Source organism: Amblyomma mixtum, chromosome 2 (assembly GCF_055824585.1).
Source record: "Amblyomma mixtum isolate Tamu chromosome 2, ASM5582458v1, whole genome shotgun sequence".
Classification (NCBI taxonomy): Eukaryota; Metazoa; Arthropoda; class Arachnida; order Ixodida; family Ixodidae; genus Amblyomma; species Amblyomma mixtum.
The window spans coordinates 100,519,442-100,591,530 of NC_143013.1; the positions used below are offsets into that span (position 1 = coordinate 100,519,442).

The 72,089-nt window shown below is 46.1% G+C and overlaps 1 protein-coding gene across 6 annotated transcripts; it reads left to right on the forward strand.

Annotated features, from left to right (window-relative positions):
* The first annotated feature begins 4,578 nt into the window (after positions 1-4,578).
* LOC149360298 (uncharacterized) lies at positions 4,579-44,371 on the forward strand. Of its 6 annotated transcripts, XM_089572263.1 has the most exons (11): positions 10,673-10,778; positions 10,856-10,968; positions 15,122-15,395; positions 21,995-22,196; positions 23,116-23,219; positions 24,492-24,694; positions 29,521-29,689; positions 34,480-34,755; positions 38,805-38,949; positions 40,815-41,087; positions 44,188-44,371. In XM_089572263.1, the coding sequence occupies exons 3-11, from the start codon at positions 15,273-15,275 to the stop codon at positions 44,313-44,315; spliced, it is 1,623 nt and encodes a 540-aa protein (XP_089428389.1). In that variant the 5' UTR covers positions 10,673-10,778; positions 10,856-10,968; positions 15,122-15,272; the 3' UTR covers positions 44,316-44,371. The 6 variants fall into 6 exon arrangements, with proteins under 6 accessions (XP_089428391.1, XP_089428392.1, XP_089428388.1 ...); XM_089572262.1 differs by lacking the exon at positions 10,856-10,968 and having other exon boundaries at positions 10,642-10,778; XM_089572264.1 differs by lacking the exon at positions 10,856-10,968 and having other exon boundaries at positions 10,648-10,778; positions 15,144-15,395.
* The last annotated feature ends 27,718 nt before the right edge of the window (positions 44,372-72,089 follow it).

Below are 72,089 nucleotides of genomic sequence, written 5' to 3' on the forward strand. Positions count from 1 at the left end.
TAATGGTTGCTGACCCGTACCTTGCTATGAATTCTGAGAAAGGTATTCCTTTTCTTAGTGCGCATTACATGTACTAGGCGCAGCTTTTTGCTGATATTCAATATTGATGCCCAATATACTGATATCAATACTGATGTTCAAAACCAAGCACACACAACGTAGAAGTACATATCAAACCGCAGCACTCAATAAGACGGTTTAGAAGAACGTCAATCTGGACTAGATGGTGCGTTATTTGAGACAGAAATGGTAATAGCGCTACAGCAAGACGTACAGCCTTTGTCAAAAGTTTGGTGCCCAGGAGGTTTGCTTCTGAGCCTCACTGTGTGGTTCGTAATGTATCTCCAGCGCTCCAAATTTGCTGAAGGTAAGGAGATTTCTGGTCCTGCTTCCTCCAATGGGTAGGACTGCCACGAATGCTACAGGAGTCCCACTGCGAGGCTTAGAAGCAAACCCCCTGGGCTCTAAACTTTTCACAAAGACTGTACATAACAAAGACCGACACAGGACATGCGCTAACTTCATTTGTCTCTTTTTTTTAACTTTATCTGAGTTTATTTACTGCAAAGCCAGCAAATATAGAGAGAATTTAAGGCAAGCGCAAAGAACCGGTACAACAAGGCATCCACAAAACCGTTCAAGATATGATATATCAGTCTTGAAAAGGCGGACCGAAGTATCACTTACGCAATCTAATCCCTTCTTTCTAATGTGGAATGTTTTTTGATCTGGAGACCAACGCATTAGAAATTTTGCAAAACCGCGCAGTCAGATTTATTCATTCTTCATATCATTACAGCACGAGTGTTACATATCTGAAATCGCTTTCAGGCATACAGCCACTCGAGCTGCGCCGCCGCGCAGCCAGTCTTTTATTATTTCACAAGTTCTTTTACAGCCATCTACGAACTGCACCCTACATGGTCCCTCCGGCACGCATATCTCATCGCACTCTCCATCAACTCCAGATCAGCCGTCCACGTGCACGCACAGTCACCTTCGCAGCTTCATTTTTTTCACGCACCGCCGCGGACTGGAATGGCCTTCCCGCTGACATTGCAACAATAACCTGTCCCGCGAACTTCGCACGCAGAGCTAACACCTTTTTGTCATCATCATAACGCATGATTACTTTGTCGCACCAAACGTTGTACCCACCCCTTATGTAGTGCCCCTGAAAAGGGGTCTTTACCCGCGTTTTCCGGGTCAGCAGCCGAACGCCATAACCACTTAGCCACCGCGGCGGTGGCGGATAAATTATGTGTCTTTCATTGAAGCGCTTCACTTTATTTCTCACATGGACGGTGCGTCGTTGAGTACAGCGGCAGCATCCTCACGCTTCGATATGAAAAAGCTTGACGTATGGCTGCTTCTTGTACATAAGAAAAAAGTTGACTAGCATATTGCATGCAGAACAAAAAGAAGATGCTAAAACTGGAGCACGTCTTATGAAACAACGGAATCTGCTGCCGAAGAAGTGCTCTGACAAATACAGCAATCATCGTTCATACAACTTCAAAAGATTACTAGAAGCCGCACAGATACATTTTGAGTTCGTACCATGATAAACAACGCGCTGCTTTCCACCAACGAGATGCGTTTCGTTCCAAATTATTAGTGTTGTTCATGTGCTTAGAAATAACAGTTTCTTTGTTAATAGACTGTAAGTAAATTAAAAAAAAAACATTCGCAACAATTGGAAAAATGCTGTTTATTTATTGGGCGGAGTTTAAGCAAACAGAAATGCCATAGCTGAATTCTCAGAGCCGCGTTAACACGACGAATCTGAACATCCATGCTGTGTCGAAGAGAAAAAGCATACTTTTACAGATACCTATTTTGTTTACTGATTATAAGTAACATTCCCAGGTATTTCTAAAGACATACTCGTCAGATTCATGGGTTTAGAGCTGCATGTTTTTTTTTTATCCTCTCTCACAGGTATGAGACTGACACACGCTTTGGGACTGACATCTTTTTTCCCGAAGCCAACGTTTCAAAACTTAGGTAGTAGCTCTTAATGAATCAACATACTTTCCATACTGAAAAAACTACTGCACAATATGCCATGCTACCACCACAGCAAAGATTTGGTTTCTGTCATCTAGGACTTTCTGTCTTTCTTAAAATCTCGGTTTTATATAGCTGCAGTTATATATAGTACCTGCAGTGCCAAGTACGGCTTGAAACCCAAACGGTTCTGCTTTAGAGCAAGATAATGTTCTCTGTTTAGGAGTAATAATGTTTCGCTTCAATGATAAAATGGTTGCGCACTGGTGGAAAAGGGCGATCTACAAAACATACAAATAGTGAATGATGTGTCATCGTCTAACTATACACTGCAGGAGACAGTTTCAGACGGCTGGGAGTTTACTTTGACGTTAGCTCCTAAGAACGCAGTTTAGGACGCCACCATTGCGCACGTTGCAGTCCGTACTGCTTGTTTTAAGCACCGGCGGAAATATCTGACAATCTGCTATGTCACTGTCCAGCCACGATTTTGTTCGATAACCAAAGGTGCATTTGAAAAGCAATTTGAAGCTTTGCTTGCTGTCTTACGAAGATTGTTTGAAACCTGACTAAAGAGCCCTCCTCTTTGCGCCCAGTGGTGGCGTACGCGCAACACTCGATCATAGGAAAAACATTTTTTTTTTTGCAATTTCGCTTTATTCTATCAAGCTACGGACTTAAGCCGGAATGTCGGAACGCAATTTATGACAGAATTGTGGACGCATAGAGGCGAACGCGAAAAGTCAGGATAATGAAAGGTAAAAATGCACCCCTGCCTTATAAGAATTCTCTTAACGTTTTCATAATTTCGGTTAACGAATTTCCACAATGTGCACGGGTACCTCAACGAGCTCCTCACCTTGCTATTCTTGTGCTTTAAGAGTACGGGCTGTCTTGACGGTATAGGTGGTCCAAGACGATTCTCTCGTAGCTCCTACGCGATAATGGCGGTGGAACACGACGTATATCCGGCCAATTCTTTAGCTGGTTCGCGCGTCGGCCGTGTTTTCCGTGCTCCTGTAGCTTGTGAAGGAGCAAACTTGAGAAAATATCAAAGCTAAGCGCAGGCTCACTAAGCCCGTGCGTAATACTAAGCTTTCCACAAATTAGCTTCGTAGAAAAGCACATGAGCGCAGAAAGAGCGGCCGTGAAGCACGCCAGTTAAAAATTTAGCCTGGTGTACCACATCCACTGCCATGACCGGATGCGACGTTGGTGAACACCCTCAAGGTTAGGCTACATGTAATACAAATACTTTCGGAGCCAGGAGGGGACACAGCCGGCGCTGTAGCTGCTTGTGCACTCTGAATATAAAGTACTAAAAAAGAAGCAAGCTGTCCTCTACAGTACTCCCTCTTATAACAAAGAGTGCGCTACAAGACCGCTTTCTTGCTTTTTCTCACGATTTAGGCGTATTCTTGTCTTCTTTGAAATCAGTTCTTTGTAAAACATTAATACGTCGAAAGCTAGAATACTCAACTGCAGCATAGGATCTTAGCGCCATGGCTACATAATTAATTCACTTGAACGTGTTCAAAATAACTTTACTCGTTTCATTCTTTCTAACTGCCGCTGAGCAGCAGGTGTAACGGAAATGAAAGCTAATCTGAGACTTCAGACATTGGCTTCGCGACGCGAAGTTTTTGGGCTAACCCTATCTCACAAGTTATGTTAGCATTACAGCCTACACAATAATTTCTTTCATGCACCGCATTACATGTCGCGTCGCATTGATCACCCCCCCCCCCCCCCCCCCCCCAAAGTTGTTATCCCGTTGTGCAAAACAGTTTGTTTCTTACGCTCATTTCTTCCCCGTACTTTTAAAAAATGAACCGATCTTTCAAACGAAATTTTATCTATAATTTACATAAACACCTTTCGCAAAGCTTTGGCTACCATTGTATAAACTCTGACAGTTTTGTTCTGCAATAATGTATTTATTGTTGCATATACAGGATTTATCTGTTAAGTAGCCGTTTTTTTTTTTCTCTAACATCCTTTGCTATAATTTTCTCTGCGCACTTTCCTCTGCAATACCCTCTGCACAGCCTTCAGGGTAAAAATAAATAAATGAAGTGTACAGCACTACTGGCACCAAGGTGTGCTTTAAGTGGTCTAGCATCGGGAAGTAAATGGGCGATTTATTTCTCCATTTTTCTCCTTTCGAAACGAGGGTGCCGCTGCCTGGATTTGCTGCCACGACCCTGTGCTCAGTTTGGCGGATAGCTATGGATAGTGGAAACGGTCATCTATATTCGCGGTTACTCTTTGGTGACTTTGCGGCTTTTTTTGCCATTCACACCTGCAACTTGGCTCGTCTACGCTGCCTCTTCACAAGTGCATGCGCTGGTATATTTTAACAGTGTCTGGTGAAGTTTGACACCTTTTAGCCTTATTATTACGCATACGCATGATCATGCTTAAATCAACATGTGGTACCCAATTACGTTTTTATACAGCAATGCTGTAACATCGTTCATTGGTACGTTCAAAAAGGGAAGGCATGACTCGGTTGTCTGCGCTAAAATTTGTTTTCGTAACTTGCAAGCATACCCTATGTTTCTCGCATTAACTCGCCGTTTCTGATAGAAAACCAAGCATAGAATCGCAGATCACGGAAGGAAAATTGGCAGCACGTATACCCTCTTCAGTTGAAATGAAGGCCAAGATCGAAGACCGTGTCGTCTACTCACCGTTTCCCACGAACAAGATACCTTGCTGCTCGTTCTACCACGCGGCCAAGGAGGCGCTCCTCAAGGATCCCGAGAAGCCGGCACTGGTGGGTGCTTGTTTTGAAGCCCTTTAATATAAGAAAACTTTAACACACTAACAATAAACGGACACTGAGAGAAAAGCGATGTTTCACTCGATCCATAGAAAAACGCTCTATATGCCAAATCTGATGCTTTCTTTGACAACGGAGCTTTTATGACCCAGAAAAGCTCGAGAAATAAATGCAAACATCGCCTTCGCTGAACTTTTTTCCAACAGAACCGCGATTATGTCCGCATCAATTTTCCATCGCGGATATCTGAGTCTAGGCTATGACGCTTTTCAATTTGCAGCTGTAATCATGGACTATTTTGTGGTTATGCCGTCTTGAGTTAAAAAAAAAAGCCCGTAAAATTATTTATCTTTAAATCTCCTTTTGTAAGCGATAAATACGTAAACAGCTCGAAATGATACAAGTCAGCGCAAAAAAAAACCCGCGTTTTCCGGGTCAGCAGCCGAACGCCATAACCACTTAGCCACCGCGGCGGTGGCGGATAAATTATGTGTCTTTCATTGAAGCGCTTCACTTTATTTCTCACATGGACGGTGCGTCATTGAGTACAGCGGCAGCATCCTCACGCTTCGATATGAAAAAGCTTGACGTATGGCTGCTTCTTGTACATAAGAAAAAAGTTGACTAGCATATTGCATGCAGAACAAAAAGAAGATGCTAAAACTGGAGCACGTCTTATGAAACAACGGAATCTGCTGCCGAAGAAGTGCTCTGACAAATACAGCAATCATCGTTCATACAACTTCAAAAGATTACTAGAAGCCGCACAGATACATTTTGAGTTCGTACCATGATAAACAACGCGCTGCTTTCCACCAACGAGATGCGTTTCGTTCCAAATTATTAGTGTTGTTCATGTGCTTAGAAATAACAGTTTCTTTGTTAATAGACTGTAAGTAAATTAAAAAAAAAACATTCGCAACAATTGGAAAAATGCTGTTTATTTATTGGGCGGAGTTTAAGCAAACAGAAATGCCATAGCTGAATTCTCAGAGCCGCGTTAACACGACGAATCTGAACATCCATGCTGTGTCGAAGAGAAAAAGCATACTTTTACAGATGCCTATTTTGTTTACTGATTATAAGTAACATTCCCAGGTATTTCTAAAGACATACTCGTCAGATTCATGGGTTTAGAGCTGCATGTTTTTTTTTTTATCCTCTCTCACAGGTATGAGACTGACACACGCTTTGGGACTGACATCTTTTTTCCCGAAGCCAACGTTTCAAAACTTAGGTAGTAGCTCTTAATGAATCAACATACTTTCCATACTGAAAAAAATACTGCACAATATGCCATGCTACCACCACAGCAAAGATTTGGTTTCTGTCATCTAGGACTTTCTGTCTTTCTTAAAATCTCGGTTATATATAGCTGCAGTTATATATAGTACCTGCAGTGCCAAGTACGGCTTGAAACCCAAACGGTTCTGCTTTAGAGCAAGATAATGTTCTCTGTTTAGGAGTAATAATGTTTCGCTTCAATGATAAAATGGTTGCGCACTGGTGGAAAAGGGCGATCTACAAAACCTACAAATAGTGAATGATGTGTCATCGTCTAACTATACACTGCAGGAGACAGTTTCAGACGGCTGGGAGTTTACTTTGACGTTAGCTCCTAAGAACGCAGTTTAGGACGCCACCATTGCGCACGTTGCAGTCCGTACTGCTTGTTTTAAGCACCGGCGGAAATATCTCACAATCTGCTATGTCACTGTCCAGCCACGATTTTGTTCGATAACCAAAGGTGCATTCGTCCTCCGCATACGTGAAAGATACTAGTTAGGTTTGATCATTGGGCTGCTATGACCTCTCCCTTGCTTGTACGAAACTGCAAAGCATCTCCTGTGTGCTTCACAATGATAGGTACTACATGCCGCTTTCAATACAAAAATTTATTATAAACACCCTTCGTTATAATGAACCACCAACTGTTGTAACTGTTTATGGCCACTGTGCAGTTCGCTCGATGCATAGGGTTTACTCTATGTTAAGTTTTCTATGTAAAAAATATTCGCTATTATTAGAGCCTTCCTTCCATTTTTTTATTTTAATATTTTTTCCGCCTGGTTTTTATCGTAACTTGATAGAAAATGTTGTCTTGAATCATTTTAGGCTAAGTAACCTAAGATCCCGCATGTTCCCACATGGTCTCATCGACTAAAGTACCCAATTCTATACCTCGAGGTCCTTAAGATATGACAAGCGAGTAAGAATTTATTACGTACCCCGTTTTATTTTAACAGGATAGCTTCTAGCTTTTGTACAGCCAGTACTAAATATAAGCTAAAAAACTGCATAGCTACACAGGTAACTAATGAGTTCATGACTTTGTAAACATACAGGTTCATCGCCTGTCCCGTAAAATCTTGCGATTTGAGTATTGTTTTAGAGGTTTTTCCTTTCTACAGAATTCAACAAAAAATACCGATTTACACCGAGATCGTAATAGTAGTCTCTTATTTGAACGCATGTTTCGAAAGCAATTTTTTGTATTTTCAAGTGCATTAATAATACGTGTTGCCATGTCACATTCTGCCGCGCGACCTTCCAGATTCAGTGTTGTGCATGTTTCGCTATGTATAAGCAGTGATTTGTTTTGGTCACCAAACCATTTTGATGCTTTGTCATGCTTAATATATCGTAACATACCTTGTGTATATGCTCAAAGCCCTATGAGGCTCTGGCAGGCCGCACATTTTCGCATTACTATATATTTGCACAATAAATTATTCATGTTATCATTTTTAAAAGGATGACAGTGCAAAAAAGTTCACTCTAAAATTTTTTTTGTAAATTTTTCGGGAGGTCTTAGTAATGCCTATTGGTCTATGGAAATAATGCCGTCTGTTTTATTAGTGCACCAAAAACTTTTATTACTCAGTTCCTGCTTCCTATACCACAAGTCAACATTCCCTCTATGGTTCCCTGGACGATGAATGAGGTTTTACTTTCTTAAAGAAATTTATTCAAATAGTGCTCAATTTAAATAAAAACTCAGGCACTTTCTTTTACTTTTTGCGAGATTTTAATGGTAACGGGGCTTATGTTTAAAAGAAAAGAATCAGAATCAGAATCAGAATTTTTTATTAGTCAATCATTTCAGCAGTTTACAATGATATGCAGAAGGAGGTCCCATAGTCGAGTGACTGAAAGGGGACGTCCTGTTCATAAAACATTGAGTTGAGTAAATTAAGCGCAGCATTTTAAGAACGAAAGATGGTACCAAATTAAGACACAATACAAACATTTGTAGACTAAGAACGCAAACTAAGGACACAGACTACAAAGAAAAAGAAAAAAGGAAGATAAAAAAAGAAAGAAACAAAGAGACTAATGGTCAACTGTCTGCTATCAAGGATTGTTTTAAGGTCTGTTTAAAATTAAATACCGAACGCGACTTTTTAACATTCCAAGGTAAGGTGTTCCATAGGGAAATCGATGAGTACTGAATAGTCTGCTTGCCATAGTTAGTACGAACTTTTGGTAGGAGGAAATTATTGTTAGAAGCAAACCGGGTAGTGTTGGAATTCGTGAGTGTGGAAGATAAAAACTCGACTGTTGGTAATTGGTTGTTGATGATTCTGAAGAACAATATAGCTCAATGAAATTTTATGAGCTCTGAAACAGTTAGGATATTGTTCATATGGAGTAAATATCTCGCGTTAGTAACGAGCTGGATGTAATAATTCTTATAGCTTTGTTCTGGATTACCTGAGTTGATGCAAGGTGAGAGCTGTAAGTATTACCCCAGCATGTTAAGTCATAAGTGATGTGACTATGTATAAATGAGTGATATAATGCGATCAATGTGTTAAAGCTAAAGTAGGGTCGTGCTTGACAAGAATTCGTATCCCAGGTGCCATTTTTTTATTAACATAAGTAATATGGTCATGATACTTCAGATGGTTATAGAGGTGGACACCAAGGAACGTAGCAGTGTTAGAGGGAAATATAGTTTGGTTAGCGATATTAATAGACGGAATAGAGGCTAACTTTCTTTGATGGCAGCTGAATAGCATGAATTTTGTTTTAGAGGTATTAATACGAAGCATATTTCGTTACACCACTGAATAATATTTTGTAAGTCATTGTTTAGTTTAGAAATGAGACGAGCGAAGTCGTTATCGGAGGTAAATATAGTAGTATCGTCTGCATATAAAATGCATTTTGAGGATGACAGATAATTAGGCAAGTCATTAATATATATAAGAAACAAAAGTGGACCTAGAATGGATCCTTCAGGTACACCTATATTAGTAATTTGAGGCTTTGAAAAAATGCTCGAGATGCAAACTCTTTGACTTCTATCTCGTAAGTAGCTTTTTAGCAGGATAAGCGGTGGTCCACATATACCTATTGATTCAAGTTTAGCAAAGAGAATGTTGTGGATTATTGTGTCAAAAGCTTTTGTTAAATCAATAAAAACTGATGCAGCGCGAAGCCCTTCATCTATTGCATTCTTTAGTTGGTCAGTAAGTGTAATGAGGGCAAGATCTGTCGAAAAACCTTCTCGGAATCCGTACTGATGAGGGGAGAGGATGTTAAACTTATTGAGGTAGTTAGTTAAACGTTTCTCAATTAATTTTTCTATAATTTTGCTGAAAAAGGTAGTACGCATATGGGTCGGTAGTTGGATGGTAGTAAGCGGTCACCCTTTTTATAGACGAGAATTATTTTGCCTTTCTTCAGTTCGTCTAGAAAAATGCCCGTCTTGAAAATTAGATTAACAAGAAAAGAAAATACATCTGAGATTAGAGGTGCGACCATTTTGGTGTGGTTGGGGTGAATATTGTCAGTACCAGGACTTCTTGTTTTCTGATTATTTATGGCAGTTAAAATTTCGTCGGGTGACGTTGGAGACAGGAAAAATGAGCATGAAATGCGGCTAGCCGTTCTGATATGGTGACGTGACGGTGGAGGCTCGTTAGCGAAGAAGAAATTGCTAAAGACTTCAGCTATTTCAAGTGGTTGGTCATAGTCGACGCCGTTGTGTGAAATCCTGGATACTTGGCGATTTCGTACATTTCTACTCAGAAACGCGTTAACTACTTCCCAAAGAATTCTGTCATGAAAAGTCCCACCTTGCGTACCGTGTAAAGCCATAGTACGCGTGCTTTTTCAAAAGCTGTGGCGCCGAAGAGCAACACATATATTCTCAACCCAAAAAAAGTTACGTTAGCTCTAAACTGTTCCCGTGATTCATTTTCTGTCTGAGACATCGTAAAAGTTCAAAATTGTTAATTTTCATTCTCGAACCCATCGTGAGATGCCTGTTGTTAAGCGCCCATGGAAGCAAGTTTTTGTGAACTCAACAGCCCCGTATATCATCGTTTAAAGGGAGTACAGAAGAAACTTTATCATAGAGCTTGATGTATAAGCAACTTTTATAGTTATCTTTATGCGCCTCTTATTCGCTCAACTGGAACGAAGTTCATCCACTATCTAAGGCTTAGGGTTCAAAAAACTTAGTTTTGAGCGTTTGTTCACTTCTTTCTTTTATTCGTGGGGAATTAACAGGAAGCCATCACAAATCCAGTGCAAGCTGAGTGAAACTGTACACGTGGTACCGAACAGCTGCTTTTCCTCATACGGGCAGAGGGCTCTGTGTTTCGCTCTCTATCCTGAGCAGGAAGAAAGAATTTCCAGAAAAAAAAAGCACTAAAGTACATTCTGGACAGGTCATACTTACGTCATCCGGGTTGCTTAAAAGCATTTCAAGTGAAATATGCAATCAGGTTTCGTGTCAAAAACATCGTGTGAGCGCAAAACGGCTATGACGGCGCCAGATACAGGTGCGGCTTGCTGAAGCAGCTGCAGGTGTACATCGCTCACGTGCAGAGAAGCGAGACGTCGCCTCCAAAAGCAAAGAACGCAGGACAGACTTCATGCGTAGAGTCGACATCGCCGAGGAGCCGCATCGCTTGCATTACAGTAACATCGAATTCAGCCATTTCCTGCAGCGCACGAGGAGGAACGATACGTAAGCGCCCAGCAGCTATGTGACTGCTAGATCAATTTCATGCAATTATTTGTTTTCATGATATTTTGCTTGTGCAGAAACAAGGCACCGTACTGGGTCTAATTCGTGGTTGAAAAAGAGCGTGAACACACAAACGGACAAAGGACAGCTGGGGTTATTCTGTCTCTTGGGGCTTCCTCCCTTGGGCACAGTAACTGGAATGTGCTCTCCGCAATTCAAAACTTCCTTACCGACACTAAACGGCTGCCGTCTTAAGCTCTGCTCTTTCTAATGATACATATTTGTCTGCAACGAAAGCTTTCCGAAGCATGGAATATTTAGCCCCGTTCTCTATTTCAGTCACCGATCTCACAGTATTTGCTAAGCTTATTTCAATTACACATCTGAATTTCTTTAAGTTATTTCCTAATTATTATTATTATCATTATTACTTTATTTATTTTCCCTCATCATTTATTTACTTCTTTAACATTATGAGTACCAATCAGTTGCCGCCTCTGTCTTGGCCAATCCCCCGTAGTGGGTACGCACCATTATTTAGATAACAACAACAACAACACAAACAACATGAGACGCTTGTCTTAGGGCGTCTTCTTTGTTCGTTTATCTATTTGAGCGCTTTTCTATCTATGCATTATAATCATCTTGCCCAACTTTCTGCGCTTCTAAGTTGTTTGTCCATTACGGAGCATATTTTAGGACAATATAATTTGATAATTTGAAGGACAGGGTTAATTGGAGAGACATGGGAGAGGCCTTTGCCCTGCAGTGAATGTAGTCAGGCTGATGGTGATGATTAATTTTACGCTACTGTTAACTAAAATACGTAGTTCCGCATTCGGCATATTAACATCAAATAAGGCCGCTATGTTCCATATGCCTGTAATAATAGCGGAGATGCTTGCTCTTAGTTCTATATGGACAGAGGATACACTGTTTCCTCTTTGCCAGCAGCCGTGGTCACTTTTGAGTGCCATCAGATCGCGTCGTTCGACACTTAGTGTACTCGGAAAAAGCAATTTGAAACATTGCTCGCTGTCTTACGAAGATTGTTTGAAACCTAACTAAAGAGCCCTCCTGCTTGCGCCCAGTGGTGGCGTACGCGGAACACTCGATCATATGAAAAACATTTTTTTTTCAAGTTCGCTTTATTCTATCAAGCTACGGACTGAAGCCGGAATGTCGGAACGCAATTTATGACAGAATTGTGGACGCATAGAGGCGAACGCGAAAAGACAGGATAATGAAAGGTAAAAATGCACACCTGCCTTATAAGAATAATCTTAACGTTTTCATAATTTCGGTTAACGAATTTCCACAATGTGCACGGGTACCTCAACGAGCTCCTCACCTTGCTATTATTATTTATTTTTTTATTATTTACACAATACTGCAGGCTGTTAAGGCCCAAGCAGGAGTGGGATAAGCATACAGAGAACTCCGACGACCAGCAGAAGACGACGCCAACAGCAGAATGCAGTAGAAGCGATACGGAGCATGAAAATAAAACAAGTCGCAACAACCAACAAACAATAGTTAACGGTCAAGTACTTGTTCAATGGCGGAAAGCACATTTTCGGGTACAAACACATGAGGGGGTAGGTTGTTCCATTCTGCTATAGTTCGAGGAAAGAAAGAATATTTAAAGTTATTGGTGCGGGCAAACAAAGGAGATAATTTATGCGGATGGCAATGCCTTGTTACTCTAGTTGTTGAAGGTTTCACATACAATGAAGGGTCAAGACGGAACTGAGAATGGTAGAGTTTGAAGAGGAATTTAATTCTTGCTAGCTTTCTCCAGTACTCTAAGGGTTTGATCTTGTTGATTCTCATTAATTCAGATGGGGAGTCATGTCGTCGGTACCGGTTATATATGAAGCGAACTGCTGATCTTTGAATCCGTTCAAGTTTGCTAATGTCTTTTTTAGGGAAAGGGTCCCAAACCTCGCATGCGTACTGCAATCTAGATTTGATCAGTGTGTTGTAGGCCAGAAGCTTTACATGGGAGGGGCTATATTTGAGTCTGTGTCTTAACTGGCCGAGTTTGCGGCGCGCCGAGGAGCAGATATTGTCAATATGAGCGGACCAGCTTAAATGTTCTGTAATCGTTACACCCAAATATTTAAAAGAGTCAGTTTGAGTTATGGGAATCTGCTTGATAGTGTACTGGTGAGCAAGAGGAGACTTTTTGTTTGTGATACGCATGAAAACAGTTTTATCAGGATTCAGTTTCATATTCCAGCGATCACACCAACTGGAAACAGCATTAAGACTTTCATTAAGCACAGCCTGATCATTGATATTTTTAACAGCCTTGAAGAGCAAGCAGTCATCCGCAAATAATCTAATACTGACGCTTTCATGTATGACGGAGGTTAAGTCGTTTACATAAATTAAGAAAAGAAGAGGGCCTAGGACGCTGCCCTGCGGGACACCAGAATTGACAGAGAGGACGTCGGAATGGTGCCCTTCGAAATCAACAAATTGCTGGCGCTTATCAAGATATGACGATACCCAGTCAACTACAGTTCGTGGCAAACCCAGCTCGTCAAGTTTGAATAACAGACCGGAATGAGTAACCTTATCGAATGCCTCGCTGAAGTCCAGGAATATAACGGAATATTCTTGTGCTTTAAGAGTACGGGCTGTCTTGACGGCATAGGTGGTCCAAGACGGTTCTCTCTTAGCTCCTACGCGATAATGGCGGTGGAACACGACGTACATCCGGCCACTTCTTTAGCTGGCGCGCGCGTCGGCCGTGTTTTCCGTGCTCCTGTAGCTTGTGAAGGAGCAAACTTGAGAAAATATCAAAGCTAAGAGCAGGCTCACTAAGCCCGTGCGTAATACTAAGCTTTCCACAAATTAGCTTCGTAGAAAAGCACATGAGCGCAGAAAGAGCGGCCGTGAAGCACGCCAGTTAAAAATTTAGCCTGGTGTACCACATCCACTGCCATGACCGGATGCGACGTTGGTGAACACCCTCAAGGTTAGGCTACATGTAATACAAATACTTTCGGAGCCAGGAGGGGACACAGCCGGCGCTGTAGCTGCTTGTGCACTCTGAATATAAAGTACTAAAAAAGAAGCAAGCTGTCCTCTACAGTACTCCCTCTTATAACAGAGAGTGCGCTACAAGACAGCTTTCTTGCTTTTTTCACGATTTAGGCGTATTCTTGTCTTCTTTGAAATCAGTTCTTTGTAAAACATTAATACGTCGAAAGCTAGAATACTCAACTGCAGCATAGGATCTTAGCGCCATGGCTACATAATTAATTCACTTGAACGTGTTCAAAATAACTCCACTCGTTTCATTCTTTCTAACTGCCACTGAGCAGCAGGTGTAACGGAAATGAAAGCTAATCTGAGACTTCAGACATTGGCTTCGCGACGCGAAGTTTTTGGGCTAACCCTATCTCACAAGTTATGTTAGCATTACAGCCTACACAATAATTTCTTTCATGCACCGCATTACATGTCGCGTCGCATTGGTCACCCCCCCCCCCCCCCCCCCCCCCCAAAGTTGCTATCCCGTTGTGCAAAACAGTTTGTTTCTTACGCTCATTTCTTCCCCGTACTTTTATAAAATGAACCGATCTTTCAAACGAAATTTTATCTATAATTTACATAAACACCTTTCGCAAAGCTTTGGCTACCATTGTATAAACTCTGACAGTTTTGTTCTGCAATAATGTATTTATTGTTGCATATACAGGATTTATCTGTTAAGTAGCCGTTTTTTTTTCTCTAACATCCTTTGCTATAATTTTCTCTGCGCACTTTCCTCTGCAATACCCTCTGCACGGCCTTCAGGGTAAAAATAAATAAATGAAGTGTACAGCACTAATGGCACCAAGGTGTGCTTTAAGTGGTCTAGCATCGGGAAGTAAATGGGCGATTTATTTCTCCATTTTTCTCCTTTCGAAACGAGGGTGCCGCTGCCTGGATTTGCTGCCACGACCCTGTGCTCAGTTTGGCGGATAGCTATGGATAGTGGAAACGGTCATCTATATTCGCGGTTACTCTTTGGTGACTTTGCGGCTTTTTTGCCATTCACACCTGCAACTTGGCTCGTCTACGCTGCCTCTTCACTAGTGCATGCGCTGGTATATTTTAACAGTGTCTGGTGAAGTTTGACACCTTTTAGCCTTATTATTACGCATACGCATGATCATGCTTAAATCAACATGTGGTACCCAATTACGTTTTTATACAGCAATGCTGTAACATCGTTCATTGGTACGTTCAAATAGGGTAGGCATGACTCGATCGTCTGCGCTAAAATTTGTTTTTGTAACTTGCAAGCGTACCCTATATTTCTCGCATTAACTCGCCGTTTCTGATAGAAAACCAAGCATACAATCGCAGATCACGGAAGGAAAATTGGCAGCACGTATACCCTCTTCAGTTGAAATGAAGGCCAAGATCGAAGACCGTGTCGTCTAATCGCAGATCACGGAAGGAAAATTGGCAGCACGTATACCCTCTTCAGTTGAAATGAAGGCCAAGATCGAAGACCGTGTCGTCTACTCACCGTTTCCCACGAACAAGATACCTTGCTGCTCGTTCTACTACGCGGCCAAGGAGGCGCTCCTCAAGGATCCCGAGAAGCCGGCACTGGTGGGTGCTTGTTTTGAAGCCCTTTAATATAAGAAAACTTTAACACACTAACAATAAACGGACACTGAGAGAAAAGGGATGTTTCACTCGATCCATAGAAAAAGGCGTCTATATGCCAAATCTGATGCTTTTTTTTTGATAACGGAGCTTTTATGACCCAGAAAAACTCGAGAAATGAATGCAAACATCGCCTTCGCTGAACTTTTTTCCAACAGAACCGCGATTATGTCCGCATCAATTTTCCATCGCGGATATCTGAGTCTAGGCTATGACGCTTTTCAATTTGCAGCTGTAATCATGGACTATTTTGTGGTTATGCCGTCTTGAGTTTAAAAAAAAGCCCGTAAAAATTATTTATCTTTAAATCTCCTTTTGTAAGCGATAAATACGTAAACAGCTCGAAATAATACAAGTCAGCGCAAAAAAAAAACAGTCTGCGTCGTTGACTACGTGCTTTACAGAAGACATCAATGGTGCGCAAAACCCATAAATGCTTCACGCAATGTGTGTTTTGATCTTCTGGCATCAGGTGTGCCTGAGCTAAATCAAAACAGGTTCTTAAAAAGACTAAGTTGCTTAAGCGACGCAAACCAACTTAATGCTGTTGAGAATGATGTGGCATAGTTTGCAGTGTTTCTCTCGTTCTGAAAAATTAGTTAATTATTTAAGACTGACTGGCTGAGTTTTAAGTATTTGCTTACGGAAAAAGGTAACATAAAAGTTTGAAGATCACGATGAAAAACAGCCAGCTGAAATTCTCACAACAGTGTGCCACTTACATGCGTTTTTTTTGCGCCGTAAAAGAGCCACTCAAATATCAGTGTACCACTTGGCAGCGTTGCTCTTGAGCGTACCAAACGCACAATATATCCGCTTATCTCACATCTTGTGTTCAGTGCTCTGTGGCCGAGTAAAGACACAAAGCCCTGTCAGGGACAGCGTTCCTGAGATAAGCACTTTTTTTTTTCTCTTTGATAGCGCATGTAGGCTGCTCAAATACCACCACTGTCAAACGTGAGAATTATAATTTCCCGTGCTTTTTTGTAGAGCAGGTAAAAACCTACGTAATTTTTCCTTGTTGCAAACATTTCAGCCAGCTGTTTTCCAAGGTGACATATAGCTATCAATATGACACTGGATCGAAAACGATACTGCTGATTAGGTCCCGCGTCTCCAAGAGTACTGAGTTCGTTTCAGTTGCGAAGAAACCTCCGGCATTTAGAAATCTCGGTTGCATTTAGCTGGGACATGTGGTATAGTCACAGGTGTTTTCTTGCGTTGTTTTTAAAACATCATGTTTCATTTTTCGCAGCCAGCACAAGGCTATGCCCCCCGCCCCCCCTCGTCCTCACCTCGTAAACGCGTTATTTCTCATTTGAAACTTAGACGACCACGTATTGTTCGCTAAGTACGGGGATGACGCGTAGGGAATTCAGTGCCATTAAACACATTTCGTAACGACTCCGTCATTGTGCACAATGGCCACAGCCGTGCCTAAAGATAGCATAGACAACCTACTGGTCCAGTGTATTCTCGGCGACAGCTCAGTGTAACTGTGACTGTCATTGGCGCCGAGTTAATGTTGTTTAATATGCGAGATAGGACTGAAGGGCCAACTCGGACATTCGTCAGTGCATTCACCTCTAGCGTATACCTCTAGCGACTATGTGGCGTAACACGGTCAACGTTTGTCGTGCTCTGTCCTGCCACTTCCCACTCCACAGTAGCGCTCCTCTGTGTACGGGTTTCTTTTTTCAACACTCTCCTCTCACTGATAACTAAGCCATCGCCGCACCTGCCAATAGAACTATGAAGTATAATTCATGCATAGTAAGCGGTTCAACGTAGTCGCAGTTTAATGAAAGGCACTGATAGAGCGCACAACCCTGGTCGGTTTCATTCCCTTTAGGCGGATGTGTTCTACTGTAGCCGCTGTAAAGAATATCATAATGGCAATGGGCTTCAACGTGCGAAAGCGACTAATGATATGTGGGACGGCGTAGTGGAGCGCTCCCGATAATATGTGGCTCTTAAATCTAACGTGTTGGCCATATCGCAAGTTGCACAGACTACGAGTAGTGCAAGTCACTTTACTGGCAACTGCGCCGCTGTCAGGTCTCCTCGATTCGGTTGTTCGAGGAGAACGCCCGAGCATTTGTCTTCGGGTAGAGCAAGGATTCAGTGGAGTTCGTATGAAGCGTCACCGTTACGAATTCCTGGACTGATCACTACGAATTCGTTCCACCGTAGTGGGTCAGTTGTTATAGTGCTCTTTTGCTTTTCGGAAGTGCGCGGGTTCGATCCCAGCCGCGACGAAATATTGAGGTTGAGGCTATATGCTAGAGACACGTGTAATGTGGATGTCAGTACAAGTGAAAGAACTCCAGCTGGACGAATTTATCCGTAGCGCGCCACTACGCAGCCCCACATATCCTGAGTCTCTTCGGGACGTTGAAGTCTATACACCACCCAAAATTTCGTTTGCTTTGTTATCTTTACAGTGGCTACAGTAGAACACGTCCGCATAAAGGGAATGGAACCAGCAAAGGTTTTTGAAGCGAAAAGCTTCACTAGGCCAGTCAACAGCGGGTCTGGCCTGCGCCGTGATCAATTTTAGCCACAGCTGCGCATGCGCGAGTTCGCCGCGTGACGTCACTGGAGAGGCGCAGGTGGTCGGCGGAGCCGCCGCCGAGCGCGGCTCCGCCGCTCGACCTTCGCCGTCGTTCGCGTGCTCTGCGCGTGTTTACCGAGTGTGCACCGGCGTGCGCTCGGCTTCCTCGTATGACGCTACTTGCAGCCGCGTGTTTACCACAGTTACTACGCATGCGGAAGGAGGGCTATATAACGCGCTTGCCTACACCGTTATCGTGGTGCTCCCAGTGCATTGTGCGCGAACTGCGACAGCCATGACGTCAAACAAAGCATAACTGCACATTTTCGCTTGTACATCCAGGCTTAACCAGAGATAAGCCACTGCCAATTTTTTCGAATCTCGCTGCTTCGCGGCAAGCAGGTGTTCTACTTCATAATCTGTGTTTATTTCGCTTTTGAATGCTATGTGCTTCTAACATTTTGGTTATTTTGTGCATAGCTCTGTCTTGATGCAATAATGCTGCACTGGCAAGCTGCGCTCACATGCATTACTCTTTAAGCGGGCTGGCTTGGATCACGCATTCTTACCTGTAAATAAGCACGTATTATTGTTATTGCTATTATTATTGCCAGCGAGGGCCGGTAAGCCATTTACGGATGATGTCTAGTGTGTAAGCAGCATCGGCGATGATTTTATTAATGAAAATCTGCTCATGCCGAGTTAGATCAGCTGAGGTAGCAAGGTAACCCGGTGGTGTAACGGCCGTAAGTCGTGCACGGCACGCTCTAATCTGCACGTTAGGACATTCAAGTTGTTGGACAAGCAGCAGGGTCGTTGCTAACCGCAGGGTATTCCAGCGGAAGAAGGAACGAGATACTCTCCCGAGCCGCGTTGTGAGCGGAGGACTGGTTCCCGTCGTCGCTGGCATCAAGGGGACAATGTAGACATCATGAAGTGCTCCGTAATGTGGCTGTATGTGTCGTGCTGACCTGCACTACCAATTTTAGCATTGTTCAGAGTTCCGCAAAAGACGCGAAGACCTCGTCGTCGCCATGCATGGTTTTCCCACCGATGGCGAGGAATTTCATCCATTGACCAGAGCCGGAACGAACGGAATCTGGGAAGATATTGGAAAATATGCTAAATTCGGTGGCCTCTACAAATCAGGGTAAAGAGTGGCTAGACGACCTATGCCTTCCCTTCATGTATCAATAGACCCCTACTTTTCTCTTCCTTAAGAATCCAATTCCCCAACAAACGGCCTTCAACCTTCCTTTCTAAATAAACAACTCATTCATTTATTCATTATTATTATTATTATTTTTATGCTTGTTCCTTTCACGCATGAAATACCTTCTCCTAATGTGGGCCACAACAATTTTGTAAAGTAATAGAGAGCTTGAAGGTATATAAAACAAGAAACTCGCCTGTCTGAAGTTTGTACGTTCGAAGAAAAGAATGGGTTGACAGTTATAAATATTTTCTGAACTGCTCTTTTCTTCTCTCTGCCGGGACAAGTGTCCACCGGTACCCCGTTAAGGATGGATGGAAAGAATTATTTCAAACACTTCACGCCATGCTGGAGCATGCTGCGCCGTTTTCCCTTTAAAGAAAATTAGTTTATCTTAAGGACGCTCCATAGCTCACTGGTTATGGCGCTCACCTGCTGACCCGAAGGACGCGGGCTCCGCCCGAGCCGCGGCGGTCGCATTTCGATGGAGGCGAAATGCTTGAGGCCCTTGTACTCTACCATGTGAGTGCACGTTAAACAACACCAGGTGGTCGAAATTTCCAGAGCCCTTCGATACCGCCTCCCTCATAGCCTGAGTCTCTTTGGGACATTAAAACCCATAAAGCAAACCAAAGCAAATATTTAATTTGGCTTTCTTCGGTTCTGAGAACCTCAGAGTGTACAAGTTTTAAATGGTTGCCTCCGCCAGCGTGGCACGCAATGTGAACTCTGCAGATCTCCCGAATCAGCAACGTCAGCAGATGATTTTGCCTACGCTTTATGTAGCAGTTGCTCGGGGGATGCTGCCTCATAGTCCCAATTTATTTCTCAAGGCGGAGAAGATTTGGGAAACCAGCTTACTACAGCGGTGGCAGCGCCTCTGTTAGTTTCTTATTCAGGCCCGCTTTGCTCGACTCAGAGGACGTTTTCAGATGATTATTAACGTTACCGACGTTAGTTGTTTCATTTGTAAGGTTTCCGCATCATTTCAACAGTGTTTGACGCCCCCTGCAGCTCGATGGGTTGGCACGAGTCTTTCACCCAATGGCGTGCCCAAATTTAGGGTCTAAAGTTATTGTTTTCTACCGAAAGATATTTTGAGCTTGGACGTTAATTTTTTTTAGAAGTATGTTGTAGTGGATATGAAGGTTTTTAAAGATTATTTTCTTTTTGCATAAAAACCTATGTCAGCAATTTCTTCTTTCAAACCTTTTTTCAAAAACCTTCATTTCGCGAAAGTTTGGTCATGAGACAAAAACATTTAACGAAGCTAAGGACAATAAAAGATATGTGGGAATGGCTTTGTTTTGATGCATTGCAGCAAATTTTAAACCTCCTAAATGTTCCATCAAATGGGCGCTGTTGTGTCCTCTAGGAGCACAGGTGTCGTCATAGAAATACGCAGTTTTACATGCGTACACTCTATAGACGAAATGTTGCTTCGGGAAGCTGTGAGTTTGCGTGATGCCTGAATCTAACAAGGTTCAGCACAAGGCACTAAGTTTTGCGTCAAATATCGTCAAAAGCTCTTTGAAGCTGCCGCAATTTTTTTTCAAACGTTGTCATTTCACCCGGCATGTATATCTATGAACTTCATAACTTGGTCAAAAGCACGAAGAATTTCTGCTTCCAAAAGAAAGATCACTGGTTTTTTTAGGAGCAGTTTTCTGCAGCTACTGCGGAACGGTTTTCTACCAGGAAAGAGTGTATATATCTCCTGATGCTCCTTTTTACACACATTTGACTTCGCCATAGCTTTAAATGAAGCAGAAAGCTGTACTTCTAGTTATAATGTTACGTGGCGGCCAGCCGAAGAATGAGGCGTGGTGAACCATGAACGAGAGATGATTTAATGGCCGTTGGCCTAGCGCGAGCGCTCCGTCCCGCGCCACTCCCAGCTTCGTCTTCGTCACAATATTATGGAATATACAGTTTAACTTCTATACATGATAGGTTCCTATTAGTGCATTATGAAGCCGCCAAGCACACGATGGAATAGACAGATTCTGTGTGAGCGTGCTAAAAAATTGTGTATCTTCCTCAGTTCTGCTGTCCATTGCATCTGCACCCGTTACGAGTATGCCGAAGCTTGCCTCCACTTCCACATCTACTCTTTCTCGCATCTACTGCAGAGACAGCTGATAATATTTTGATTCAGCATGTTTTTACAGTTTTTCTTGATACATTCTTAGGTTTCATCATCACGCGCCTTACGGTCTACGGCGCGTCAGGGCCGATCATGTGCAGTCTCGACATCAGAAACTACTTCTTCACCCACTTACCTCCACTAGCGAACGTCGCGTAACTCAGTTGGGATACTTTTAACATACGATTTGATAAACACTACATAATTCGATAACATTATGCGGGAACATAATGATTATCATGGCCGACGCTTTCTGATCGCTGCCGAATCTAACCCATAAAATTCTCCCTGCGCGCACACTGACCGGTTCCGACACCCTCACAAAATCAATGTTATGAACCAAACACTAGAAATTCCAGCCGTGATCTTTATTTTTCAGCGCCACGAGGCGCAGGTGGCCGCCGTGCAACTTAAAAAGGCTTTGTCGAGATTTCAAGAGCTTGAGATTGTGAGTGATGCGTGTATCTGCTTTTGCATCCAAGGCAATGATGAAGCGAGAGAAAATTTACTAAAGAATCAATGCGAAAGAGAATCTTCATAAACTGCGTCATATTGTTGGATCCCCTTTTTCGTTGCTCGCTACACCCAGAAATATTATCTTCAATACAAGCAGGACCAATCGAATGCAGGCTGATGGCGCCGTCCTGGTAACGCGCAGAGAGCTCCTCGTGCGCATGCGGCGCTACGCAGCGGGATTCCAGATGCACGGCCTCGGACCACGTCACAGAGTCTGCGTCCACTTAGAAAACGGTGTCGAGAACTTTGCTGCCATGTGGGGCTGCGTCTTCGCAGGGGCAAGCGTCGTCCTGGCGAGAGCATCGCTCACTGAACGTAAGTTGGGAGCGTGAACAATATTGCACTAGTAATCATGCTGTGAATGTTCTTCAATTGTTCAATTGTTCAGGGCAATTGTTCAATTGTTCAGGGCAATTGTTCTTCAAAAAAAAAAACTAGCCAAAATCGCTGCATTCTTTTCGCGATTTTTGTCGAAAAGTACTGTTCTCAGGCTTAAAAGCACGGTTAAAAGTGTAAACTATATTTCGTGAACAATTACCGCCCTCTAGGATTGACAACTGCAATCAACGTAATTGACGACGGTAGCTTGTCTATGCCACAGGGAGCAACGCAACATCGCGATAGACGAGTGTCACTCTTCATTAGCGGTATTGGTACAAGATTCCCATGACGAGGAATTCTCGGGGTTGGTGGTTGAGGAGTAAAGGACGAATCATTTCTAGGCTGCTTCCAGACTTAACCTTGCAACCTCGTGTAATGAGCTCGTTGTAAACACATGCCGACTTAGCCACATTGAGCGTAACAAGTCACTTTGGGACAACACTCTCAAGACTTTCAAGTGTAATACATTGCCAATAGAAATCGTATGGCCATTGTAGCCGACAACAGTCCGCGCCTCCCCGCCGACCGATTGGGGTTTCCCGATAAAAAGACTGAACGGTCGGGAGAATACCTCCAATGCAAACTGTAGTGAATATTTATAGCTTGCATTCGACTTAATTGCCATCCGTTGGCGCTAATCGTGCAGGGGCAACCTCCTGTTAACGTCAAGAGGCGGAGATGTGTATAATTGACAAAATTCCTCAAGTTTAAAACCTGGAAGAACTCCGCCAGGTAACTTGAAGGCCAGTTGTACTCTTAAGCTGGCGTCGTCGAAAGCGTTTTATGCAGTGCATGAATACGAGCAAAAATCTAGCGATTAATTCTCTGTCTTTTTTTGTCTATGCGTGTCAAGGCGAATTGTGCTACCAGCTACGCGACAGCGAGAGCACTCACATTCTGACAGAACCTGCTTTAGTAGAGAAGACTGCTCAGGCCGCGGCGTCCCTGAAAATTCAGGTGAGATACCGCTTTTACTTCACATTCGCATGTTCCATTGGATACTGTTTCTTTTTAATCAGTAAATATTCCGGCCTAAAATTAACTTGTGTATTATGCTAAAGAAGGTCTTTACAACAGTCGTGCAAAAACAGCACACGCGTCTGAGAATTTGAGCTTTTTTCTTACTAGTGGCGTGTACAGAAGTGCCGAGATTTCATCAAGGACGGTAATCCCATAATTACCCTGAGCGGTGAAAGGCTGTGCAACAACCATAAATTTTTGGCAATCATGTGCTTGAAGTCTGAGAGAACTATTCTTTCCCTCCTTCTTATGTACGTACCTAAAAGTTCCTCCCATATTTTTCCAACTCCGTCGCCAATGTTCTGTCGACAGCGAAGGGACCGACACAAGTTTATTTAGACACCATTGGCTGCTGCACGTATCTTAAATTGCCGTCTGAGTGCAGAGAACACCGGCGCATGAGCCCACACTTTTCTATCGTCGCCACGTGCCAAGGATGTGACCTGGCGAGATATGACAGGCTTTCCATTAATGCTTCAGTGTCACCCGTCCATCCAAGGCAGTGCTTCAACACAGACATCGTAGACGCGGCCAGCAATTACTCCAGCCTTGGCAAGTTTGACGTAGGGGACAGCACGTAGCAGATTTCTCCCTCTCTAACAGGGAACATCTTTAGAGCGGCATATTCAAGATATTCTGGGAACGACTATTAAAGGGTTTACTCATTGCTCATTCTAAAATTCAGGTTTATATGCCCTTCCTGCGCTAGAATATGACGCGCTACTTCATCGACAACAAGACAGTTATCTTTCTGTAAAGAACCACATGTTTGAAAGACGTTCCGTTGCTGCCGCGCTACGAATGTTCTCTTATTGATGCTGTAGAAAGCATGTGATCGTGCGGCACTGTAGAAACTTGAATCAGTGTGGTGTGCTGCCGGGCTGAGGGCAAACTTACAGGTTGCTTCAAATGGCTGTTACATTTCTCGTTTCTTGGGACACTGAATATCCTTTCAAACTCCTTTGAAAGCCAGTAAAATAAATTCATGAGACTAAAAAACTTGCGTTATTTTGCATATCAGTATTCAACCATAGCCCGCAATTCACAAGACCAAAACAAGGCCAAGTGTTCTAAACGAGTTATATCCTGTTTTTTTTTTCTGGTCGTAACTTTGAGGATATCAAAGGAGATCCACAGCTGCAGTGCGCATTGGAACGAAATAATTTTCGCTTTCTTAGAGCAGCCAAGTTAATTTGATTCCATGTGCAGAGGTTCTTCTCCATGGGTCCAGCGGAAGGCTTCGTCTCGACGGCTGAGTTCAGGGACCTGGACGAAGCTTCCTTCAGAGAGGTTCCCATCCAAAACCCCAGAGAGAGCGTGCTCGCTATATGCTACACATCGGGCACCACGGGCCTTCCCAAGGGTGCCGTCACTACACACTACGGCTTCTTGGCAAACATGGCCACTGCGGGGTGAGCGTATGAAACCTTTCAGTATTATGAGCTGAAGAATAATGCCTACCACAGCAAACTCCGTGGCTGTAGAAGCCACGAGAAAAAAAGTTACAGAATGAGAAAATTGGTTTACATGCAGATTGGTGTAATTCACTTTCCTACATTAAAACGTCTCGAGAAAGAAAACAAACTACTGAATAATTACATGGTACAAAAGGCAGCAGTTGCAAAGATCCAAATTTAAGGAATGCATTATTATATTTACGTGCATGTAATAGATAGCTGAGCACAAAGAAAGAAAGCACAGTGATTATTTTCACTCTTTCTCTTATCCACAGTTGCAAAATAAATATGGCGTCTTTCAGACTAACATGAGGAAGTAAGCTCCACTCGCCGGCAGAACGCTCACACACGCGTGAAGTTGCGGATAATCCGCCCAACTTCACTCGGGTCAGAGCACTGAGGATGACGAGGGCTTGGTCACCTTTAAAGTGGTATTGTTATTCACCAGTGTTCCACTGCCCCTGGCAGTGTTTATTGGTAGCAGTGCACAGGAGAACGATCCAGCCCTGAACGAGCGAACATCACTGAGCATCGGCGATATATGGCCATTCTGTGGCTTATGTGTCCGCAGTACCTCTTCCACTTTTCAATGAGGGTTCTTAAGTACACAGCATAAACTTGTATGGGAGAGTGGATGTCAGCCACAGTGGCTAACTTAACTATTCAGGACATCGAGAGACTGGCGCTTTAATCCTTCATTCTCTAAGAAGTGAATGAAGGTTACGGATGTTCCGGAGACGACTGCTTCGGCATGAAAAAAATTCCTCAGTTGGAAAACCTTCAGTTCGATCTATTTTTCACTGGCGCATACATACCGTGTACCGTTGAACATGAACAGCAGAGCAGCCTTCCTTTCCTATTGTGGTTCACAGTTTTCTCTTGCCACAAACAGAACAACTTCTACACAGCTTGGCCGGGTCACAGCGTTTTTCGAAGTTGGGTCTCGCCTAGGCTTACCATCAAGTACTGTCAGCCCTGAGGGTTGGGCATTGACAACACTCATTACCCATGATGGCCTCTTCCGCTTCAAGCGAGTTTGTTTCGGCCTTGCTTCGGCGCCGTCGGCTTTCCAGAAGATGATACACTTAATTCTAAAAGGGTGCAAGGGTGTCCTCTTCTACATCAACGACATCATAATCCATGGCACCACCCGACAGGAGCACCTGACCAATCTGCATGCTCTTCAGGAGCGCGTGTCCCAAGCCGGGCTCCAGCTCAACCACAAACGTATCTCCGATGTTCCGAAGCTCACTTTCTTGGGGCACGTTGTCAGCAGTGAAGGACAGTTTCCACTTTCTTCTTTCATCGAGGCGATTACGAAGGCTCCGGCTCCATCTAACGTCGGTGAGCTTCTCTCCCTCCTTGAACTTGCGGGTTTCTATTAGAAGTTTATACCGCATTACTCCGACGTTGTTGAGGCTATGCGCGCCCTACTTCGTGGAAGCGACTCAACCTTCGTTTGGTCCGCTACTGCGGATTAAAGCTTCAAACTACTGAAGTCCATGCTGACGTCATGCGATGTGTTGCACTTTTCTGACCCTGCCCTTCCCGTGGTCGTAACGACTGACGCTTCCGGATATGGCCTTGGGGCAGTGTTTCAGCAAGACAACGGCCATTCCCTGCAAACTGTTGCGTTTGCCTCCCGTACCTTGACACCCCAAGAAAGAAACTACTCTGTGGGCGAACGTGAGGTCCTAGCTTGCGTTTGGGTGTGCGAACGCTGGCACGTGTACCGTGGGCCGGCCTTTTGTTCTACGCGCCGACCACGTGCACTTGTCGCTTTGTTGTCGACGAAAGGAACGGGACATCGGCAATTGCGAATTTCGCGTTGGTCGACTCACCTGTTGTGCTACAACTATACTGGAGAGTATCGTAAAGACAATGACAGCTCTGTTGCGGATGCTCTGTCTCGCCTTCCCTTACCGACCACATCATGCAGTGAGCCAAGTGAGTTCGACGCAAGTGGCGACGATTTCGTCTGCCTGCTATCCCCAGCTGGGACTTTACAAGAGGCAACCATCAAGGACGCGGTAGTTTCTCAAGCACTTCACTTTACATTTGCGACATGGCCGGACAAGAAATCCCTCCCGGACAAACTCAGGCAATACTAACTCCTCCGCTTGTAGTTGTCCTTCGTGCAGGGCGTCTTCTACCGAGGTGACAGACTCGACGTTCCCGAAAGTTTGCGACGAAACCTCATAGACATCGCGCACGAGTCACACCCCGGAATCAGCCGCACGAATAGTCGGCTGCGAGAGCTCTACTGGTGGCCGCGAATGGATGAGGTCGTCGAAGAATTGGTACGGACATGCGTCGTGTGCCAGTCCTGTGACAAGTCGGCTCGTCCGGTAGCAGCAGCTCCTCTGCTACCTGTCGCCTTTCCAGAGAAACCTTGGGATAAGGTTGGCATTGATATCGTGGTGCCTTTCAACCAAGCTCCCCGCGGCTGCCGCTTCGCGATAACTTTCATAGATTATTATAGTAAGTGGCCAGAGCTTTTCTTCGCTGATACCATAACAACGGAAACAGCTCAACACTTTCTGCTAGGCCTTTTTGCTCGTGAAGGTTACCCTCACGATACTGTGTCCGATCGCGAACCACAGTTCTCATCGGTGGTCACGCAAATTTTCCTCCACGAACGGGGGATATGCCATTGCTACTCGTCGATGTATCACCCCCAAGCCAATGGACTTGTTCAATGATTCGATCAAGTGCTCAAGTCTTATATTCAGCTGGCTCTGTGACTTACGCGACCTATACGTACAGCTGTTGTGGACTACCTCGGTGTCTACCGCTGTACGCCGCATGCCACGGCAGGCATTTCACCACCCGTCCTGCTTCATGGCCGGTTGCCCAGCGCAAGACTCAGCGTCATAGGCCTGCCGGATCAGTGCTTCCCAGTGGATCCGACAAAAGCGCTTAAGCTTTTCCGGCAGAGGTATGAGGAGAAACAAGAGCAGTACAAGCTTTATGCGGACCAGCGGTGTAGCGCCAAGCGTCGTGACTTCCCGATCGACCAGTAGGAGCGTGTTCGCAAGCCCGCTGTACGAAGCAAACTGTCAGCTCGGTTTTCGGAGCCTCGAAAGGTTGTGGAGCAACGTGGACTTGCATCATATCTGCTGGATGATGGGCGAGTGTGGCACTTGTCCAAGTTTTCTGCGGTTCGTCAAGAAGTGGCTCAGAATCCACTGCCCTTCTCAGCACCAGCGTCCCTTTTCGATGACATTTGGCCGCTTATCGACTGCACCAGAGTGATTCCGACGAGTGTAAATTCCGGAACCGTGGTCCAGGGTTCATCTTGGGACGTGCCTTCAACCCAGCTGATGTCAGCCGCTGATGTTAGCCCGGACCCTTCCTCGCACCTGGCTTCGCCCGCTCCAGAACCGGCGGCCACTCCTCAACTCTAGTGTACATCAACAGTGGCAACTGCGGCTTCATTTCCTGCGCTGCCTCGCAGAAGTACACGCCAAAAGAAGCGGCCAAGGAGGTTTGAAGACTTTGTTCTATATTAGGCTACTGATTAGTACATGCACTAGTGCGACGGAAATGAGATGAAGACGAAATGTGGCATTTGCGCGGCCTGCTCTGGCGCTCACGACAGAAGAGGAAGAAGTAGAGAGAAAACGGATCGGTTCGACCGTATGCTGTGTGTACTGCTTCTTAATTTCTAATTAACCTTTCTTACGATACAACGCGATCCTTGTCCGCATGTTAATTTGCTGCGTTTGACCTGCCGAGCGCATTCATTGCTTTCGTGGTGTTGGTACGCCGTTTTGGCGTGACTGTGGCTCTACTGAAAGCTTGGAGCACCTTCTCTGCAGCTGCCGAGTATTGGATATTCAAGACGCACGATGCACGAGTGCTATACGAAACTTGACTTCTCTTCTGCTAGCAGCGATGACCTGCTCTTCCCCCGCGGCCCGAGCGGCAAACCACGCCGCGCCTTTCAACTTCATTTCATCGAGGAGGCACACCTTCGTGCGCGTCTATAGCTACTTCCCTAACGTTGTCTCTCCGCTTCACGGCCCTCCTCTCAACCTCCTCAACAACCCCCTCCCATCGCGGCGCAGCAACCTTATCCTCGCAGAGGGATAAATGCAAGCGCCGTTTCCCGTTTTCATCCTTACTTTCAAACAAGATCTCGTTTTCAGACGCCAGACTTCAATGCGGAACACATTTCTCGCTAGTAGGGATTCTAATTCTAAAGCATTAAAAATAAAATACTAACCATGCTTCATTTTCGGATTTACATCAACTACTTCTAAGGCAGGACACTCAAACTTCTGTGCTACGAAGCGTACATTTTGAAAAGTCCAATTGTTTCGACGCAAGGAACGCTCGAACCCGGCTTGATTGCATCGTTGGTATGGTGGTGTTATGCTTGGCTTATGTTAGTACACTGAGTACCGGTCATCCAAATCTGGCCCTCAAAGGCTTGTGGGCGTTGGCCCTATGCCCCCCACGGTTAGAGTGGAAGCTTGGCGTCGCATTTAATAAATTATTGATCATAGAAGCCCTAATTCAGTTACAAACATACAGAAAGAAAGCAAAATCGAACGCATTATTTTGCGCAGTAGGAATTAGCGCCGCAGACAGCAAGCAACCATATGATGATTGCCCTGATTTCTCAATACTTAGCGACCTTATTTCAAGACTTATTTCCTTACTTCCGCACATGTACTGTGCCGCAGTATGGTCAGCCAGCGCTCGCTTTTCGCACAGGTTCTACGTTTCTCCCGCACATCTGCACTCTTCGCTGACTCCTTCCTTTGTTTTCGCAGGCATTGCTTTACGTGGGACGAGAATGACGTCGTGCTGTTCGCGACTCCCGTCATGCACGGTTCGGGCTTCGTCTGCGTCACTATTAGCGTTCTTCTGGGGGCTACTGTTGTGATGGCGTCACTCGGCGCCAGGTTAGATCTAGTGAGCGACCTCATCACAAAGCACAAGGTACTGTGGTAATTTGAGGTATATTTGCACTATATTACAGTAATGAATTCTCCTTGTGCGCTGCATTATTATAGAGCAGTGACTTATTAGGGCTGATATCTTTGGCGTGTATTGAGTTTGCTTTAGTGTGTTATATTTTCACTTCAACTTTTCATGTCACGTTATACGTCGCTTGCATTTCGTAAAAAAAAAATCATAAGCAATGAATTTATCGGCCAGAATCCTCACATCGGCTATGAGGCAGGCCGCGGTCGTGTGTTCTGGATCAATTTATACACCTCTGGTTACTTAACATGCGCTCTCATCGCGCAGCAAATTAGCATATTTTGTACTTCGCCTCTATCGCAATACGCCTCCCGTGGGTTGGATCGAATCAGAGATATTATTATGAGTACCCCGACGCAGAACCCACTGAGCCACCACGGTGTGTCTCTTTCATGATTCATTTTCAGCAGTGATACTGCATCCTAACTTTGCGTGCTGCTGTGACAACTGAAACTTCCCAATACTAAGGACCTAATCGAATGCAAGGATTATCTCATCATCAAGGCCCCTTAGTCCTCTTATTTGAAAACGTAAAAATAAAGGACCTCCTTTACTACTGCTATAATGCACACATTACTTATCGGCATCATCAAAAGCCTCAATTACGGTGGTTACTTGATAATGAGGAAGAGTGTTAGCCAGAAGTAAATCGTCCGAGTGGCACATCTTTAATGAAGAGCGCTGGTGCGGCGGAGAGCTTCGGGCTCGAGGTTATTACATGAGAGCAAAAATACTTCGGACATGCGAAGTGTTTTGCTGCAAAAACACTGGACGCCTTCGTTAGGGGCAGGAAAGCAAAATAATTGGGCTATCCATCATTTTCTCAGCAGCTAATAGCAACACTTACGAAATAGACATAGTTAATAACTTCAACGTCACCCTGCTTACCCACGTCAATGTGTCATACATGCTCCTTTTTTTTACCCTCTAACGGAATCGGGCAAATCTTATGTGCACAGAAGATAATTGAATCCAGAAGCCAACCCAGCGCATTCCTTCGTGGCTGATTGTCAATAGCACGTTTTTTTTTCTTTGCCACTGTTAAATTCATCTTAGCAGTTGTTCTAGAACAATGTATCCACGCCTGCTTTGACTGCCAAGAGGCAGTTGGCAGTATTTTATAAATAAATAAATAATAAAACTTGAGGGGTCGCTTCAGTTGCGCCTTAAGGATGCAACGGGATAAAATTATTGGCTAACTTAAGCGGCATTTGATCCTCTTTACGCAGCACTTTTCCTTGATTCTGCCTACTACGGCTTTGTAAACCGCTGCCGCCATGAGAGTTCTATGAATGCCCCTGTTGAAATAACTATAATACCAACACTTTACGCCATCATTTTACACGCCTGCTCGCAGCGCTCCCTCGCCTTGATGGTGTCGCAGGTTTATCCGTTATACTTCTGAATTAAAAGTTATCTTTGCTAATAAAAATATGGACGATTACAACGAATTTCTGTAATAGTAATGTTAGAGCAAGATTCACTCAGATGATGCGCAATTAGAAAAGAAATACTAAAGTTATATGTTTAATTTTTCACACGCTTTAATGTTATGTTCATACGGCTACTTTTGGTAAAACAAAGGAAAGTACCAGATAAAATCACTGAGATACAAGAAAACCAGATAAGAAAATATTGTTGTAAATATTATGTGTCCAAATATAAAAAAAACAATTTTCCTGTAAAACGCTGCCATGAGCCAGTTAAACTGCATCGTATACCAGCTTTGAATGACCGTTAACATACTTCAGGAAGCGTTTCAAAAGAGATCACGTAATTCATATTTTATGATTTCAGACGTATAGCCACAGTTGAGCTCACCATATCTGTTTCATTATATGCACAAATTGAGGTGAACGGTTCCGTGCGCATCTATGTTTTATGAAATGCAGCAATAAGAACCTGCGAGGTGCCGAAAGGGCCATGCGCCATTGCCGTAAGGGTGCTGAGGATAATGTTGCACATGAGAATCCTTACTTCTGCACTACTATTTTGATAGAGCAGAAATGTATATAGGATCTCATTTTAAGTACGCGTGTTTAAGAGAAAATGAAAGCTTAAGCACAGATTTTTGACAAACGATTAATATATAAAGAGAGCAACTAACACTATAAAACAGATCCTTCAGGTAAGCTTTTGCCTGTGAAGAAATCAACACACATTTTCGCAGGTTTCTTAAAATTAGTTGCTGACAGGTAGTACTTGAAATCCACCTCTGTACATAATTTATGCAGCAGTGAGATGATCATTGTCACTGTCAAGCAGGTAAATGATGTAAATATAATAATAAACTTATTAGCCCCTGCGGCAAGTCTGAAAGGTAAGGATCGTTGTATTTCCAAACTACTCCAGTTGGTTGAATTCTTCTGGAGCACACGTTTTCCGAGATTTTTACCCGGAAAGTTTCCAACGGTATCGCGTAATTAAGAATGAAGGCGGCTGCACTCGGCCCGAAAATTCTCCTTAGTGTGACGCAGCTGTTGCGTCGGTCGTTTCTATCATTACGATAGCCGAAAGTGAAAAGGAAACAGCTTTGAGCTTTGCTACTCGTTCTACGCCGTTGGCAGACGAAGCACCGCGACACGCCGGGAGAGTCCTGCGTTGATCGTTACCGCCTGGCATGTGGAAATGCACTGATAGAGCTGAAAGTTCGCAAGGGATTATCTGGCATCACATGACTGCTAGGAGAATTTCTCGAAATTGAACTGTATATAATCTACCGCCTCGAATCTCCCAATATAAACATACCTGCCTACTGCAGTAAGTAAAACACTACCAATTGTTTTTTGTTCATTGGATGCCTGTCGGGGCAATTATTACTTCACATAATGTTCTCCTAGCCGCTAACATATATGCAGAGGTGAAATTCATTTACCTTTCAGCGCCTGATTCTTAGCAATCTGCGAAGCGTAATTCTGATGACCCTGTGATGATACTGGTAAACGTCAATGAACACTTTTAACGGTTGCTGGGAGAGGAATTCGCATCCGATTGTATTTAACGGGTTTAAGGTTTAGGGGTGAGAGCTTGTGTAAGAGCACCTTACGGGCAACTTTGTCGATACCTCTTCCATGTCCGTGAAGGGTGCTGCTTGAGGTACGTTATAATGAATCCATGAAATTATGTTGTTACTTATGAAAGCTAGCAACGCAGAAAATTACGGCTTTTGCGAATCTTAAAAAAGTGTAGGAAAAGTCTGGTGGCTGCAATACCTTCTTGCTGCTTGATTAAATATATGATCCACACATTTACAAATAACTCCTGCTCTAAAAATGCCAGCTCAATTGTTTCATGAATTTGAATGGACGTTTTTCTTCAACGAAATCATTATCCGTATTAAACTATGCCTTCCTCAAAAATTGATGTTGAAATTGGTCGCTACCCCGGAAGTAGCGTAGGCCATCGATAAAACAATTTTTATGTGTTGTTTCAGGGGCCTTTGGCTTTCATCGTTTTTGCTGCTGCAGCCTCGGTGTACTAGTTAGAGTTAAAATGGCAAATAAAGAAAACAAAATAAAGTGATCCATAAACAGGCTTGTTTATGTCAGTAAGTGGATTCCGTAACACCTATTTGAATACATTTCTAAAAAACCGCCGATTGGATAATCTGCAGTTTCGCTTTGAGAAGCTGGGCCTTTCTTCAGAAGCTGAGATAAGAAGCACACAGTTTTTTACACCCAGTTCAAATTGGCACAAAATATTCCCACTTCGCGGAGCTAGGCAAATATCCCTGTTATTACCAGAAAACTTCTTTTACCGTACATAATTTGGCAACACGAGAAGAGGCAACAAGTGTAGCCGCCGCGATGTCTCAGTGGACATGGTGCTTGGCTGCTCACACGGAAAACGATGTTTCGACCCCGACTGGGGTGATCGAATTTCGATGGAGGCGAAATGCCAGAGGCTCTTATACTGTGCACTGTCAGCGCACGTTTACGAACCTCAAATGTTCGAAATTATCTGGAGCCCACCACTACAGCGTGCCTCAAAGCCTGATTCGCTTGGAGAAGTCTATCGCCGTGAAACCAAAATCACGGAATAAGTGTGGCGCTCACAAAAGAAGTCTGTCCCGAGGGGCACCATAGCCTTCCTGTCCTTCATGGTATCAGCAGAGGCCTTCATGGTCTCTGTTGAAGGTTACAACACTCCTGTCACGTTTTAGCAATGATGCACACGGTCTATTCGTGAAATCTACACACGAAATCACTTCTTATCCGTCTGGCACAAAGCCTCTTCAGGCGAAATGAGACTATACTTCAAGTGCAGGTAGAGGAACGTTTCCAGCTTCAGCACTTTAAACTGTCGGAAAAAAGCTAATAAGCGGAAATGACTGTTGGTAGGAGTGCTGATGTTTCTTTGATGAGGCTTAGAAGTATTAAACCTTGTACACATTGCAAACATAGTTTAGTAACTATTTTAGCTGTTCTCGAAATACTATTTACTTTCGGTCTTATCTAACCCAAACGACAATGAAAACAGTTACGGCCAACCATTATGTTTTACTGAATCAGCAATCCGTGTACAAATTATCTTCCCGTTTCGAACACTGGATTTAACAATTTTCTTTTTTTCACGCAAGTGGCGCGCTTGGTATAATTCCAAGGAGACTTCGAAAATGTTAAAAAAAAGACAGCATTAAATAACTTTCCTCTGAAGATGTTCAGCTGCTATTGTTTAACATGCAATCAATGTACTTTTTTTCAGACCACGTTTGTTTTTAGCTCACACTGCTCTTTCAATTGCAGGTGACAGCTATGGCACTTCTACCCATTCACTTGCGATCGCTTGCGGCTGAAATGCAAAACACAGGCGACCATCTCCCAGGCATCCGTCGCATTTGTGTCGGAGGCGGAGAGTTCACGGAAACCAGCCGCAAGGTGGTGGAAGCCACATTTCACGATGTCGAGAGCGTAGCGAATCTGTACGCCATGACCGAGTCAATGGGTGTCCTATGCTCCCCCTCCAAATACGTGGCTTCAGGCAGCGACGTCGGCTTTCCAGCTCCGTGGTCCCAGATAAAGGTAGACGAACTAGACAAGCGCAAATTCTTCCAGTCTTCTGTATGAGTTTTTCGCTTCCCTCTCTTTGCTGAAGGCGACCGGAAGAAGCCATATTATTTTGATCGAAATAATTTCTTCCCAAATACGGATACTTGTGGCTGGAGGCTACAAGTATCCTCTAATACTGGTAATGTATAAAGCCACTCGGCGCAGCTGAGGAGATGGAGAAGGAGCCGGTCAGGCATTCACCGGCTCCTGTATCTTTGACTTTTCCTGTTTCCCTTGTGCAGTGCACCGAGCGTAAGATTATTTGCTCTAGTGTCGCAGCATATCCCGTATTCAGCGTCTTTGCTGCTATTTCCTTGATGCAATCGTTGTCAGGTATATGTCATAGGTAAGAAAGACCAGATCGATCTTTCAACGGTATATTCTGGCACTTAAGAAACCTATGAAGCTACCAACGTAATCAGAGGATAGAACAACGCTTCTCGTACATTCTTCGGAGATCTTCAGGTTGGGGGTGCCGCTAATTCCTACTACAGGGCTCAAAAATAGGTTATGGGGCCGTGGAATTTTTAGTGTACCAGGTACATTTGTGTGACAGCTCTCAACTAGCACCACATGATTCGTGTTAACTTTAACAAGTGTTCCTCCTGCTCGCAGAGAACTCAGAGCGAAGGTTTCATTCCATGTATGCTACATCTTATTAAAGCCTGTTGGGTGGCAAATAATTATTACGCATTTCGAAGTGAAGCATATGTTTTCGTGGTTTGCGACTTGCGGTGCAAAAAGGCACATTTTTTTGCAGATAAACCTGATTATGCACACTAATTTTTCAAGATGTTTCTAGACTGCGCTCGTAAAATTTTCAGACTCCTCCATTTGTATCATCTCAGGACAAACCCAATGTGCATTGAGGATTATTGCCACTTCTCATGACGCTAATTTTTATGCCGTCGCAAGTTTGCTGAAACAGTTTTTCAGTGCGTAGGGTATTATCAAAAAAGGGAGTGGGTTCCTTTTTTTCACTCCTTTTATTGTGGAATTCCACCAATCCGACCAACGAGTGCACATGCGTACACAGTGCTATGCGTTAAACGATAATTTCCCTTATGCAACATAGGTATTTAGTTCACGGCAAGTAAACCTTTATGCTTTAATTTGATATAATCCTTAAGCACCTCTGTATATTGTTATATAGGCAGCAATCATGATTTAAAGGTAAGCTTATTTCTAGAAAGTGCTAGGCATGAACTGTTGCTCATACGAAGGATTCACGCACCCGAGATAAATCCTCTTAAGAGTGAGGTTGGGCGGTGATCTATGGGTAAGTAGGTGGTGTGACACTTCTGGAGGGTGAAGCAGCGGTTTGAAGGTGGCTGTTGAGCTGATACTCTGGAGGGCAGCTAGCTTTCCCACTGTGTCTTTGAAATCGATTTTGCCACTCCTTTTTCGATTCGCTGCTGCGCGTGCTTCCAGCGGGGAAAGCCTTGTCGGAGGTGAAGGCGGTAGGTGAAGGGGGTAGGTGTTCGGTAGGTGCAGGTTCTGAAGGGTTGAGGCTCCACATGCAGAGGCTGCAACCACAGCACTCTCTTCACAAAGATAGGCGCAGCATCTTCGCCAAGTGCCCCTCTTCATTTTCTCCTATTAAAATTCCACAAGCGTATTTCTGAAGCATCTGTCGTACCACAATGTATGAGTGGCTGTATCAATAAGAAAAGTGCCTCGTTATCGGATTTACTGAAACGTGAAAGCCTTGGGCCTAATTTTTAAATGTTTAATGGCAACAGACGATACGAACAAGCTTGGCTAACCTACTTCGCACTGTCGGACAGTATCCTCGGCCGTGACATCTCCGGGCACAGGACGGACACTTCCGCAATGTAATATGAATCATGCGACCTTACTATGCAACCGTGACGACCGCGAGAGCAAGACGGGAGTAACAAAGACGCCAGGCAGGGCACACGGCCCGGGGCCGGAGAAAGAATCCCTGCGCTCCGCACCCTGCACGATCATACGGAAAAATGTCAAACATAGCAATAGTTGGCGATTAGCAGACCATGTCATTCACCGTCTTCTCAGCTACGCACTGCGTAGTGGAAGCAGATGGTCATCGCCTCGAACGGAAGGGGCCTGATGATGATGATTATGATAATGATGTCCTCAGGCAGAATTGCACATACGCCTCCGAGGAAAAAAGACTTTCTCTCCTTCTGTCCATGCCAATGAGGTCGCTTAGCCGTGTATGTGTTAATGTCAAAGAAGTGTTTAGCTTTTTCGGGGTACAGAGTTGCATAAGCGGTTTTCTGTATAGGATACACGGCAAGTATTTCTGAATTAACATATGAATCGCCCGTCCTCGAGCATTATAAGGTATAAACGGGCGAAAAGTAATAAAAAGATTATTTTATAAAGATTATGACAAGGAACGAATAAGCGTCAACGAAGACGAACTCAAGGAAGTGACGTGACACAAACAGGTGCTCCTGTACGTGTCACTTTATTGCGTTCGTCTCTGTCTCATATGTGACTTAGTTCAGCTGCTGCGAAATGTTGCTGAGTTAAGTGCCGCTGATTTATGCTTCCGTGTGTAACGTTGCTGTTTCACAGGCAGGGACAACGCAAGACGATAAACCGGCCGTATTACGACCCCTCACCTTGGTTTTACTGGCGGAGTTCTCGTCAAAGTAGTGTTTCACCTTCGATGCGTTGAGCGTTCTTCCTAGATGACACCGCTTTTCAGCACTATGACACCATTTAGCTGAATGGTTGCTACTTCTCTGAGCGGAACCATGATGTTGACACTACATCTCTTCAACTACATCTCTTGAGGGATGTCGTAGTCGTCGTCCTACCCGTACCTGAATTGCGTTGCGTCCTCTTCGTCATCCTCGTTCATGGGCTCTGACGACAGCGTCTGCGGGTCCAAGTTACTCGACAGTAGCATGGCCTTGCGATCTGTGTATTACGTCGATGCGGACCTTAGTGCACGTGCGTGGCATGTTCTCGAACGCCGACTCGATTCCTGTTCCTCGCGAAGTGGCGATTGCATCGGCTGGAGAGTCGAGTCAAGATGACATCGGCATGCATCGTGCAGATGGATGTTGGCATTGAACGTGCGTCGTGATTGAAATCCCCTATAATGAGTATGGGCGTGCCGCAGCTTACAGCGGAAGGCAGATTCCTGTACGCGAACGGTGCCGCGTCTGTTTGAGATAGATTTGGCGCCACGTATACGCACACAACCATTCCCGTTTGGACAAACACCCCAGCGCACATCTCTCTGTCTGCACCGAAGCAGTCTCGGAGCTCGACAGGTTGTGGCTGAAATCTTGATTTGGCTTATATGGCGACGCCGGCGGTCACGTTTTCAACGCCAACGTGAATGAACCTAACGAACGCCGGATCCCTATTGCTCCAGGAAGTGATAACGTCATTACCGTGCCGCATTTTTGCCTCGGGTTCCTATGCGGTCTTCAGATGACAATGAGGTTTTCACACAGTGGGCATAATAGTGTGAGAGATACTCTCGCCTTTAAAACGAGGGTAGCTAGAAATAGCAGGAAGGTTATATCACTAGATTGTATTTTTATTGAAAATGACGCAAACCAGGCCATTTAGAACTGTGGGTATCATGTCTTCGTTTTGTTTGCCGCATGGCTGTTACTTTGATGCTTGTTTCTTCACCAATTGGAGCAAATTGCTGTAGCGCTACCTTTAATGAAACTTCAAGGAACAGGACCACTTGAAGTTAGAGAACACGCTGCTTTGTAGATGTCAGAACTTTGTCGCTGCCTAATCTTGCATTTTTTGATAAATTTTTAATTCTTAACGGCCTTCCTTCTCAAGTCCTCATTATGAAATGTTTTTACTCAATGTTTTTCGTGGACAAGGCTACAGAGCGCAAGAAGAGCATCATATTTATTACGAAAAGGATGAGATCATTCACTAAAAAAATTTTACGCTGCGATGAGAAGGCAATATTACTGCTTGCTAACCAAAATGTTTCCGCTAGGTGTGCTAGACGGGTTACCTTGCGATGCTACTATGAACCGAGTTTTTCGCAGGTTGTTGACATGGTGACACGAGAAAAACTGGGCCCGTGCGAGACAGGCGAGATATGCTTTCGCACACCGACGGTGATCAAGGAATACTACAAGCGACCGAAGGAAACTGCCCAGCTTTTTGGCGAGGACGGCTGGTGCAAGTCAGGTGCGGTGCGCATCTTGGCGGGAAGCTGATTTTCATGTTTACGCCTTGGCGAATGGGTAGTGATCGCCATGAAGGGTTAAATTAGATGCTATCCCTGTAGAGATCCTGAAAGAGAAAGATGTAGGGGAGATCAGTTGTATTTATAAGGTGGGGGGGGGGGGGGAATGCCATAACATGTCTCCCTCACTCGCCGATCTTCTCCAGCTCTTCTTCTACTTCAGTTCTATTTCTATTCGAGCTAAGTATCTCATCCAATTCGGATTCTGTTTTTATTTTATTACTATTCCTTTTTATTCTTAATCGCTTCTTCTAGTTATTTGTTAAGTTATTCTTAGTCCGCCGTCTCCCTCGTCTACGTTACAAATTGATAGTGTAGGGAGAGGGGGACCACTGGCAAGAAAAGAGAGGGTAATCATCTTGATCAACATCTCCCACCTGCAACCGGTGGCAGGTGGAGATAGCACACGGACGCCAACGCCGCCGGCGTCCGTGTGCACTCTGGTCGGCGTAGCGAGGTATGTATTCCTGGCTCCAACAGAGTTCCAGCGCTTCGCTAAGAAGTCAGTTTCCGTTACAAAAGAAATCATAACGTCTCTAGCATATTCGAGGCCTCTTAGCAAATACCACAGGAATATGCAAGGTGCTTCATTTAATGCCTATAAAGTTCCACAAAAAGCGGGAGCCAAAAACAGAGTCAAGTTATTTAAGAGCATAGATTTATTTGCGGCAGACGTCAGTAATTATGAAAGCTCTGTTAATCAGTCTGCGCTACTCGGATAAAACTGAAGAACAAAGCGGAAAACAACCCTCAAATGAAGCCTTCTAACGAATGGCAGCGAACTGTTATCAACAGATAAGACCCTACCCCATTACACCGGCGACTAGCACTTTAACTAGCACTGGACGCTCCAAGTGCGCCCGCTCCAGCGAATAATTCCCAAAGCGGCTGTTATTTGCAGCCTGAAAAAAAAACGTCCTCTGTAAGGTTTTTTGGCAGTCAGAGCTAAAATGAAAAACGTCGTATTTTGCCGCAGGAATAGTGTGTTAACAAACAACTGATGAATATAGGATGATTGCAGGACGTTTGTGGCAGTTAAGTAAATAGCAGACAGCAGGAATTGTCTGAGTAAACAATGCTGGTATAGATATTAATTCCAATCTAACCAGCGGCGTGCCATAGTACCTGAGAGAGTGAAGAGGTTGCCAGAGGTTGTATATGGTAGTGATTACTCAGCACCCCAAATCTTGATTTAATGAGACTTATTTCCGCCTGCGGTATTTCGAAGTTACCGTACCAGGTACTAATTTTTACTCTATGCTTTGATTTGAAATTTATTTGATCATACCACAACTACTGTTAAAGCAGCAGTACTGCCTTCGCCATCAACTGCTCAGATGGTTTCGTTCTGATATGCCGAATTTATCACATATCAGATTTATCGCATATATTTATGTTTTTAAGCATTTCCAGAGCCTTCACAGTGCCTATAGCTCTGCCGACAAAAATGAAATGAAACGTGTATGATTTCGTAAATTTTTTGAGAGAATATAGAGGATTAGACTAGACAGCACTGAGTACCTCTATATTGGAAGCGAACCTGAAGCTTTGGCAAGGAAAACAACATTTTCAAGTAATAGGGAATGATAAATCTTATGTTAAATCCTCGAAAAACAACAACATACGACAAGGTGCGATGCGAAAAATGAGAATTAAATCCCACCGAAAAGACCACTGTTATTTTCAAGAGCTGAAAAAGGTTTTTCGAATCATTCTGAGCTGCTCGCTTGCTTCAAACCCGGTCATTATATTCGATCTTCATTTGAACAACGCTCGTTTCTCAGGTTTATAGAGTTATTCAACGCAGGAGACGCTGGATACTACGACAAAGATGGCCGCATTCACGTCGTCCAGCGCCTGAAGGAAATGATCAAGTGCATGGACAAAGTGGTTGTTCCCGCGGAGCTCGAAGAACTGATTGTCCAGGAACACTCGGAGCACATATCCGAAGTGGCCGTGGTGGGTCTGCCACACCCGGAGTACGGAGAGGCCCCAGCTGCTGCCGTCGTACTTATGGACCCCAGTGGCAGCGAATGTGACCCTGCACGTGTTGCCAACAAGATCAAGGCCACCATCAAAGGTGGGCAAGTAGCAGCGCGTTCATGGGGGCATACATTATGCAGCACAATCGTCTCAGCGAACAATCAGAAGAGCCGAAAGTTCAAACTTCGGGAAGAATGCTGCTGAGAAATGCTTTAAATCTCTATTTCTTAATGCGATACAATGCAATTCTCATTGAATTCTTTCAGTACTAGCACCGGTGGCGCTGACTTGACTGTCGCCTTTTTTGCTTAAACACTCTTTTCCACTCAATAAGAACGACGAGCACTAATATTTCACTAAGATTTTGCTAAGCTTGTTCGTGAAGTGTCATGATGCATCTGTGGTGCCTAAATACTGTTAGATGGTTATATACGGACGATATTCAATGCATTTCTGTTTCACGACTTACCGACTAGTTTCTCGCTCTTGAACATTCGACTAGCCGTGCTACGGACAGTCATGGTGCGATGTCACGTAAAAACAACTACACGTTTTCCCACTGAATTTAATCCTAGTGCCAGTGGAAATAATCTGAGCGCCGACAGATATAATCTGCATGCCATGTAATTTAATCTCAGTGTCATGCACTTAATCTAAGCGCCAGCGTATTTAATCCAAGCGCCAACTTGAAAAATGCCAGCGCCAACCAATTTAATCCCAGTGCCAACGCAAATAATACGAGCGCCAGCTGTTTTAATCCAGGTGCCAACCAAATTAATCCGCATGCGGAAAACGAATGCGGTAGAAGATTCCAGAGCACAGAGAACGAATGCCAGAAATAAAGCGAAGTTAAGATAATTTCTGAGATCATGCAAGCCTGTGAGTCACATTCTCATGCTCTATTTCGTTTTCTTCGCATACCTTGCAACATCAAAGAGCCACTAGCAGCAGTTAAATCTCAGTATTTGATGCAACTCTTGCGGCTTTTGACTGTAGTGTATTAATTAGTTGGGTAAGCGCTGTTGATTATGGGTTGTCTTATGCGCTGAATCTGCATGCTAGTTACAATTCCGGCCTTTATACTGTTTTCATACTGCCGTCTGTTTTCATGCAACCGGTGCAAAATGTTTTCGGCAGGCTCTGATAAAGATTCAACACCACTATAGGGTTAACTGCTTGATAGAATCGCAGCAGTGATAATTCACTGTAATCTTATGATGATGAATTTTAATGGCGCAACGGCAGCTTTGGCCAAAGAGCGCCATTTCACAAGGCAGTTTGCATTGCACAAGGTGGGGCCAAATACCCATTTCTCAAATATTTCACGCTAAAGAAGCAACACAAGGAAGGGGATCACCGATGGGTACCCGGCGGCACTGGGGATCGAACCCCGGCACTATAATCCAGCTTCCTTTGCTCATTTGAAAGAACCGGTTTCAAAAGTGTGGTGCAATTTGAAATGCCTGCGATCCTTCTCCATCTCAACTTTTGTATGGCGCAATTTCTACAATTCCCGCACCTTCTCTCTGACTAGATTTGGTGGGAGCGCATTTCTTCTGGCTAGAATGGTCCCTTTCTAATCGACTAATGACGCAATAGGGGTGAATGGGCATACTAGGTAGCTTTACTCTTTTATGCTATGGGACAAAAGTAAGAAATTTAAATAAAATTGTCTAAAAGGCTGACACAACTCCTAGAGTTCATGCTTGCAAAGCCTATTCACTGGCTTTGAACGATCCTGCTGGTTACAGAGGGTGCTATGGATGAGGTGCTTCAAATATCATCGAAGCGTGATAAACTATCCCTACGTTATATGAAGGAAGCCAAACAGTCACCGAAGCCAAGTAGCATAGAGCAGTGTTTTCTGCTATCTTGAAATTTGCTAGTGTAAGTCTAGGCAGAATAAAAATGTAATTATTTTATCGTTGAAATATAACCGAGTTTATTGTGAAACAAAAACGACTACTCGCTGCCAATGAAATCCGAACCCACGACCTGTGAATATCGCGTCCGGCGCTCTCGAACTGAGCTACGGCGGCACATGTCGAATATTATGCTTTGGCGTGGTTTGTAGACTATCACTGCGTGTTCACCACCACCACCCTAGCCCATTTCGGTGGGTGTAGTATGTCCTATATTAGCGGAGCGTCAGGAGTAACGTGATCGAGCGATTAGGTCGGAAGCTGTGCGAAACCCACTTGGGCTACCTATAGCATCAAGAGTGCCAAAACTGAAGATGATGAACGAAACACCGTTATCTTCATTTCATCTCGTGATAACGATTACGCATCAAATGTGGGCCTACAGCATAAATATGAACCATATTTCAGCAAAAGTTTCTCTGTGAGTCATACGAGAACGATGATCTCGCGGAAAGTGGCCATTTCTGAAAGCTGGTGATCACCGCACAATGAAGACTGCTTGTGAATGGTGACAGCATAGTTCCACATCTTGGATTCGACGCTTGTCTTCAGATGCTGTTCCACACTAAATTACAGGAGGAGAATATGACTAATGTGTGCATGAAAAATGTTTTAGAAATTGTCTGGTACGCTTGGTTGTCTTCATTCGTCATTTTATGTTTGTTTTTGAAACCAAATTCCTGAATAGAATTCTGCACAAAATAATGATACGAAAAATTGTCCCTTCACTTGTGGTTCTAGTTTAGAAACATCAACATGTAATATACGCCAAAGCTCGTTTTGCAGCGTATTATAAGCTACTAGCAGGACGTTCCAGCTTCTAAGTACTACTGTCCAACGCTCGCCGGCCCTCACGCGTTTCTGCAACCCGTCACTTAGAGGAGTTGCCTTCAACTTCACTGCAAAGAACAGCTGCAGTTGATCGTGTTTTTATTTTCACTGTTAGTATAGCTTGCCCGTACAAGAAAAATACTTAGCATGGTAAAAGAAGTAGCAGTATTTCAACTGAATTTGCTGTGGTTCTTTCGTTTTTTATTCAAGACATTCCGTTACAGAAATGCCTTGGGGGACGCGACAAAAGGCAATAGACATGCCTGACGGGGCCGCGACCCCCTTGGCTGCGGCGGAAACAACATAACATAAGCACAATAATTACAAAGCAAAAGTCTACAAAACTCCCGCCATTTCTTCAACAACCCGGAAATTTCAATTACACCTTAGGTTTCAGTGTCGCCATAACTGCCTTCGTATGATTCGTTTCCTCTTTCATCGCAGATAATCTGGCTGTGCATAAGAACCTCTACGGCGGTGTCTTCTTCTTCGATTCGCTGCCAAAGACACAGACTGGGAAGATCAGCCGAACCACACTTGCGCAAGCATGCGTGGATAGAAAGCCTTTGTAAAAAAAACACTAAGACCCTCTTCCCGGTAATAAAAAGTACGAGCATATTTTTCATTACTGCTGTACTATAACTTATCTCGATGCTGTCGATTGAAAGCCTCCACTGTGCAGGGGGGATATTTGAAAACGCCGCGTCTGACTTTTTTGTTGAGGACGTGCGCCACTAAATAAGGGGAAGAAAGATAATTATGGCTTTACTTGAACGCTTTATTGTGGCCTCAACGTGCCACCAAACTTTTGACACACTTTGGAGATGCAGTGCTTCAGCACAAGCAACAGACTTGAATGTATTCATTCCTTAATCATTTCAGGCTCCATGTCTACATGGGAAATAAATAAACTAAAACTGAAACTAAAACTACCATGAAAACTTGAAAATTATTGAGCGTATATTTAGAGCCACTTATTTCAAAGAAATAATATGCAAGGCTCAAAACTTTTGCGACTTCATTCAGGACGAAGTCACAAAGGTGAAATCTTCATGATGTATTCTGGTCTAGAAGAAACTGGACGTGTCTTAGTGTATGGCGCAAATTGCGCTAATGTAAAAAAAATGAAGTCGCTGAGAAGTAACAGCCAACCGAAGCGGTGGCCTTCTTGTAGAGCATCCGCCTCGCATTCGGGGGCTGCTGGGTTCGATCCCCAGTGCCGCCAGGTACCCACCGGTTTCTTTAATGGGGAACAAGATTTTTCCAGGCCTGGTGTTCGGCTCTTCTAGGTGGAGATGCTTGGGAAAAGAGTCTTAGACCATAGTTGCATTGACGGATCAGAGATAAGTTCCGACGTCAAGCAACCTTAAATCCGCCTTGTGCGGTAGAAGACCAACTTGTGGCCCTTTTTTGACCGAGGCAGCGCCCCTGTGGTAGAGCATCCGCCTCGTATTCGGGAGGTGCTGGGTTCGATCCCCAGTGCCGCCAGGTACCCACCGGTTTCTTTAACGGGAACAAGATTTCCCCAGTGCTGGTGCTCGGCTCTTCTAGGTGGAGATGCTTGGGAAAAGAGTCTTAGACCATAGTTGCATTGACGGATCAGAGATAAGTTCCGACGTCAAGCAACCTTAAATCCGCCTTGTGCGGTAGAAGACCAACTTGTGGCCCTTTTTTGACCGAGGCAGCGCCCCTGTGGTAGAGCATCCGCCTCGTATTCGGGAGGTGCTGGGTTCGATCCCCAGTGCCGCCAGGTACCCACCGGTTTCTTTAACGGGAACAAGATTTCCCCAGTGCTGGTGCTCGGCTCTTCTAGGTGGAGATGCTTGGGAAAAGAGTCTTAGACCATAGTTGCATTGACGGATCAGAGATAAGTCCGACGTCGAGCAACCTTAAATCCGCCTTGTGCGGTAGAAGGCCAACTTGTGGCCCTTTTTTGACCGAGGCCGCGCCCTTGTGGTAGAGCATCCGCCTCACATTTGGGAGGTGCTGGGTTCGATCCCCAGTGCCGCGAGGTACCCACCGGTTTCTTTAATGGGAACAAGATTTCCCCAGGGCTGGTGCTCGGCTCTTCTAGGTGGAGATGCTTGAGAAAATTGTCTTAGACCATAGTTGCATTGACGGATCAGAGATAAGTTCTGACGTCAAGCAACCTTAAATCCGCCTTGTGCGGTAGAAGCTCAGCTTGTGGCCCCTTTTCTTTTTTACTGCTGCTGCTTCTGCTGCTGTGAGCCAGTGGATCAGTGCGAGTGTAAGACGCTGAGAAAGTGAGGAAGGCTTCTTTGTCCTCACGCACGAGTGAAAGGCCGTTGCGCTTCTCTGCTGGCGCTCGAGCGGCGTTGGCCGCAGGGTACCACGCCCGAAAGCAAGGCTGCGAAGGTCGTTCGAAACTGGGCTTTCGCCCGCGATGGGCAGAGCGGGGTTTACGGAGCTTCTCCCAAACGTACACCCCTAAAGGAAGCCGAGCGCCAGGCCGGGGGACGCTTGTACCCTTTCTTACCGGTGGGTGTCCGGTGGTGGGTTTCGAACCAACCACCTCCAGTAGCCGAGACGGGCGCTCAAACCACTGGGCCACGACTGCGGTCCAAAGTTGGTCACACAAAGTTTGGTCCTGGGTCTCGCAAACCAGTTTCGTTCTTGTTTTTGCAGGTATGCACGTAAGCTTTGCTCGCAGAAAGAGAAGAGATAAGTTTAATGATTAGAAGAGCAAAGAGGGTGGCCGGAAGACTATCTGGCCTGCTACTCGCAGGACAGCGATTGGACAGTGGCTCATGACGTGTGCATATCGAAGAAGTAGTGCAGCCATATTAAAATCTCATATTATTCTGCAGATAAGCGTTAACAATTGGAATAAGACAGTAATCTGCGATTTTTTGATAACTTTGACTTTACTAAGTCACTCAGGGGACGAACTACATAGCATGATCTAAGACAGTCAAAGTAGAACAGTGGGTGAGCCTAAAAAAGTTAATATGCAGTGAACTGAAGTATAATGTTAAACAGTTTCGGAGGATAGCAGCAGTTTACGTTTTGTAGGGAGGTGCTGGAGGTGGTAAGGGACTACGTTTGCTTTGGGTCGGTAGTTAGCGAAGATCCAAATAGCGATAGCGAAATAACTAAAAGGATAAACGTGCGGAAAAGCGCATTTGGAAGGTACTCTGAGATCGTGAATAGCCGTTTAACAATATCCCTAGAGACGAAAGCTTATAGCAGCTGTATAACCGGGGCTCACTAGTGGCAGAGAAACGGGAGGTTAACGAGAAGGGTTCCACTTCAGTTGAGCACAAAGCATCTAGTTATAAAACGCAAAATGATAGATTTTATGAGACCGGAAGAGGGCAGAGTGGGAGTGGGAAAAAACTCGGGTTAATGACATCCTAGTCGAAATTAAGAAGAAATGGGCTTGGGGACGGCATGTAACGCCAAAGCGAGATAACTGGTGGTGGTTGAAGGTAATGGACTGTACACTGAAAAAAGCAAGCGAAGCAGGGGACAGCATAAAATTAGATAGGCTCAGAAAGTCTGTTTTTAAAAATTTGCAAAAAAAATATAAGTCTACCCTCGGAATACAAAATGTAAGCGGACATTCCTCAGACGCGGGATTGAAGTGACATTTTATTGATTCTGGCAGCATAGCGCGCAAGACCCTATTGAGATCCAAGTGCTACTCAGGCTATCTATGAATTCAGCGTCAATAATCTTGCACGTAAGGTCGCAACCATTCTTAGTGAAAACAATTCATGCTTGGTAAACGGCTCTGCACTAGGCTTCGTTCTACCAACCGTGCACATAAACAAAATCTGACTTCGTATCATTCTAGCTCCTACGATCTTCTCGAAAGCTATCTGTCAGGCACCTCTCATTGTGGCCTACATATTGCTTTCCGCATGTCTACGGTGTGTTGTACAAAGCCACTTCAGTGGATTCCATGAACTTAGTTTTGTGCTCTTTCTGCACCCGTCCTGCCTTCTAATCAATCGTTAATAACGCACTAAACTTCTTGCGTGAAAGCTTTTCGCTTGTAGTAGCTATGAGATGCTGCCTGTGCAGTATTCGGTTCCTTGACACCAACCTTTTATTCGAGGACCATCATACGCACTGGAAGTGTGAACCACGTGGCGAAAGCCCCCGTTCCCGTATCAATAAGCGCAGCTCGAACATGCAGAACGGCAACCGTAGATTTATGCCTCCCAGATGCCTTAGGATGCCAAAATAAATATTGTCACCGACAAACGGTTGAAGAAACAGACCAGGTTCTAAGTATACGAGGTGGGCGTGCCAGCCAGCAGGCAGCTCGAGCGAGGACGAAGAAGTTCTTCGAGCACCTCGAGTGCCCAAGGCTTGGCAAATCCCAGCTTAAACAGTTCGGCCGTGGTACGGCGCCACTGAATGGTTCGTACGGTGGCATTGCTCCCCCTCTCTGAATGGCACCGACTCGGTGCCGCAGCAGTGGGCAACACGAAGAGAAGGGACGCCGCATGTGTCCGGCGGCAGCTGTAGACACGCCTGAAGCGCTAGCGGGAGTGGTACGGCTTCATCCGGGCGACATGGATGACTTCGGAGGTCGGCCGTTTGGAGGAGCGAACTGTTCCTTGGGGAAGAACTTCGTAGATCACCTCACTGACTTTGCGGAGTACCTCGTAGGGGCCGAAATATCTGCGCAGAAGTTTTTCGGAGCGTCCACGCATGCGGATTGGTCTCCAAGCCCAGACTTGTTCGCCGGGCTGGCAACTAACAGCTCTGTGGCAGAGGTTATAGCGGCGAGCGTCGTGGGTTTGCTGGTGCCGGACGCGCTGTCGAGCGAGTTGGCGGGCGGCCTCGGCGTGACGAACGAAGTGGTCAGCACCCACAACAGTTGAGGGAGTACTGCTCGGAAGCAACATTGCGTCCAGCATGGTGGTGGCTTCGCGACCATACACTAAACGAAATGGAGTGAAGCGCGTCGTGTCTTGCAGAGCAGCATTATAGGCGAATGTTACGTAAGGAAGTATGGCGTCCCAGTTCCGGTGGTCTGCGTCAACATACATGGAGATCATGTCGGCGATCGTCTTGTTGAGCCGTTCGGTGAGTCCGTTCGTTTGAGGGTGGTAAGCGGTTGTTTTGCGGTGACAGGTGCCGCTAAGGCGCATAACCTCCTGTGTAAGGGCCGAGGTGAACGCCGTTCCCCTGTCAGTTACAACGATGGTCGGTGCACCGTGACGAAGCACAATGTTTTGAACGAAAAAGTTCGCAATTTCGTCAGCTGTACCACGAGGTACGAGCTTTAGTTTCACAGTACCGGGTGAGGTAGTCGGTGGCGACCACAATGTAGCGGTTACCCAGCGAGGACTCTGGAAAGGGGCGGAGTAAGTCCATGCCAACTTGGTGGAAGGGGGGCTTGTGGCGGATCAATAGGCTGCAGTAGTCCGGCTGGCTTAGTCGGTGGCGTCTTGCGACGTTGGCACTCGCGACAAGTTCTGACGTAATGCTGTACAACTGCAGCAACCCTGGGCCAGTAGTACTTCTGGCGTATCCGCGCCAAAGTGCGGGAAAATCCCAGGTGACCAGAAGATGGGTCATCATGGCACGCCTGCAGGACTTCGTCGCGCAAGGCCGCGGGTACGACGAGCAGATAGACAGCTTCCGTCGGGCGGTAGTTTTTCTTATACAGAACGCCATCGCGCAAACAGAACGACGACAGTCCACGTGAGAAGATTCGCGGTGAAGACTCAGCGCTTCCTTCAAGATACTCAATGAGAGGCCGTAGTTCAATGTCGTCTCTTTGGTGTTTAGCGGCGACGGACGTGGAGATGGCGCCGAGAAAAACAAAATCGGTGTCGGTATCATCTCGGTTGTCCTCAACAGGAGCACGAGACAGAGTATCGGCATCACTGCTTCCTGCCGGACTTATAAACGATGGTGACGTCGAACTCTTGAAGACGAAGGCTCCAGCGTGCAAGCCGCACCAAGGGATCTTGAGGTTCCCAAGCCAGCACAGCGAATGGTGATCACTGACGACTCTAAAAGGGCGGCCGTATAAGTACTGCCGAAATTTGGTCACTGCCCACACAATTGCCAGGCATTCCTTTTCAGCGGTGAAATAGTTCGCCTCCGAGCGTGACAAGGTGCGGCTTGCGTATGCGATTACGTGTTCGAGACGCGCTCGTACGGTGGCAATATTCTTTTCTTTCGTCAATTCATTTTTTACATTTTGTCAGCAAAAAACTTAGCAAATTCAGAATTGACTAGGTATATCTATACATTTCTTTTTATTTATTCGAGATGTTTGGCATGAAGCATATGTAAAAGGGAAAGAAAGTAAAAGGGAAAGGGAAAGAAAGGAGTGTAAACAAGCTTCGCTTAAAAAGTGGCAAAAGTTCACGATAAAGCGATTATCATGAGTCCACTTGCGATAGTCGCCTGCAGCGTCCCATCGCAGGCCTACCTTCTTTAGGAAGCGTCGTCTCACGGAAGCTGTAGCCGGGCAAGTACAGAGCAAGTGTTTTTCGTCACACTGGTCTGGCGCAGCACCACAATGGGGACACCTGTCATTCACTTCAAAACGTTTGTCACGCCAGCGATGCCGCACAGAAAAAGTCAGAGCCTCTCCTGCCCGAATCCGGCGCGCAGATACCTCCTCCTCCCGAGTGAGACTCCAGGGGAGTGGGTGGGTACGAGCACCGAGGAATTAGAGCGCGGACAGAGGCGGACTATATTAATGCATGTAGATGGAGCTACGCTTAATACGACCCAGCGCTTGAAAAAAAAAAGTTGTAAGCCGGAAAGGTATGAAACCACCGAGATATTCTTTCCCGTCACGTGTTGACACTCACAGTACTTTTAAATTTCGTGTTATTGTTAATTCTTCAACATTAATTAGGAATATTTTAATCTTCATTTCTGGCCGAAGAGCGTTTCTTTACGTTGTGGAGGGCATTGTGAAATAGGCGTTTCGGTTTTATGTAGCTTAGCACCTCCTACGTGTACGTTTTTCGGCATTTAAGGAAAGACCAAGGAGTATGAAATCCATCTGGACACCGCTTTAGCGCGACGTAATGCAGCATCCCTAAATACGTCCTAAATGAATGAAGACCGCGCTGACCATGACAAAATGAGCGAACTCTCTCGCTTCCATGGCCTACACATTGATACAGGAAGAAAGCAGGCTACGTACACGCTTAACGAAAAAACACACAAATAGGAGTAAATGACTTCCCCTCTAGCCCACAGCCAAAAGCAGGCTTTATTTACTCCAAATAAATGAAGTATTTTATTCACTCCCTGATGCAAGAGACGTATTTAGGTACACAAGGGAGTAACTTTGTTACTACCCACAGAAAAGCAGCCCGAAAAAGGCCTCTTGCTTATTTACCCTCATTAAAGCTCATTTTAACAGCAGCAACAGCGGCGGAAACGGGCAGTAGCCGTGCGGGCCGCCGGCAACCCACCTTGGGAAACTGCGCTGCCCTAATGTGACCCCGCGTCACGCGTTCTTTTGCGCCGTCTGCAATCCCAGCGGCGGCGTAGGCGAGGCGGCAGGATTCGTCTCCTTGTCCTCTGCATTGGCTGTACGAGCTCGTATGGTTGGCTATGTTCGTAGATAAAGGAATGTGAACCATCTCGTTAGCTGTATTTGCACCTCAAACGGGACCTCACCGCCATTAGCATAACCTCCCGAAGTGACCACTCGCACAGTATAAAGGTTTCGTGCATAGGAATTATCGCAGATGAATACATTTTGAAGTTCTGCATGCGTCATCAAGTCAGCTTCTAAGCCACAGGCTAAACTAAACAAGCGCCGTGCACCTCTTGGAACGGCTTAGAATGTATCAAGTAACATGGAAACGAGGATACTATCGCGATGTAAACAAATACTAACCCAGAGCACGTGACGAGCGGCCTAATAGGCGGCCCCTTGATTATTACCTTTTAGAAAGTAGGTTTTCTCGCTGCCTCTCTCCTGAACTTCTGTCTGCCGTATAGGGTTCAAAATGGGGGGGTTAAATCCGTTCTCCCCGCTTAAGCGCGGCTGAAATAGTTCAAAACCGCCCGGACCCCACCCCGTGGTCGCGAGCGCTACCGAGCACACGGCGACCACGGCGGGCCTTGCTCTGCGGGAACAAGGGAACGACACACTGGCTGACACAAACAAGGCATTTATTGCTATAAACACAATAACGCCATCTAGACACAAAATACACTGAGGAATCGAGGATATCCGACTCACCAGCACGGTTACGAGCGAACGTTCGCCCACGCTAGGGCAAAGGGAAACTCCGAGGCCAGACGGGACGGGGTAGCGGGAGCGTGTTCCGACTACGACGCGCCCGCAGCGGAGAGTGGAGCGGCTCGCGAAACTTCCGCGAGCTTCTAGGTCCCAAGGAGAAGAGAGCCCGTCGCTCCCCGCGAGCACTCAGCAAAACGCCATCCGTGTCGCTGGTGTCGCTGCGACGCGAGCGCCCTCCCCTGTTAGTTAAAGTAACCAAACTGAGAAGAGCGCGTTTCGGGGGAGCTAACTACAGGGAACTAGTGCGTTGAGGGAAAGCGAGCGCAGGGGACGAAGGCGTCCCCACATCCCCCCAACCTTAAATAGACCCCCGCGCCTACAAGTTACATGCTATCGAGGAGTCTCCTGGTCTTCATGCACTTGAGGCAGGTCATGCAGCGGAGGTCACGCCGACAGCGTGTACGCAGTCTTCCCCGGTATTCCGAAGGCGGCGTAAAGGTCTCCGCTGGGACGGCTCGCATGGCCCGCGGACTACGTGTCCGCAGGCCCGCGGAGAGTTTAAAAAAAAGTTGGCAGCAAAGTGCGCCCCCCCCCCCTCAACACCACGGTCCGGTGGTCGTGTCACCTTTACATGGTGCAGGCAGCTATGAAAAGCCTTAGGCCTCGCTACCACTCTGACAACGACCCCCAACAAAAGAAAGACCCGAAACAGGTTTCGTACGCGCTGCCGCGAGGAGACATCAGCTTTTTAGAGTGGTCCTTCCCCGCTCACTGCACGAAGCATCTTCTGAGCGGCCGGCGCCCGCCGTATCAGACGGTTTCGGAGCGCCCGGTGCCGAGCTGCAATACCAGCGAGCTCGTAGCGGCACCCGTGGCCCGAGGCCACCCGGCTCCCGGCCGCGACTCCCAGAGTCGAAAAAGAGATAGCGAGAAAATATATACAGAGAACTCGGACCAACCACGCGGCTTCCGTAATCACTCGCTTCGGGCTCGGCAACTCCGCGGGCGCTAGGCCTCGCGCTCCCTCGATGCGGACCAAGTAGTTCTTGCGAAGAAACTCCAGGAAAAACTTGACAAAGAACACATGCTGAGCATGTCGAAAAAATCAAACATGCTGCAACGCAATACACCTCGCACTCAAGAAAGCATGCCGCAGGCCCTAGCGATGAAAATTCACAATAGGCCTACCACTTGTCAAGTCCGGACGAAGAGCGTTCCTCGAACCGAACAGACAGTCGTCCAATGTTCCAAGAGCAGGCCCAACGTTGGGCTGCCAGATGTGGGGTTAAAATTAGGGAGATAAACACGTTCTCCCCGTTTAAGGGCGGCTGACTCGGTTCAAAACCGCGCGGACCCCACCCCGTGGCCGCGAGCGCTACCGAGCGCACGCCGACCACGGCGGACCTTGCTCTGCGGGAACAAAGGAACGACACACTCGCTGACACAAACAAGGCATTTATTGCTGTAACAACAATAACGCCAGCTAGCAACAAAATACACTGAAGAATCGAGGATGTCCGACCCACCAGCATGGTTACGAGCGAACGTTCACCCACGCTAGGGCCGGGGAAAAACTCCGAGGCCGGACGGGACGAGCTGAGGGGAACATGTTTCCACACGAGGTCGCCCGCGGCGTCCGCGTCCTTTCCCGATACCAAGGAGAAGAGAGCCCGTCGCTCCCCGCGAGCGCGCAGCAAAACGCCATCCGTGGCGCTGGTGTCGCTGCGACGCGAGCGCCCTGCCCTGTAGTTCCCCTCGAGCCGATGGTGTATGGCCCGTGTTCCGCATCTTGTATGCGTATATAGGCTTGACGGTCCGTAAGAAATTGACTTATGTAATGGAATGTTTTGTGGCCACAGTTGGTGTTACTGAGGTGGTCCAGGATTACTTCATGTTTGACGTTGTCGAATGCGCCTTTAAGAACCAAGGTCACGACCACCTTGTCGTTGTGGGGACATTCGACAGGATCTTAAATGTCGTGCTGGAGCTGCAGAAGTATATCCTGTGCTGACTTGTGAGGACGAAAACCGAACATGGTGTCCGCGAAAATGTGCTGTGTTTCGAGATAATCGGAGAGTCTGTCGCGCACCATCGTCTCCATCAGCTTGCCGACACAAGACGTCAGAGAGATGGGGCGAAGGTTCTCCACATCGATAGGTTTGCCGGCCTTCGGAATGAAGGTCACGAGAGCCGATTTCCAATCGAGAGGGAGAGGAGTCTCTCCGTCCCAAATGCTATTGATGTATTTGAGGGGCGCGGCGTAGGCTGCGTCGGGAAGGTTGGCCAAAAGCTTGACCGTAACCTTGTCGCGCCCAGGTGTAGTGCTCCGCTTCATCTTGCTTAAGGCCGCCCGGAGGTCGTGGAGCTGGAACGGCTTGTCCAGCTCCGTGTTCTCTTCGCCTGCATGCGAGTACACCGCCTGCCGGGGGTTCTTAGTGGTGCAAAGGTATCGATCCCTGAGCGTGTGCGCTAGCTGTGTTGTCGTTCCTGTAAAGTTGTGCAATGCCCTATGTAAGTGGCGTTGGGTTTCCGTGCGTGTTTGTATTGGATCGATGAGAGCGCGGAATAGGCGCCACGTGTTGCGGCCAGACATCTGGCGCGCAGCCGCGTTGCACCGGTCCACCCAGTTAGTGTCGGCTAGCTGAGTAGCATATTCCGCTGCCTGTCTCCCCTGCTCTTCAATTTGGCAATGCTTCGCCTTCCCTCCAAATTGTCTTCTCTGCCCGGGATACATCACGCTCTTTATGCGGATGACATTACAATCTGGGCGACGCAAGGCAACCTGGGCCACATGGAGTCCTGCCTGCAAGCAGCGGCGACCCTAGTCGACGACTACGCGGCCTACTGCGGACTCCAGTGCGCCCCAGCTAAATCAGAATTTGTGCACTTACGTCCCTCCCCTCGGGACACAACTCCGCTTCGCATCAGCCTCCCCTCGGGACCGATCCTGGAGGCCAAGGAGATCCGCGTCCTTGGCCTCTTCATACACCACCAACGCAGAGTCGACACCACCATAGCCAAACTTCGCACGGTGGGAGACCAGGTGGGCCGAATGGTCCGCCGGGTGTCCAACAAGCGGGGCGGATTACGAAGCAAGGATGCACTGCGGCTTGCCCATGCTTTCGTAACGAGTAGAATCCTCTACTCAACTCCCTACTTGCACCTGCGCAAACACGATGATGACCAACTGGAGGTCATCCTGCGGAAAGTCATCAAGCGGGCTCTCGATCTTCCGGTCACCACGTCCAACCAGAGGCTTCTGGCCTTGGGCGTGGTGAACACATTTTGGGAGCTTCGAGCGGCCCACTTAGTCAACCAATACACGCGTCTTGCACAGGCCGCGTCCGGTCGCCGCCTCTTGGACCGGCTACACATAAAACACGACTACCACATTGAGGAAAGGGAGAGAGTGCCAGAACCCTGGAGACGCGCCCTCCGGGTCCGACCCCTTCCCCACAACATGTCCAGAGAAGACCATAGCGGTCGTCGCCAGGCGCGCGCGGAAGCGTTGGCGCGATACTATGGTAGCCAAGAACATGTGTATCACGTAGACGTTGCCGGCCCACACCACGGGGGGTGGTACACGGCCGCAGTCGTACACAACACACACACAGTTAACGGGCTCACTTTCAAAGCCTACAGCGCAACACACGCGGAGGAGATTGCCATTGCTCTGGCTCTCACGAATCCCAAGTCAAAACACATCATCACCGACTCGCGAGGGGCCTGTCGGAACTACGAGTTGGGCTGGGCTCCCCCGCTTGCCTGGCGCATACTGGAATATAGCTGTCGATCTGAAGATCCAACTCCACGCAACCTGATTTGGGCCCCCGGTCACCCGGGACTCCAGGGAAACGAACAGGCCGATCAGGCCGCCCGCGCACTCTCTCCCCGGGCTATCTCCCTGTCCTTGGCAGGGTACTCCCAATCAGAGAATCTGGCCATTACATTCAAACAAATCACCGATTACTACAAGGAGGAGCACCGGCGCTACCCGGCCCCTTGTAAGGGTCTGGATCGCGCTGACGAGCGCCTCCTCATCAAAATTCTCACTAACACTGTATTGTGCCCGGCGGTGCTTAAACATTTCAATACATCCTTTGATGGCACGTGCCAGTTCTGTGGGGAGGTGTCTGACACCTTCCACATGGTTTGGGCGTGTCAATCTAACCCATCTATACCCCCCAACCCCAACCCCACCAGAGAGGACTGGGAGGCGGCCCTGCTCGGCTGTCAAGACCTGAAGAGCCAAAAGGCCTTGGTTCAACGGACGCGGGCGGCGTTGCTTGCCAATGGGGCCCCGGAATAGGGGCTCCACCTAGTACTGTGAGGGGAAAGGGCCAATAGGGTCCTACCCCAATCACCTTTCTGTAAAAAATTTAATTGCTTATAAATGTTTTTCACCACCACCACCACCCCTGTAGTTAAAGTAGCAAAACTGAGAAGACTTCCTGTGTTTTTTGCGCAGAAGACACGACACAAAAGAAACGAGGTACACAGGACAAGCGCTTGTCCTGTCTACCTCGTTTCTTTTGTGTCGTGTCTTTTGCGCAAAAAAACCAACTAGCCACCACTAGGCACCAACTAGCCTGCAAAAACATACTCGCAAACTGAGAAGAGCGCGTTTCGGGGGAGCTAACTATAGGGAACTAGTGGGTTGAGGGAAAGCGAACGCAGGGGACGAAGGCGTCCCCACAGCCGATATCCGCTTCATTGGCCGACCGAGGAAAAGGACATTTGCTTAGGAAAGTGTGGATTCGTCTTTATGCGCTTAAACTTCCCATAGCACCTGGGGCTGTGAGGGGCGCCGTAGTGGAGGGCTCTGGATAAATTTACACCAACTGCGCTTCATTAACCTACACTGGGGTCGCGCAGCACACGGGATTCTGGCATTTCGGCTCCATTAAAACCAGACCGCCGCGGAATTTATCGACCCGCCTGCCCCGCCGGCTTGGCTCAGAGGTTAGGGCGCTTGGCTGCTGACCCGAAAGACGCGGGTTCGATCCCGGCCGCCGCGACTAAATTTTGATGAAGGCAAAATTCTAGATTCCGGTGTGCTGTGCGATGTCAGTGCACGTTAAAGAACTCCAGGCGGCCGAAATTTGCGGAGCCCTTCACTACGCCGTCCCTCATAGCCTGACTCGCTTTGGAACGTTAAACCCCAATAAACCAATACACAAATCTTTCAAGCTGGCCGCAAAGCACCATAACCACTGAGCCACCGCGGCCGCACTTTGGTGACAACTGTCAAAGGATTCCTCTATACGCGGTATCGAGTAATTTTTTTTATTAAGCGATTAAGATTACTGCAGTCGACAGAGAACCACAACGTTCTATACTTCTCTCTTACGTGAACCACAGGTGACAAAACCGGAATTTTCGAAGGTTTGATATGCCATGACTGACATCTCTTTCAGTTGTGTCTGGCTAGCGTCTCGCTCTGAGGAAGAGACAATAAAAGACTGCTGACTTGTTGAGTGTCCACCCTCATGTGTGAATATTCGGTGTTTAGTAAATGGCGACTGATGTTCCATAAATGCTTAACCAGTACAGTCTCCACGCTGACACATGAGGACGACGAAGGGGACACAATACGTCCTTTTTCTCTCTTTACGTTTTTTGTTGCACAGAAAGTCTACACAAAGATAGTGTAAAGCCGCTAAAGCAATTTCAAAGCATTTGCAGCACGGAGGCTGAAAAATTAATAGAAAAAGACTTTTCCCGAACATTTCTGAAGGTGCGCGCGGCTGCAAGAGCATCTCAGAGCAGGGACAGGACCTCCTCCCCCCGCGTCTTTGGCGAAGCGGGACACGCGCGGACGGATTTTCGAGGGAATTCCAGCCCTCTTCAGAAGACAGGGGAGCGAGACGTAGCTTAACGTGTGCGGCGACACCTCCTCTCCCTCTAAGTGTCTCGCTGTCTTCCGGAAATTTCGAACTGTTATTTAAGGTCATGATCCATCTTGTTATGCGGTTGTAAGCTAGCCTTCGCGCAACGATGTAGACAGGCACCGGGTTTCTAGAAGCCTTGAATAATGAGCTTTGAGCTCGAGTGTTTCTGTTGTAACAGCTTTGGTAGCTTAGTGCGTAGTCACAGTTTCGTCTTCGTAGATTCGTTTCTGTACACTTTTTAATTGTTATAAAACGCCTGTTCCTTCCTCACCCTTGTCGCTTAGTCCGTCCATCATCCGGCTGCCTGCTCCGAGTTCAGTGCCAAATAAACGAGCCTCGAAGGAAGCGAGGTGTGAAGGAAGAACCTATCATTTTTACTCATAGATAAAACTGCTCACCGCTGCTAGTAATGCAAGCACGATAAAAACTAACCCAGCGCGAGCGAACCTGACGCGACAGTGTCCGGTGCGTTGTCTTTGTGGCTCAGTGCACAAGTTGCGCGGGTCAGCAGCAGGGCTATCCCTGCTGAAAAAAAGTTCTATGATGCAATAACCTCATAGATCATTCATCATAGAATATCATACAATCGTTATGATATATCATACAATTCGTATGATATATCATAAAATCTGTATGATGTATCATACGAATTGTATGATATATCATACAGATTGTATGATATTCTATGATGAATGATCTATGAGGTTATTGCATCATAGAACTTTTTTTCAGCAGGGATAGGTTCGCATCCTCTAATGAAGTTTTGGTCAAGCTGCAACCTTCTAATAACCAGATTTTTTATGTATTGCTTAATGATTGACAAAAGTATATTAAACGTTATAGGGGAAATTTACAGTCGCATGAAATACTTCTATACAGATTTAGTTTTGTTACCATGATGCACTGACATTCCCCCTGAGAACAATATACACAGGATGCACCAAGAGGCAGAAAATACTTACGGAAATAAAAGAAACATCCTAAAATGTTCTCTCCATGGCCTTCCTGGATTGTGTTATATGTTGTGCTGTAATTGCTCCTACGTCTTTGCGAGAGTGCCTTGAGACGCTCGTTTCGGCAACGTAGGCATCATTTTGGAGTTTTCAAGCACAAATAAAAGAATGAATTTGTGAAACTTTGCCTAATATCTCTAAGGTAGACCGGTTTTATGAATTTCTATTTTCCTCTCGGTCACCTCCGCAGTAATAAGGCTTGAAAAAAATATATTTCACTGCCCCATTCACGACACCGGGATTTTAACGTCTGCAGCAGACGACAGAGGAAACCGCCAGTACTCCTGCGCAGAGTCTTGATTTTGCAAGAATAGTTCCACAGCAGGCTGCCATAATAGCCTAGCAGTCGCAACGAAATTAAACAGGAGTGAATACCTTCTCAGTCTGGCCTGCAAAGAATATTGTACTTCAATTCGGCAAAAGATAAGGAATCTCGAAGATCTCGAGCAACTGCCGTTAAATGACTGTCTATCTTGACCGTGCTATCACCGCAGCCGTGGCCTAGTGGTTTGGTCGTCCGCCTCGGCTGCGGAAGGTGGCAGGTTCGAAACCCACCGTCGGGGTACCCACCGGATGGGTGCAGGCGCTCCCCGACCTGGCGACCGGTTTGTTCGTGGGGAGGGGTCCTGGGAGAGGCTCCGTAGATCCCGCTGTGCCCTGGGTCCTCGTGTTTATGTGAAGCCCTCTCAAGGGGGATGCCAAGGCCACAAATGGCGGCAGGACTGCATAGATGCCGGTGAATGAGTAGCTGGACGATTGGTCACAATCGCGGAGCCTGGTTTTGTTGCTTTTTTTTTCATCCAAAGCTATTAAATGGACACTGAGGAGCGTTCCATGTAATTTTTCTGCCTAGTTAAAATCCACCTTAGGCCGCTTTCTGGCTACAATCTGAACATGACATCTGCATATGTTCTTGCGCAATGGCCCCAATTAGCAACATTTCCATAGAAAACGGCTCAATGTTTAGCCTTGTGCAGTCAACGGAGTTGTATACCAACTTTAGGGTGTGTGAGCCTAGAAAATCGTGGCGACTAACCGCAGCTTGCATGCATAATAACCGGGTGATGGCGTCGCTTGCGCTCCATATTTGGACCTTTGCTAATTCATAACGAACCTCGCATGATGCTTAATTGCGCGAATAAAGCGACGCACTGCTCCCTGCGCGACGGAATTCGGCGGCGATTATGGGGCACTACTGCGCCGCGGCGCGTCGACTGTCTTCGTGTCCTGCTCGGACACACTGTTCCCGTCTACAGCAATATTTCCACGGCGGAGAGAGCCCATGCAGATGCTCGATGTGTGTTGTGTGCTCACATGATGTTCGTGGATGGTCAGCTTCATGAATGGCTGAATCACGTCGATGCTGCTAAAAGCACCTTGGCTGTGCCGTTGGCTTCGCTAACTTGACGAGGTCGCCTACAGATTTGAGTCCAGTAGAAAACGTACGCAGATTACAGAAATCATATAATTCAAGTCAAATATCCGCACAGCAAGCTAAGGCGAGAAAGCATAGATTACAATATAACAGAAGTGATGTATTGCTTATAACTACTGCAGAGTGCGCGCTGGTACTTTCTATATTATGGGCGCTGAGTCGGCTAGCCCCATATAGGTTTCCAACGAGTACAACTGCAAAGGCAAAGTGGCAAGCACTATTCACGAAATAAGTTAGCGCTGCGTCTTAGACGCGCTGTAGAATTTCGCCGGTTGAGGTTACAGCCCTCGTACTTTGTAGAGCTCGGTGCGGCAGCTCAAAAGCGGAACGCGATCGAAGCAGAACAAAATTTTCGTCTGGGAGCGTTTTGTCAGTTTAACGCACCAAGATTTCACGCACAGTGTTATCCTGAATCCCTTGAATGCGGCTTTCCCAAAAGGATTTCTGGACGCCCGATGTGGTAAATACGCTTACTACGGTATCCACGACGGTGTCAGAAAACGGCAGCGAAAACACAGAAGAGGTATGAGCGGCACCGCTTTACTACTAGTCCTGCACCTGCGGTGCAACATTTAATTTTCAGGCTCCTGAGGTTCATTAAAGCGAACCGACATTGCGCGAAAGAGTCTTCACGTAATTGTGCGCATGCAAAGAAACAGCGCTGCTTCTGTGAAATGCCGTGGGCTGAAACTAATAAACCTGTAACCTTGAGGCACCCTTCCTTCTCCTGATGGTGACTATACAATACCTCCTGAGTCCAATGACAATCCAGACAGCGGTCAAATTGGGAGCTGCTCGCAATCTCCGGCTCGTACGTTTGGTATCAGCTGAAACAAGTTAGAACATACCTCGTAAACGCGATCCTCTATTCACCACTTCACGTATGAAAGTGGGTTTCTTAGCTTTATATAGCACCCTCGCTGCTTTACACGCATGCGCGTCGTTGCTTTAGCCATAGAGACACACCTAGGCCCGTCGACGCCTTCAGACGGTGCCTCGGCCCAAAACTGTTCGCCGTACAAGCGCGCTCTAAAGTACAAGTCACGTGCTTGAGCAATCGCGCCCAATCAGTGGGCTGCGATAGATGTGCAGCGTTGCAACTTTTCACTGTTACCAGCACTGCGGTGCTGGCAGGGCACTTTTATTTTTCTTTTATTTAAAAGCCCTTCCTAGCATATCTTACCAGCACTGTGACTCATCATGGTGGGCGGCATGTCAACTTCATCTCGAAAATAAATGCCTTTATGAAAATTATTCGATACTGATAAGCAAGAAATTATGTGGAAAGAACAAGAACTAGCTCCCTGTGAATATGTGACACTTCAATGAGACCAGACCTCCACCAACATCACCTGCCGATATCACAAATCCCAGATGGTAAATGACTCGTCCTTTTGAATAATCACAGATACATACCTCTTGACATGAGCTCAAGTCATCACGTCTTTGCAATTTTGTCCCAGTCCCTGAAACTGGGGACGTACTCGAAGTGGCCCTCGAAATGTTGAGTATCCTCCTATAAATCGCCATTAAAGGTGTTTGGACTCCGGGGATTCTGCAGAGTCACATAGGAGCCAGGAAGAGAAAGGACAGTGTCTGTAATGGCTGGCGTGTGCGCAGCTATGGATGTTCCTCCTTGAGCTAGCAGTCGAAATTCCGGGGACAAGCCGCGAAGCCTCTGACTGGCGCCATGAACAGACGACTTGAAGAGAGCGGCTCACAGCGCACTGGTGTTCCGGCTGTCCAAAAGATTATGGAGCATAGCCCATGATACCCAAATCCCAAACGAGATCCACCAACTGTCGTGGAGCAGAAGTAGGGCAGACGCAGACCTAGAAGGGGACGTCAGCATGGCCAAGTATAATTTAAAAAAACAAAAAGACAGGCCATGCTCTGAAAGCGGGAGGTCTGAAGGTGCTAGCAAGCTGTAGACCACTCTAAAGACGGCTTGGTTATTTTTTAAATCACTGCAATCATATTACATTGGTCCTTGCATTCATGAACTGCACTTGTTCTGAACCAGTGAACCACGGTCACTTCCGTCTCGTTCCCACCATGTTGTGTCGCTTTTATTAGCAACAGAGGGACGTTTAGACACTTTTAAAGACGCCCCAAGACATTAAGGATTTTGTTTCATCCATGTTTAGCGGAAGGCCGAAGCAAATAGGCTACGCACGGATGTTTTGTATGAGAACCGGCGTTAGCTTTCCATGACTCAATGGAGGCCTAGTTTGTATTCGTCATTCCACATCTGTTCACTTACGCCAGCTAGGATGACATCATGGAAATTTCCAACGCCACAACTGCTGCCTTCCCACGCACACTAGGTTCACGTCTATCCGTCAAGTAACACCGCAGTCGTCGTGGCTATAAATGGAGCAGAAAAGTGGAAAAGGACAAACTTCTCACATTTCCCAGGCTTACTTCTGTTAAGGCATTTTAATCAGTAAACTCTGGTATATTATGCAAGCATATCTTTGTTCATGTGTAAACGCTCAGAGGCTGCATAGGATTTTCGCAGTGTTAGTATAGGCTTGTAAATGGGAGGGATACAGAAGAACGGACTCGTTGAAGCGGTTAAAAAAACATGGCGCTGGAACTAGCGCACCAGTTTTTAGGCCAATGCCTAAACCGTTTTTTTTTTTCTGAAACGATCTCCCAAGTGATACGCGGCGGTGTCCTACCAGATTCCGTTCAGTCCACCGTAAACGTTTCGGGGTGGAAGTCCGATTGCCAAAAATAAGTTTTATAAAGTCTTACTCTTCTGGCAGAGCGTTTCTCTAACAAATATTTGCCTCAAGTACAAACAGGAAAGAACTGTACGCGGACTTCTGCTATGTTCTTCTTCTGGAGCCCTTGTACTTGCCCCTGCACTGTGGAGGCCCAAGCAAATGTATTTTGAAAACAGTCTAGAAAATGCGGTTGCCGCCAGCAGCAAATACTCCGGCAACGACGGCATTTTCCTGGCGTTTTCAAACATAAAGTAAAGAATGGAAATGGGAAACTTGCCCTGATGTGATCAAGATAGGCCTATTTTAAGAATATGTTCTTCTCTCGGTGATTTGCGCAATAATAACACTTGAAAAAATAATTATTTCACTGAGCGCATTAAAGTCACAAATGTCATAATCTCTGCAACAGAGGATACAGAAAATAGCCGGTACCCTTGCCCAGAGACCCGATTTAACAAGAATATTTCTGCGGCAGGCAATGTTGATCACCTAATAGTCGCACGGAAAATAATAAGGGGTGAATACTTTCTCAGCCTGGCCTGGAAAGAACATTGTACTTCAATAGGGCGCAAGACAAGGAATTACGTTGTTCTCGGCCAACTTCAGTGAAATTTCTGTCTAGCCTGACAGTGCTATCACCGCAGCCGTGGCCTAGTGGTTTGGTCGTCCGCCTCGGCTCCAGGAGGCGGACCCACCGTCGGATACCCACCGGAAGGGTACAGGCGCTCCCCCACCTGGCAACCGGTTTGTTCAAGGGGAGCAGACCTGGGCGAGCCTCCGTAGATCCCGCTATGCCCTGGGGGGCGAACCCTGTCTCGAAGAAGTGCCTAAAAAGGCTGCGCGGTATGTGATCAACTGCTGTCCTCGTGTCTCTCTTAGGGATGTTTGAGTGTTTATGTGGACCCCTCTCAAGAGGATGCCAAGGATACAAATGGCGACAGAACTGCATGGATCCCGGTAAAGGAGTAGATGGATTACTGGTCGCAGTCGCGGAGACTCTTTTTGTTACCTGTATTTTTTTTCATGAGAAGCTTTAAAGAGACACTCCGGAGCACTCGATCTAATTTTTGTGCGTAGTTGAAATCCATCCTGGGCTCTTTTTTTGCTAGGCTCTGAACGTTGCATCTACATGTTCTTGCGCAACGACTCCAATTCGCGATATTTACATAAAAAATGGCTCCATGATAGCCCTTTCGAAGTCACCGCATCCATGCTAATCTCTGCGATATAAGGATAGAAAACCATGCCGTCTAACCGCAGCTTGCTTGCAAAATAACCCCGTTATGGCATCTCTTTCGTCACGCATTTTACCCACTTCAAATTTATACGGAACCTAGCATGGTGTTTATTTTCGCGAATAAAGGGGCGCACTCATCCCTTAGCGACGGAATTCTGTGGCGTTGATGGGGCGCTACGGCACCGCAGCGCATCAACTGTCTCTGCGTCCTGCTCACGCACGCTTCTCCCGTCTGTTCCCATCTATTTTTATCGCAAAGGGCTAACACAGATGCCCGACGGGTGGCGTGTGCGCAGATCTTCATGCATGGGCAGTTTTAAGGATGCACGAGTGTCACCCACACTTCGCGCACTTTTAAGCGCGAAGTTCCCAGACACCCTTAGAGCGTGTGGGGGCAGCGGTCTCGCACTCAAGGGAGATGTCCTCGACTCAGCGTGCAAGCTCAGCGGAGACCAGCTGCCAAGTGACAAGAGGTTTTTGGGCGTTCGGTGCCCAGCTTTCGCTGGTCGCAAGCCAGAGAATGGGTCGGAGCCAAACGTTTACAAAACAAAACAAGGTTTATACAGCGATGAGACGATACAGAGGATTTCACAATCACTAGTACTAACACGTACAGAGTGAATAGCCAAACAATGCAACTCATCCAAAGTTAAACTCAATAGAGAATACAATACGGAGGCAATATTGCACCTAAGGTGCACTAACACAAGAGCGAGACGTAAACAAACAAAACACAATTTGTTCACCGGGCACTGCGGCAGTCCGACGACCAGAGTTCCACGACGATGCCGTCCCACAGACTGCCGAACGTTGCCTCGTTGGTCTGATGCTGGCCGAGTGGTGTTTTCCCGGGAGTCGAACGGGCGCGCTTCGATGAAGCTTAAACGGCTGTCCGGACTGACTGGTAGCGGCCAACGCCCTTTTTATAGCCGCGCTTACACGTCTGTTTGTTCTACGCGCCAGAGTAGGCGCGCACATACACGCAGCATCTCCCGTGCAGGTTCCCTTCCTTTCTCTCGCCGGCCGCGCGTCCTCATTGGTTAAAGTCAGGAGTCGTTTCGCGAAGGTTCCAGCGTGTTCTAGCGTGGCGCCGTCGTGGCGGCGTAGCCGACGTCCGAGTGCAGAGGAGGGGACATGTCTTAGCGCACGCAAGGCTTCCCCCTCTTCACCGGTTAACAGTAGAAACAACTCGCATGTTCGAAAAAAATCTTCGGCGTGGATGACTCATTTCCTAGGCGCACGCCGCGTCGGTGAGCGGTCGTGGAGGGGAGAGGGAACCACGCGCTTAGCGGGGGCTTTCCCTCTCTCCCGTTGGGCTCGCGCCGGCGAGACGCCGTGCGCGCGGCGGTTTTACTTTGTTTCTAGAATGCGGCGAATTTTGTGGCAACGAGTCACGTCGCCATTCATAAAAAGCGCCTTGCTTGTTCCGTTACCATTGCTCATATGATGAATTCTCTTACAGACTTATATTACCAGGGGAAACTGTGGGCAGATGAGAGGAATCGCATAATGCAGGTGAAATATCAGCCGAGCATGGTAAGGCAATTATGAGCACATAACCTCCCGAAGTGGCCACTCGCAGTGTAAAGGGTTCTTCCACGTGAATTATGGCAGATGCATATCCTTTGGCGTTGTGCTAGTGTTTTTAAGTCAGCTTCTGAGGTATAGGTGAAGGTACAGAAAGGTACAGAAAGAGACGGCGTGCGCCTGGAACGGCAAGAACTCTAAGAGAACTGTAGCTGTCAGCAAAACTGCCAGAAGACTGTCAGCCGAACTGTCAGAGACGGGCTGGGAGTGCAATGAAAGAAAGCTTGAAATGTAGGTATCTGAAGCGATTTCTTTATAAACTTAGTATTGTTGTTGGCTGTGAACTGCGACGCATTGTTTTGATGATGATGATGTCCTCAGGCTGGCCTCTGGTGAAACGTCCTTCTTATTCTTCTTCTCCACATGAAAATGGCACGTGGTATATCAAGTACTTCTTTTTTCTTCCTGGGCTGTGAGCTTTATCATCGTTTGCACTACATTTTTCCATTATTTAAAACTTATTGTCATGTTTGCCCTAAATTTCAACTTTATAGTTAAAAGATTGTACACATCACGTAAGAAAGCTCTGCTGAGCACAACAAACTGAACAAAAAGGCGGGGGCTTTAAGCAACTACTTTATTCAAGCGAAACCAAGCAGTTGCAAAACTTATTTTACCACGCAATTACCCTTACTCCAATGGACACAAAAGAGCAGCATTCTATACCTCTTTGTAACGATAGCCATAGGTGACGACAACGGACCGTTCAAAGCTTTGATATGGCATGATTTGACTTCTGTGTGGCTAGCCTCTCGCTGTCAGGAAGAAACACCATACCACACCAGATCAGCTATGCGTGCACCCTCATATGTGATTATTCATTGTTTAGCGATTGGCGAATGACCTACCTACCATATAGATGTCCGAGTAGTGCGGTCACTGCGCTAAGCCTCGAGGACAACGAAGCGGACGCAGTCGCGTGAGGAGCGCTCGGGCTGGGATAAGTTTTTAAGGTTAAACTCGGCCGGTTGGCCTCGTCCAAGCTGTAGTAGGCATTGCGGATGTCTGTAGTTTTCTCCCAGTCGTTGAAGCCTGCGATCCGTTCGAATAGGTCGACCCAGACTTGGGTGTCCTCCGATAAGCCGCCATGAAAGGTCTTTCGAGTCCGGAAATTCTGGTAGGAGGCGGGAAGAGAAGAGACGCTGTTTGTTCTGGCCATGTGGGCGAAGCCAGGGGTGTCCCTTCTCGAGGAAGAAGACGAAAATCCAGGCACCAGCCACGAAACCTCTGACCATGCCATGAACAGCGGTGTCGGAGAGGGCCTTTCAGACCGGACTTGCTTTCCGTCACTGCGAGGCATTTTGGAGAATAGTCCACAATACCCAAACGAGATCCATCACTTGTCACGGACCAGAAGGGGGAGGGGCGCGGACGTGGAAGGGGACCTCAGAACGGCTGAGTTTAAATTTTAAAAGAATCACACGTCATGTTCTGTAAGAGGGAGATGTGAAAGTGCTAGCAAGCATTTGACAACACTAAGGACGGCTTGGATATTTTTAAAACCACTGCAACCAAATTATATTGGCCGTTGCAAACACCTTCTTTCTATCACCTTTAACATCTGCTCAACCAATCTCATGACTGTCACCTGCATCTTGTTCGCACCGCATCAGTATTCTTGTTGTGAGGTTTTTGTTTTGAGGCTTTTATTGGCATCAGTGGCGTATTTAGACACTGTTTAAGAAACCTCAAGGCATTACCCATTTTGCCTCATCTATGCTTAGCAAGAGGCCGATGCGACTTAGCTACGAAATGAGGTTTCATAGGCAAGAGCGCGCTGGCTTTTCATGACGTCAATGGCGCCGGATTGATTGACTGAAACAAAACGTCGAGCATGCTCGGGTATCTGCTGGACCTGACAAATTCGAAAACTCAATCGGGAATAAGTTTGGCATAAGTAAGTAAAGACATACGTTGGGAATACACAACGTTCTACGTTGAACTCGCAATCAGCCCCGGCCACTAATATGGAATCTGGGCGATGAATCCATTAGTCAAATGATGGCGCGGTTTATATTCGTCATCCACCTTCAGTTCGCTTACGCCACCTAGGACGACGCCACGGAAAGTACCACCGCCGCAACTGCAGCCTTCCCACGCCCAATATCTTCATCTCAATCCATCAAGAAACCCGGTAGTCGACGTAGCTATAAAGAAAGCAGAGGAGTGGAAAGGGGCCAACATCTCAATATTGTCAGAGCTACTGCTTATAAGCTGTATTTTTTTATCAGTAAATTCTGGTGTGCAATGCAAGTTTTGCATTGTTCACGTGTCAACGCTCAGAAGCTGCAGAGGATTTTCACTGTATTCTCTGGTTTCTGAATGGGAGGTGTGCAGAGGGACAAATTTGCTGAAGCGAGTAAAAAAACTGCGAGGACACTTTGGCAACAAGTGTTGGGAGGCGAAAGCTGAGACGAAAGCCGATGTTTCGGTCCAGCGTCGCTATGCAGGTGTATCACGGTGTCAAATCTGTTGGTTTAAGATTTCTTGAATCCTATAGACGCCAGAACTATGCTTATAATTTACGTGAAGGCAAATATGTCAAAAACAGAGCTCGAACATCGTATGAGACACAGTTACCTCGCCATCGCGGTCCCGAACTTCTCAATACATACCTTAAGCTAGTCGACGCCCTATCCGAGTCAAATTCATCATCTGGGTTCAAGAAACGGGTGAAACACCTCCTTTTCAGTGTACAGTATGCATAGGAAATGAATCTGTCTGGCTGTGTGTAGTACCTGCGCTGTGCATTCATGTTTGAAATCATGCTACCCATGCTACCCAACTTCATAGTGTTATTTTATTAGTGTTGTTCTTCGTAGTTTACTTTAGTGTTATTGTAATTGCAATTGTGCTGACCACTTGTGTGTATCCTTATATTTTGGTCGTTTTACTTTCTTTAGTGCGTGCCCAACGTTTAATATTGTACTTAGTGCAACACAACAGTTTTGCTTTTCTTTCGTTTTGTACTTTCTTGCTTTTCCTTCCCATCAGTGCAGTGTTACTTTTGATCGTCGCGCCGTTGTCTGAGGCATGTGTGCAATAAAGGTTCCGAGGCCCCGTCAGGCGGTTGAATACGTCTTTTGCCTCGGCTATCCAGACAGAAAAATTAAATATATATAAGCATATAGACCGTACCTGTTTCTTTCAAAAATGAATGAATGAATGAATGAATGAATGAATGAATGAATGAATGAATGAATGAATCAATCAATCAATCAATCAATCAATCTATCAATCAACTATACAGTGACGACTTCAAGCGGATGTGACGTAACACTGATCTCGTGGCTATATCGATACCCAATTTATACATCTTTCGGGGATCTTAAGTGTTAACTACGCTTAATTACACATCTTTCCACCTAATTTGACAGAAATACAACGTTTTCCTACTATTCTGTGACAATTTTCACTGTGCCGTGACGACTTCCGGTACATGTGACGCCACACAGTTCCCGGGGCTATATCGACGACCGCGCTATTTTGACGCAATTTCGACATTTCTGCCTATAGTTAATAAGCTAGTTAAACTACAGTCTTCAAATTTGGCCTCTAGGTTCACTTTTTCCACTTCTATCTGAAGCAACCATTGATTCTCTTCTATCTTTCTTAGTTCCCGAGTTAAACGCGTGTGAGACGCTTTGTTAACGGACGACAGTATGAGCCACTAAACGCTTTCGCCATAATACGTGGGGCTTGGCCTAGGGCACTAGTTTTTGTGCCTTTTGTTCTCAAATGGCCTGTCCTGCGAGACTCCGCCACGTTCTACCACATTTTGTTCTGTCCACCGTAGTTGTTTTGGGCGTTGATGTTTGGTTAACACAAAAAATTGCGAGAAGTCTCCCGCTTCTGGCAGTGCCTTTCTCCAATGAATATTTGTCTCATGTAAACAGGAAAGCACTCTACGGGGACTTCTGCGATGTTTTTTTTTTTTCAGAGAACTTTTTACAATGCCCCGTATAGTGGAGGTCCAACCAGTAACGTTTTAAAAAGGGTCTAGAAAAAGCAGGGGCTGCCAGGAGCAAAGGCCTTTTTTTTTCCTTTCTAGCTACACACGGGAACGACACCGGTTAAGGAGTTCCTAGAGGGAAAGGATTTTTTCTACTTCAGGGGTCTCATAGTTGAGTTGGTAGGCAGCCAGAAAAAAATAGACCATGTTTTCTTACATTGTTTGGAAGGGGTATATTTTTGGGATGTATTACAACGAGCAATAAAGAAAGAATTTTTCAATTTACTCTCCCGACATTTGCCACTTATGCGCATTCAGTGAAGATTGTGTGCCATTTTATTTATTAGGCTGATGGGCCCCCACTGTACTGAGCGCTCCGGAATGGTAAGTTACAATTCAGATCCGGATTAAAACCAGACCGTATTTTATTTCCTAAAGTATGCTTTGGTTTGTTGCAATGCAAAAACAGGCGGTGGAATCTTTCGTGTGGCTCTCCAGAGTATAGCCCTCGTTACGTCCGCACAAATCTTAATAAGCTGCAGCCAACCTGTGGCTGGCTAATCACAAAGTCGCCAGATGTTTTTTGTGTGTATATACATCTTCTTCTGCGTAGTGTTTAGGTTTTTCTTTGTGTTTATGTAGTGTTTGTGGTGTTTGTGAAATATCGTGCTGTGCCGGAGCCGGGTAATGAAAGAAAAAGGCTCGTCATGGCTATTCGCTTCTCACGAGAAATTCCCGCCTTCGAAACGCACCTGTAGACCTTTTTCCCTCTTTACATTTTTTATTAGACAGAATGTCTACACAAAGATAGTGTAAGGCCGCTAAAGCGATTGCAAAGCATTTGCGGCACGGGGACTGAAAAATGAAGAGAAAAATAACTTTTCCGAACATTCCTGAGGGCGCGCGGCTGTCTGTAAGAGCATCTAAGCGCAGGGGCCAGGACCTCCACCCCACGCGTCCTTGGCGAATCGGGATGAGCGCGGACAGATTTTCGAGAGAATTCCAGCCCTGTTGAGAAGACAGGGGGAGCGAGGCGTAGCTTAACGTGTGCAGCGAAACCTCCTCTCCCTCTCAGTGCCTCGCTGTCTTCTGGAAATTTCAAACTATGTTATTTAAGGTCAGGATGCATCTCGTTATGTGGTTCTAAGCCAGCCTTCGCGCAGCGATGTAGACAGGCCCCGGGTTTCTAGAAGCCTTGAAGGATGATCATTGAGCTCGAGTTTTTCTTTTTAAACAGCTTTGGTAGGTTAGTGCGTAGTCACTGTTTCGGCTTCGTAGATTCTTTTCTGCACAGTTTTATTTGTTATAAAAGACCTGTTCCTTTGTCTCCCCTTTCGCTTCGTCCGTCCATCACCCGGCTGCCTGCTCGAAGTTCCGCGCAAAATAAACGAGCCTCGAAGGAAGCGAGGTGTGAAGGAAGAACCTATCATTTTACTCCGCTGCCAGTAATGCAAGGACAATAAAAACTAGCCCAGCGCGAGCCCACCTGACGCGACAGTGTCCGGTTCGTTGTCTTCGTGGCTTAGTGCACAAGTTGCGCGGGTCAGGCGCAGGGCTATAGGTTTGCATGCGCTAATAAAGTTTTGGTCAAGGTGCAACCTTCTAATAACCAGTTTTCTTATCTATTGCTTAATGACTGACAGATGTATTTTATACGATATAGGGAAGATTTACAATCGCATGAAATAACGCTATACAAATTTAATTTTGTTACCATGATGCACTAACATTCCCACTGAGAATAAACAGGATGCGCCAAGAGGCAGAAAATCCTCAAATAAAAGAAACACCCTAAAATGTTCTCTCCATGGTCTTCCTGGATTGTGTTATATCCTGTGCTGTAATTGCTCCTACATCTTTTCGAAAGTGTCTGTAGACGCTGGTATTGGCAACGTAGGCATTTTTTCTATCGTTTTCAAGCACGAATCAAAGAGTAAAATTGTGAAACTTTGCCTAATCTCTGTAAGGTAGACCGGTTTTATGAATTTCTGTTTTCTTCTCCGTGACCTCCGCAGTATTAAGGCTTCAAAAAAATTAATTTCTCTGCCCCATTCAGGACACCGGGATCTAAATGTCAGCAGCAGACGACAGAGGAAACAGGCAGTACTTCTGCGCAGAGCCTTGATTTCGCAACAATAGTTCCACAGCCGGCTGCCATAATCGCCCAGCAGTCGCAACGGAAGTGAACAGGAGTGAATACCTTCTCAGTCTGGCCTGCATAGAATGTTGTACTTCAGTTCGGCAAAAGGTCAGGAATCACGAAGATCTCGCGCAACTGCCGTTAAATGACTGTCTA

Excerpts from the sequence above, each read along its gene's own strand:
- LOC149360298 (XM_089572265.1), top strand. The coding sequence starts at position 4,667 with ATGAAGGCCAAGATCGAAGACCGTGTCGTCTACTCACCGTTTCCCACG. Across the intron at positions 24,695-29,520 it reads GCAAACATGGCCACTGCGGG|GCATTGCTTTACGTGGGACG; the intron begins GTGAGCGTATGA and ends TTGTTTTCGCAG. Across the intron at positions 38,950-40,814 it reads GGACGGCTGGTGCAAGTCAG|GAGACGCTGGATACTACGAC; the intron begins GTGCGGTGCGCA and ends TATTCAACGCAG.